The sequence below is a fragment of the Oncorhynchus clarkii genome, chromosome 17 (assembly GCF_045791955.1).
Source record: "Oncorhynchus clarkii lewisi isolate Uvic-CL-2024 chromosome 17, UVic_Ocla_1.0, whole genome shotgun sequence".
Taxonomy (NCBI): domain Eukaryota; kingdom Metazoa; phylum Chordata; class Actinopteri; order Salmoniformes; family Salmonidae; genus Oncorhynchus; species Oncorhynchus clarkii.
The window spans coordinates 11,643,205-11,704,152 of record NC_092163.1 but is presented as its reverse complement, the minus strand read 5'-3'; the positions used below and the strand labels follow the sequence as shown (position 1 = coordinate 11,704,152).

Genomic DNA, 60,948 nt, shown 5'->3' with positions numbered 1-60,948 from the left:
ATGAAACGTGGCTGGGTCTTTCGGCATGACAATGATCCCAAACACACCGCCCGGGTAACGAAAGAGTGGCTTCGTAAGAAGCATTTCAAGGTCCTGGAGTGGCCTAGCCAGTCTCCAAATCTCAACCCCATAGAAAATCTTTGGAGGGAGTTGAAAGTCTGTGTTGCCCAGCAACAGCCCCAAACATCACTGCTCTAGAGGAGATCTGCATGGCGGAATGGGCCAAAATACCAGCAACAGTGTGTGAAAACCTTGTGAAGACTTACAGAAAACGTCATTGCCAACAAAGGGTATATAACAAAGTATTGAGATAAACTTTTGTTATTGACCAAATACTTATTTTCCACCATAATTTGCAAATAAATTCATTAAAAATCCTACAATGTGATTTTCTGGATTTTGTTTTCTCATTTTGTCTGTCATAGTTGAAGTTTACCTATGATGAAAATGACAGGCCTCTCTCATCTTTTTAAGTGGGAGAACTTGCACAATTGGTGGCTGACTAAATACTTTTTTGCCCCACTGCATATCACTTCAGTGTAAATTGCTAAATTATCATTACTTTGCCACTATTGGCCTATTTATTGCCATACCTCCTTACTTCATTTGCACACATTGTATACATATTTTTCTATTGTGTTATTGACTGTACATTTGTTTATCCCATGTGTATCTGTGTGGTTGTTTTTGTCGCACTGCTTTGCTTTATCTTGGCCAGGTCGCAGTTGTTAATGAGAACTTGTTCTCAACTGGCCTAACTGGTTAATTAAATAAAGGCGAAATAAAAAAAATAAGAACAAGTCCATTTTTCTAAACCAAGTATTGTTGGTGAAATCATCTAACTACATAGTATGAGAACTCAGACCTTAAATTAATCCATTTAAGTTCCAATGATGAAGCCGGCAAGGCACTAATGTGTCATATGGAACTCATTCACAAACATTGACACAAATTAGCACATTTGCCTGCTGTAGTCGACTGCCTGTTTGGCCAAAGACTCATGATACGGGATGAAATTGTATATGCATTCTTTGTCAAATCAAATCAAATCAAATCAAATTTTATTTGTCACATACACATGGTTAGCAGATGTTAATGCGAGTGTAGCGAAATGCTTGTGCTTCTAGTTCCGACAATGCAGTAATAACCAACAAGTAATCTAACTAACAATTCCAAAACTACTGTCTTATACACAGTGTAAGGGGATAAATAATATGTACATAAGGATATATGAATGAGGGATGGTACAGAGCAGCATAGGCAAGATACAGTAGATGATATCGAGTACAGTATATACATATGAGATGAGTATGTAAACAAAGTGGCATAGTTAAAGTGGCTAGTGATACATGTATTACATAAGGATGCAGACGATGATATAGAGTACAGTATATACGTATGCATATGAGATGAATAATGTAGGGTAAGTAACATTATATAAGGTAGCGTTGTTTAAAGTGGCTAGTGATATATTTACATCATTTCCTATCAATTCCCATTATTAAAGTGGCTGGAGTGAGTCAGTGTCATTGTCAGTGTGTTGGCAGCAGCCACTCAATGTTAGTGGTGGCTGTTTAACAGTCTGATGGCCTTGAGATAGAAGCTGTTTTTCAGTCTCTCGGTCCCAGCTTTGATGCACCTGTACTGACCTCGCCTTCTGGATGATAGCGGGGTGAACAGGCAGTGGCTCGGGTGGTTGATGTCCTTGATGATCTTTATGGCCTTCCTGTAACATTGGGTGGTGTAGGTGCCCTGGAGGGCAGGTAGTTTGCCCCCGGTGATGCTTTGTGCAGACCTCACTACCCTCTGGAGAGCCTTACGGTTGAGGGCGGAGCAGTTGCCGTACCAGGCGGTGATACAGCCCGACAGGATGCTCTCGATTGTGCATCTGTAGAAGTTTGTGAGTGCTTTTGGTGACAAGCCGAATTTCTTCAGCCTCCTGAGGTTGAAGAGGCGCTGCTGCGCCTTCTTCACGATGCTGTCTGTGTGAGTGGACCAATTCAGTTTGTCTGTGATGTGTATGCCGAGGAACTTAAAACTTGCTACCCTCTCCACTACTGTTCCATCGATGTGGATCGGGGGGTGTTCCCTCTGCTGTTTCCTGAAGTCCACAATCATCTCCTTAGTTTTGTTGACGTTGAGTGTGAGGTTATTTTCCTGACACTTTTTTGTGAGACGCAGAGTAGGTGAACGGTAGGTGAACGGATGATTTCCACATGTCTGGTTCCCACCATGAAGCATGGAGGATGAGGTGTGATGGTGTGGGGGTGCTTTGCTGGTGACGCGGTCTGTGACTTATTTAGAATTCAAGGTACAGTGGCTACCACAACATTCTGTAGCTATACGCCATCCCATCTGGTTTGCGCTTAGTGGGACTATCGCTTGTTTTTCAATAGGACAAATGACCCAACACATCTCCAGGCTGTGTAAGGTCTATTTGGCCAAGAAGGAGAGTGATGGAAGGCTGCATCAGATGACCTGGCCTCCACAATCACCCGACCTCAACCCAATTGAGATGCTTTGGCATGAGTTGGACCATAGAGTGAAGGAAAAGCAGCCAACAAGTGCTCAGCACATGTGGGAACTGGTTCAAGACTGCTGGAAAAGCATTCCAGATGAAGCTGGTTGAGAGAATGCCAAGAGTGTGCAAAGCTGTCATCAAGGCGAAGTGAGGCTACTTTGAAAAAGCTAAAATATACTTTTGCACAACACACTTCTACCGGACGACTGAGGTTGCACCTGCAAAAGCCCCTGGCAGGATCTTAGTTAGCATGAAATGAAGGTGCACTTGATTAAGCTCACCCAGTGCACTGGGTAGATAGAGTTCACTCTTTAAAACCATTGGATTTGTCCATGAATGCGCAAACCCTCCAGTACACCAGCTGAATGAAATCAAGCGCACCTAACCCCAATTGGGAAATTGGACCAATGGAAATTATGTTCAGTGGCTTGCAGATGTACCTAATTAACCAGCCAGATTAGAAGGGGCTAGGATTCCTTTGTAAGACGCAGCAAAAAAGACAATCAGATACAATATCAGGGATCTCCTGGTAAGGCTTCTGGCTACCATTAGTTCTGAATACTGAGGATTTGATGAGAAAAATGGCTGTGAGTTTTGAAATGTCTTTGAGGTAAGTTGTATGGCTCTAGTTTGATTCCCTTGTCTTCCATGTTTTAAAGGTATTTAACTGACTAGGATGTTTTTATTTGTATTTAGAATTTCTTGGATTTGTTGCCTGCTAATTGGAGGGATAACCTGTTATCCTCCACCTAAAGGTGTGTTTTGTTCTGCACATTTAATTCAGTAAAAGTAACACTGTATAAATAGCAGAACTTCAAATGCTGGCATTTTACGATATGTAATTTTATTTTCTTTCGTAGGTAATTATAGATATATTCCCCAAAATCAATTAAAAGGAACTAGCCACAATGCAGGTGAAGCTACCGGCTCCCGTTCCTCGGCAGGTGAAGCTACCGGCTCCCGTGCCTCGGCAAGTGAAGCAGCCACCCATAATGCCTCTGCAAGCGTCACGACTGGCCCAAATACCTTAGGTGGAGCAACCGGATCCCGTGCCTCAGCAGCAGAAGCAGCCACCCACAATGCTTCTGCAAGAGTCACGACTGGCCCAAATACATTAGCTGAAGCAACTGGCCACAATGCTTCATCAAGCGCCACGACTGGCCACAGTGCCTCGGCAGCGGAAGCAACTGTCCACAGTGCCGCGCAAGAGGCCACCCATAACGCCTCTGCAAGCATCACGACTGGCCCAAATACCTTAGGCGGAGCGACCGGATCCCGTGCCTCAGAAGCAGCCACCCACAATGCTTCATCAAGCGCCACGACTGACCCAAATGCCTTAGGTGAAGCAACTGGCCACAATGCTTCATCAAGCGTCACGACTGGCCCAAATGCCTTAGGTGAAGCAACTGGCCACAGTGCCTCGGCAGCGGAAGCAACTGGCCACAGTGCCGTGCAAGCGGCCACCCAAAATACCTCGGCAGGTGTGGCTACTGGCCAAAATACCTTTGAAGCAACTGGCCACAATGCTTCATCAAGCATCACGACTGGCCCAAATACCTTAGGTGGAGCAACCGGATCCCGTGCCTCAGAAGCAGCCACCCACAATGCTTCATCAAGTGCCACGACTGACCCAAATGCCTTAGGTGAAGCAACTGGCCACAATGCTTCATCAAGCGTCACGACTGGCCCAAATACCTTAGGTGGAGCAACCGGATCCCGTGCCTCAGAAGCAGCCACCCACAATGCTTCATCAAGCGCCACGACTGACCCAAATACCTTACGTGAAGAAGCTGGCCACATAGCCTCGGCAGTGGAACCAACTGGCCGCAGTGCCATGCAAGCGGCCACCCACAATGCCTCAGCAAGCGTCACGACTGGCCCAAATACCTTAGCTGAAGCAACCGGCCACGGTACCTCATCAGGTGCGGAATTTGCTCAAATGCCTCGGCAGAAGCGACATGCCTCGGCAGAAGCGACAGGCGCCCTTGCCTCGGCAGAAGCGACAGGCGCCCTTGCCTCGGCAGAAGCGACAGGCGCCCTTGCCTCGGCAGAAGCGACAGGCGCCCTTGCCTCGGCAGAAGCGACAGGCGCCCTTGCCTCGGCAGAAGCGACAGGCGCCCTTGCCTCGGCAGAAGCGACAGGCCTTGAACAGGAGGGCCAACTCCTCAAGCAACATGGATTTTAGCAGCAGTGATGTTTCTTAGGATTTTGGGTCTGATGGTGACAATGAAAGCACTCAATGTGTCAGCTCCAGCAGCGTTCAAGGCAGCATCGTTGAACAGTCAGTTATTATCGCAATATATGTTACAAATCTGTGTATGAGAATGGAACAACTGTCTACTCCCAAACCTGCCACACCACTGGGGAGGTTATACCATTTTGATAGGGGAGATACTCTCAAGGACTGTAGTGACGTTGGCATCTCTGAACCAACCATATCCCCACCTGCTAAAAACTCACAACCTGCTAAAGGAGCCCTGCCACAAGGGAACGTCTACTGGGATGTAATGTATAACTTTTACACTCACCTGCACTTTGCGTTCTGATTTTGAAATCATTTGTACTAATCATCTATCAACAGAATTGCAATGGTAGATTCATCCTTTAGATGCCAATTCCAAGCTGTTGCTGACACTTTAAGCTTCCACTGTATGCTTTTGTGTTGGCCAGGGAGTTGCTGCTGCTCATGCTACCCTGCATTACTTGTAAAACAATAAAATATTGTACCTTTTAAGTGCCTCCTTGTGTTTTGAAATACTGTGTGTTTAATGTCTACCTTTGGCTTGCTGGTTGAGAACAGTGTTGGTTGCCAGTGCAATTTGTAGTAAAAGGGAATGTGGTTCACCGTTCCTATTCTTTTGGATTTGAAATATATAATTTATTTTATCTTTCCTGCTGGTTGACAAATCCCTAGATTGGCTCTACGTTAAAGCCACTGACATCAATATTCCGTTCGGGATACTGAAGTTTACATTTCAACACAAAATAAATACATCAAATCCTGTTTTACAAAACCTGAGAAAGCTTGTAGCCTGGAGATGGGCTACTGTGGCATGTAAACCTCAATTCTGTTTTTGTGGTATGCGCAGGCTCCGTTTCGCATCTCATGGTTGTCTGATTGACTCTGTCAAACTCATTTAAAGTGGGCTACTTGCTCAGTTTGATCCACCATAACTGAGCTTAACGGCTACTTTCACCCCTAATTTAGACAAGTTTCTGCTTACTTAAGGTAGGTCATTTGTGAACTATAGTTTAATACATGCAGCTTCTCTTCTGTCATAACTTGTTGCCACAGACTAAAGTAGTGCTCACAAATGTCTTACGTTGATAGAATGAATGCATTAGTAATCTTAACAGGTAAAATTATTTAAGGACCAGGTAGCATGCTAGAACACAGTGAACATTGGTTCTGTGCCAAATGTAATTTTGACAGATTTTAAGGAAATGGAAAGCTGAGAATGGTAACTTCAGTTAGTCTTGCGTGTGTATTGTATGTGATTGAAATGCTGTCTGCTTGCAAAAGTGTCAAAGATGACACATTACATGTGCATTTTCCCCGCGAGGCTGATAGAAATATTTATCCACTCCTGTTCCCAAGACAATTTAAAGATGCATTTTTATCATTTCACTGCAACTGAAGTTAATATAAACAAAAAAGAAACGTCCTCTCACCGTCAACTGTTTATTTCCAGCAAACTTAACGTGTAAATATTTGTATGAACATAAGAATCTACAACTGAGAAACTGAACAAGTTCCACAGACATGACTAACAGAAATAGAATTGTGTCCCTGAACAAAGGGGGAGTCAAAATCAAAAGTAACAGTATCTGGTGTGGCCACCTGCTGCATTAAATACTGCCGTGCATCTCATGGACTGCACCAGATTTGCCAGTTCTCGCTGTGAGATGATACCCCACTCTTTCACCAAGGCGCCTGCCAGTTCCTGGACATTTCTCGGGGGAATTACCCTAGTCCTCACCCTCCCATCCAACAGGTCCCAGACGTGCTCAATGGGATTGAGATCTGGGCTCTTCGCCTGCCATGACAGAACACTGACATTCCTGTCTTGCAGGAAATCACGCACAGAACGAGCAGTATGACTGGTGGCATTATGCTGGAGGGTCATGTCAGGATGCGCCTGCAGGAAGGTTACCACATAAGGGAGGAGGATGTCTTCCCTGTAACACACAGCGTTGAGATTGCCTGCAGTGACCAGCTCAGTCCGATGATGCTGTGACACACCGCCCCAGACCATGACGGACGCTCCACCTCCAACTCGATCCCCCTCCAGAGTACAGGCCTCGGTGTAACACTCATTCCTTCAACGATAAATGTGAATCCGACCATCACCCACGGTGAGACACAACCGTGACTCGCCAGTGAAGAGCACTTTTTGCCAGTCCTGTCTGGTCCAGCGACCCTGGGATTGTGCCCATAGGCAGCGTTGTTGCCGGTGATGTCTGGTGAGGACCTGCCTTACAACAGGCCTACAAGTCCTCAGTCCAGCCTCTCTCAGCCTATTGCGGACAGTCTGATCACTGATGGAGGGATTGTGCATTCCTGGTGTTTATTTAAAAAAATATATATTTCACCTTTATTTAACCAGGTAAGCTAGTTGAGAACAAGTTCTCATTTACAACTGCGACATGGCCAAGATAAAGCAAAGCAGTGCGACACAAACAACACAGAGTTACACATGGAACAAACAAGCGTACAGTCACTAACACAATAAAAAAGAGTCTATGTACAGTGTGTGCAAATGGCATGGAGAGGTAAGGCAATAAATAGGCCATAGTAGCGAAGTAATTACCGTTCAGAAAATTAACACTGGAGTGATAGATGAGCAGATGATGATGTGAAAGTAGAAATACTGGTGTGCAAAAGAGCAGAAAATAAAATAAAAACAATATGGGGATGCGGTAGGTAGATTGGGTGGGCTATTTACATATGGGCTATGTACACCTGCAGCGATCGGTTAGCTGCTCAGATAGCTGATGTTTAAAGTTAGTGAGGGAAATATAAGTCTCCATCTTCAGTGATTTTTGCAATTCATTCCAGTCATTGGCAGCAGAGAACTGGAAGGAAAGGTGGCCAAATGAGGTGTTGGCTTTGGGGATGATCAGTGAGATATACCTGCTGGAACGTGTGCTACAGGTGGGTGTTGTTATCGTGACCATTGAGCTGAGATAAGGCAGAGCATATACTTCTAGATGGCCTGGAGCTAGAGGGTCTGGCGACGAATGTGTAGTGGGGGCCAGCCGACTGGAGCATACAGGTCGCAGTGGTGGGTGGTATAAGGGGCTTTAGTGACAAAACGGATGGCACAGTGATAGACTGCATCCAGTTTGCTGAGTAGAGTATTGGAAGCTATTTTGTAAATGACATCGCCAAAGTCGAGGATCGGTAGGATAGTCAGTTTTACGAGGGTATGTTTGGCAGCGTGAGTGAAGGAGGCTTTGTTGCGAAATGGGAAGCCGATTCTAGATTTAATGTTGGATTGGAGATCCAAAATTCTGGGAGGAGAGTTCTGGAAGGAGAGTTTACAGCCTAGCCAGACACCTAGGTATTTGTAGTTGTCCACATATTCTAAGTCAGAACCGTCCAGAGTAGTGATGCTAGTCGGGTGGGTGCGGGCAACGATCGGTTGAAAAGCATTAATTTGGTTTTACTAGCATTTTAAGAGCAGTTGGAGTCCACGGAAGGAGTGTTGTATGGCATTGAAGCTCGTTTGGAGGTTAGTTAACACAGTTTCCAAAGAAGGGTGAGATGTATACAGAATGGTGTTGTCTGCGTAGAGGTTAATCAGGGAATCACCCGCAGCAAGAGCGACATCGTTGATATATACAGAGAAAAGAGTCAGCCCGAGAATTGAACCCTGTGGTACCCCCATAGAGACTGCCAGAGGTCCGGACAACAGGCCCTCCGATTTGACACACTGAACTTTGTCTGAGAAGTAGTTGGTGAACCAGGCGAGGCAGTCATTTGAGAAACCAAGGCTGTTGAGTCTGCCGATAAGGATACGGTGATTGACGGTGATTGACAGAGTCGAAAGCCTTGGCCAGGTCGATGAAGACGGCTGCACAGTACTGTCTTTTATCGATGGCGGTAATGATATCGTTTAGTACCTTGAGCGTGGCTGAGGTGCACCTGTGACCAGCTCGGAAACCGGATTGCACAGCGGAGAAGGTAGGGTGGGATTCAAAATGGTCAGTGATCTCTTTATTAACTTGGCTTTCGAAGTCTTTAGAAAGGCAGGGCTGGATGGATATAGATCTATAACAGTTTGGGTCTAGAGTGTCATCCCCTTTGAAGAGCGGGATGACCGCGGCAGCTTTCCAGTCTTTAGGGATCTCGGACGACACGAAAGAGAGGTTGAACAGACTGGTAATAGGGGTTGCAACAAGGGCGGCAGATAATTTTAGAGGGTCCAGATTGTCTAGGCCAGCTGATTTGTACGGGTCCAGGTTTTGCAGCGCTTTCAGAACATCTGCTATCTGGATTTGGGTGAAGGAAAAGCTGGGGAGGCTTGGGCAAGTAGCTGTGGCAAGTAGCTGTGTAACTCTGCAGTTGTTGCCATCCTGTACCTATCCCGCAGGTGTGATCTTCAGATGTGCCGATCCTGTGCAGGTGTTGTTACACGTGGTCTGTCATTGCAAGGACGATCTGCTGTCTGTCCTGTCTCCCTGTAGTGCGGTCTTAGGCGTCTCACAGTAGGGACATGGCAATTTATCACCCTGGCCCCATCTGCAGTCCTCATGCCTCCTTGCAGCATGCCTAAGGCACGTTCACCCAGATGACCAGGGACCCTGGGCATGGTGTTTTTCAGAGTCAGTAGAAAGGCCTCTTTTAGTGTCCTAAGTTTTCATAATTGTGACCTTATTTGCCTATCGTCTGTAAGCTGTTAGTGTATTAACGACCGTTCAACAGGTGCATGTTCATTAATTGTTTATGGTTCTGTCACGACTTCCGCCGAAGTTGGCTCCCCTGCCTGTTCGGGCGGTGCTCGGCGGTCTTTGTCACCGTCCTACTAGCCGCTACCGATCCCTTTTTCGTTTGTCTGTTGGTTTTGTCTTATTAGTTTCAACTGTGTGTATTTTAGTTTAATTAGCTTCCCTATATGTAGTAGTTTGTCCCGCCCTTGTTTTGTGCGGGATTGTTTTTCGTTACTCTGTTGGATGTGGTTTTCAAGTGTGTATTCTCCGGACTGTTTGGGCTGGTCTGTTCTATGCGCCCTGTATGTTGGCGTGACCGTTTTTTGTCCGGAGAATAAATCACGATATACTGAATCCTGCTCTCTGCGCCTGATTCACCGCTCCTAGTATCCCGTGACAGGTTCATTGAACAAGCATGTGTTTAAACCCTTTACAATGAAGATCTGTGAAGTTATTTGGATTTTTACAAATTATCTTTGAAAGACAGGGTCCTGAAAAAGGGACGTTTCTTTTTTTGCTGAGTTTATTACATGTGAGGTTATAGTCCTGCCGTCAGTGTCCAAATTTCAGTTACTATTCCATTTAACCCATACACTTAAATGAGGAATATTCTGTTTATTCATGGATAAAGGGATACTCATGAGCGGGATATTAAAAGTGCATGTAAAGAGCTCATCCCGAGTAAAGACCTTATGTGGGATATGAGCTACAATCCAGACTGCTGTGCTCATGTTAACATGGTCAATGTCCAGTGGGGAAATGTCAGACCTTATTCATACAGTATGTTCATACTTTAGATGTAGTAATATGTAGGCATCAAATTGTATTAGTCAATTGCACCGAATGCAACAGGTCCTTAGAGTGAAAATGCTTACTTACAAGCCCCTAAGAAACAATGCAGTTTAAAAACGAATATTACTAAGAATAAGAAATAAAAGTAACAAGTATTTAAAGAGCAGCAGTAAAATAAAAATAGCGAGACTATATACAGGGGGGTACAGAGCCAATGTGCAGGTGCACCGTTTAGTTGAGGTAATATGTAGGTGGAGTTATTAAAGTGACCATGCATAGATGATAACCACAGAGAGTAGCAGCGGTGTAAAGGGGGGATGCAAATAGTCTGATTAGCCGTTTAACTAGATGCTCAGGAGTCTTATGGCTTGGGGGTAGAAGCTGTTTAGAAGCCTCTTGGACCTAGACTTGGTTCTCCGGTACCGCTTGCCGTGCGGTAGCAGAGAAAACAGTCTATGACTAGGGTGTCTGGAGTCTTTGACAATTTTTAGGGCCTTCCTCTGACACGGCCTAGGACAGAGGTCATGGCATGGCAGGAAGCTTGGCTCCAGTGATGTACTAGGCCGTTCGCGCTACCCTCTGTAGTGCCTTGCGGTCGGAGGCTGAGCAGTTACCATACCGGGCAGAGATGCAACCAGCCAGGATACTCTCGATGGTGCAGCTGTAGAACCTTTAGAGAATATGAAGACCCATGCCAAATCTATTCAGTCTCCTGAGGGGGAATAGGTTTTGTCGTGCCCGCTTCACAACTGTCTTGGTGTGCTTGAACCATGTTGGTGATGTGTTGTTGGTGATGTGGACACCAAGGAACTTGAAGCTCTCAACCTGCTCCACTACAGCCCCGTCGATGAGAATGGGGGAATGCTCGGTCCTCTCTTTCCTGTAGTCCACCATCAACTCCTTTGTCTTGATCACGTTGAGGGGATGGTTGTTGTCCTTGCACCACACGGCCAGGTCTCTGACCTCCTCCCTATAGGCTGTCTCGTTGTTGTCGGTGGTCAGGCCTACCACTGTTGTGTCGTCGACAAACTGAATGATGGTGTTGGAGTCGTGCCTGGCCGTGAGTGAACAGGGAGTACAGGAGGGGACTGAGCACGCACCCCTGAGGGGCCCCTGTGTTGAGGATCAGTGTGGCGGATGTGTTATTTCCTACCCTTACCACCTGGGGGTGGCCCGTCAGGAAGTCCAGGATCCAGTTGCAGAGGGAGGTGTTTAGGCCCAGGGTCCTTAGCTTATTGATGAGCTTTGAGGGCACTATGATGTTGAATGCTGAGCTCTAGTCAAAGAATAGCAAAGAATATTAGTGTAGAGTGCAATAAAATTGCATCATCTGTTGATCTGTTAGTGCGGTATGCAAATTGGAGTGGGTCTAGGGTTTCTGGGATAATGGTGTTGATGTGAGCCTTTCAAAGCACTTCATAGCTACAGACGTTGAGTGCTACGGGTCGGTAGTCATTTAGGCAGGTTACCTTAGTCCCTGTGCTCAAGAACACTATGGTGGTCTGCTTAAAACACGTTGGTATTACAGACTCGGACTGGGAGAGTTTGAAAATGTCAGTGAAGACACTTGCCAGTTGGTCAGCACCTGCTCGCAGTACACGTCCTGGTAATCCGTCAAGCCCTGCGGTCTTGTGAATGTTGACCTCTTTAAAGGTCTTACTCACATTGGCTGCGGAGAGCGTGATCACACAGTCTTCCTGATCAGCTTTTGCTCTCATGCATGTTTCAGTGTTATTTGCCTCGAAGCGAGCATAGAAGTAGTTTAGCTCGTCTGGTAGGCTCGTGTCACTAAACAGCTCTCTTCTGTGCTTCCCTTTGTAGTCTGTAAAGGGTCGCAAGCCCTGCCACATCCAACGAGTGTCAGAGCCGGTGTAGTACGATCAATCTTAGTCCTGTATTGATGCTTTGCATGTTTGATGGTTCGTCAGAGGGCATAGTGGGATTTCTTATAAGCTTCCGGGTTAGCGTCCCGCTCCTTGAAAGCGGCACCTCTAGCCTTTAGCTCAGTGCAAATGTTGTCTGTAATCCATGGCTACTGGTTGGGGTATGTACATACAGTCACTGTGGGGACGACGTCATTGATGCACTTATTGATGAAGCAAATGACTGATGTGGTGTACTCCTCAATGTCATCGGAGGAATCCCGGAATATATTCCAGTCTGTGCTAGCAAAACAGTCCTGTAGCTTAGCAGCTGCTTCATCTGACCACTTTTTTTATTGATCAAGTCACTGGTGTTTCCTGCTTAAATTACTGCTTGTAAGCAGGAATCAGGAGGATAGAATTATGGTCAGATTTGCCAAATGGAGGGTGAGGGAGAGCTTTGTATGCGTCTCTGTGTGTGGAGTAAAGGTGGTCCAGAGTTTTTTTCCCCTCTGGTTGCACATTTAACATGCTGATAAAATTTGGTAAGATGCATTTAAGTTTCCATACATTCAAGTCCCAGGCTACTAGGAGCACCGTCTCCCGGTGAGCGGTTTCCTGTTTGCTTATGGCAGAATACAGTTCATTCAATGCGGTCTTAGTGCCAGCCTCAGTCTGTGGTGGTATGTAGACAGCTACAAAAAATACAGATGAAAACTCTCTAGGTAGATAGTGTGGTTACAGCTTATCATGAGATATTCTACCTTAGGCTGGCAATAGCTCAAGACTTCCTTAGATATCTTGCACCAGCTGTTATTTACAAAAATACATAGTCCACCGCCCCTTGTCTTACCAGATGCCGCTGTTCTATCCTGGAGGATAGCCAGCTGCATGTTGATAATGTCGTCAATCAGCCACGACTCTGTGAATCATAAGATATTACAGTTTTGAATGAATCTTCCTCGTAGGTCATGTATTTTATTTTCCAATGATTTCACGTTTGCTAGCAGAATGGAAGGATGTGGGGATTTATTCGATCGCCTACTAATTCTCAGAAGGCAGTCCAGCCCTTGGCCCCTTTTTCTCCACCTTCTCTTCAAACAAATCACGGGGATCTGGGCCTGTTCCTGGGAAAGCAGTATGTCATTCACGTCGAGCTTGTCGGATTCGTTTAAAAAAAAAAAGGATTCTGCCAGTCCGTGGTGAGTAATTGCAGTTCTGATGCCCAGAAGTTATTTTCGGTCATAAGAGATGGTAGCGACAACATTATGTACAAAATAAGTAAAATAATAAGTTCCAAACAACTCAAACGAACAAAAAACACAATTGTTTGGGAATATGTCAATTAACTCAAATATTCTCTACACACAACAGAATGTCTTTGAACATGTACATTTTTCTAAACCAACTACTGTTGCTGAAATCATTCACTAACTGCATATTATGAGAATTCTGACCTTCAATTGATCTATTCATTGGAGGGACAACCTGTTATCCTACAGCTAAAAGTGTTTGTTATACACAAATTAATTAAGTAAAAAAAAACAGCATTTGAATAGTTCCAATGACTTCAAATTCTGGCATTTTACTATGTTGAACTTTTTGTCTTTGTTTCCAAGGTAAATGATAAATATATTCTCCACACTTCATTAAAAGGAACCTGCTCCTATGTCCCAGCAACAAAAGGAACGGGCTCGCATGCCTTTTCAGCAGAAGCAACTGTCCACAATGCCTCGGCAGAAGCAACCAGCCACAATGCCTCAGCAATTGTGACGACTGGCGCAAATACCTTAGAATGAATCAACCGGCTCTCGTGCCTCTGCATTAGAAGCAACCAGCCACAATGACTCGCCAGATGCAACCGTCCAAAAATTCCATCAGAAATCACCTGCTTGACTCGCATTACAAATACCTGGACAGCAAGATTTAAACCAGCCTGGTTAAAACTACACCTTGGCATCACATCTTTGTATTATTAGCCTGTCATGTTCAGTCATATAACCAGACTATACATACAGACAGTTAATGTACTGGCACATGCCTATTTTGATATCTATTTCCCATACTTCTGTCTTTCTCTGTCGCTAGCTCTCTCTCGTTTTCTCTCCCTCTCTCTCTCACACTCTCATACAGACAGACAGCAGTGGGTCTGTACAAGTCAGAGGTGAAGGGGTGACATCCTGCTCTTCATCAACAGGGAGAGTGGTGACTATGAAGTGCTCAAGGACCGGCTAGGTCAGGAGCTTTGGTCATTGGGTTTACTTGATAGCTACGTACACAAATAGCTAGCTAGAACAAAGTGTTAATAAGATATTCGTTGAAAAGGTGAGATCAGGCAAACAGCTACTGGACCTGAAAAGAGCGACTCACCAAAACCTCTATTATATTGGCTATTTGATTCAGATCTTAAGATAATGTCCCTAATCCACTATTTGGAACAAGTTATTTTGAATCAACTCTTTAATTGCAGCTTGAATTGAATTTGTAAATTGATTCATTGGAGTCAGATGTGTTGCGCTGCTTTGTGATCTGAGAAAACCCTTACCAAATGCGGGAGATAAGGAAATGCCCATCAACAAAATTCATATATGTGTATTGAACTACTTTTGACATTGGTCTCGTCCAAAAAAAACACTGATTTTAGTTTTAGTTTCGGTTGCAGAACGTTTTGCTACGCTGTGCCCTACTGAACATAACTATGATTTATTTGTCTCAGTTCCTGTTTGTGCTGGTGAACAGGCTGAAGTCCAATGAAAAATGTCTGGGCATTTACGACAGCGAGTCAGCCATGAAATGGTTTATGCCCGAGGGAGAGATCTCCACTCACTCATAAGAGGCGATCTCAAGGTCTGAGGTGAAAACAAACCTGAGTTCAAATACTATTGGTTTTCTTTCAAATGCCTTTGAGGGATGTTTGAGCCTGCCCGGAGTGACAGATAAACTCTCAATTAAGAGCAGCTAAAAAAGTATTTGAAAGAAACAAATTCATTTTGAACCCATGTCTATGGAGCAGTATACGTTTAAGTGGCTTTGATAATATATAGAAAGCAGCAGTGAATTATACTGAGTTGCCTCTATATAATCTATCTACATTGCTTCTCAAATACTTTTTTCTTAATTTTAGGAGGTGAAGCAGGCACTAGTACCCGATCCTAAAACTGAGTTGTAAAACAAACAAATAAATGAATGTAAATAATAATTGTCTGTTTTGGAGTCCGTATTGATTTCTGCCTGAATCTGATGTAGGCTATGTGTGTGCTCTGGTGGGCATGGTGTGTCTTTATGTGAGGACTGCCATCTGCGAGTTGACAACAGCTCAGTGGCTACTCACCACTGAGATTTTGGATCTGATGGTTACAATCGCAACTGACTGACCTCAGTAGACTAATAGAGCCTGGACGGTCTAACAGAGAAAAAATAATTGGAATCTGTCTTCAGAAAAAACAACAGTTGAGGATTTCAAATGCAATCGCAAAGAAACAACAAATACAATAGAATGTGTTGCAGTATAATACAATATATATCTGTGTATTTTCATGCAAATGCTACATTTAAGTGCAGACCTGTATTCAAAAACATGTGTATTTCAGTATCTGAGTTATAATATCTGGGTTATAATACAAATTGTACTATTTGACAGTATTTTCAAATACTTATTTAATACATTGGAGCGTAATATAGTGTGCGATTTTGAGTTTTTCAAACACTTTTCAAGTGTATTTCCAAATACATAACATTTAACTACTTATATTTTCAAATCAAAGATCAGAATAGTTACTTTGAATGTATGTGAAATTAATTGAAATATTTTAAATAGTATTTGAACCCGGTCTGATTTAAGTGACATACATTTGCCTTCCAGTTACAGTAGGCCAGCCAACAGCAATGGAAGAGGGGAGTTAGTGCAGATTTCTAGACATTAAGGGCCGTACAATAAAGTACAGAATGATTGGAGCACTCGGGGTGAATATAAAACACCAGAAAAAAGAACAGATTGTCTGCCTGCTGTGCTGAAAGAAACAGGAGAAGAAAAGGAGATTGGCACAGACATTGAATCAAGTATAATTATCAGAGATGGAATGCAAGCGGAAACATCAGTCAGAATAGGGAAAACACTTTGGCAGATTTAAGGGGGCTGGAGATATATTCATAGCTATCTAAACAGTGTCATTCGTGTTTATGTGTTTGTGGATGTGTACTGCAATCAAAGTTGAGACAACATTGGAAAAATAGCTTCCACAAAGGAGGGTAGACGGTCAGAGGATGGGTTGTTGTCTTGTTTTATTTCATCCATATGAGGGAGACATTTTATGGAGATAGTGGGCACCTCAGAGCTGATCACTATTGTCAAGTCGGTGACAATTGTTGGTCACCGCCTTTCAAAGTGTTTTGCGTTCTGGGGATAAAACATTTCCCACGTGAGTCTATATGTCGACTGCATGAACTTTACAAAAATCTGCAGAATTTCCAAGTTTCTGCAATTGCTCTTCACCAACTTCATCCTGCAGCCATCACCTGTCATGTGGGATCTCCATTGTCACCCAATCATTATTGTTTTTGTTTAACCCAAGTGAAAAAGAACATGACTGAAACAGGAACCAATTTGCTGCAGTTAATGTGTAGCCTACAGTGCATAAATGATGTGATTGAGGCTCTCTCTCATTTATTGATTGTATAATGTAACATAAATTATTTCAGTTTGTGAGTGGGTGTTGGAGACATGTTTTTTTGACATTATAAAGGAAACCTTTTATAAACAATGGCAACACTGCCATGGTGATCTGAGCCTTGCTGTTGGAAAACGACCCTACTATCTGAATTTCGGTTGTAGCAGATGCACCTCTCCCGACTTAACTTCTTGACTTTGGTCTACAGTCAGTTGCTTTAGCCTTACCACTCAAACGAGCCCTACTATATGTTTTTCTCTGAAAAATTAAAGCATATGTGTGTGCAGTGTTTGCATAATGTAAGTGTTTAATTGGCGTCTGTCTGAATTCAGAATTTGTCCAAGATGTGGCACTATGTGCAACTGAAACATGTTAACCATCTACTGTTGCTATGCTGAATGAAACACACGGTTTAAAAGAAGGCATGTGTAAAATAATGGTGCCTAACTGCTCATTTAGCCTCTAATCTTCAAATGAACCAAGTGAATTTTGTACAAGCAATAATTTAAACCGATCAATGAAGTGCCAAGACAAAATGTGTTTCCTACTTTAGAGCAGGGGTGTCAAACTCATTCCATGGAGGGCCTAGTGTCTGTAGGTTTTTGTTTAAGACCTAGACAACTACCGTAGGTGAGGGGAGTAATTAGTGGCCTTAATTCAGCAATCAAGTACAAGGAAGGAGCAAAAACCCACAGACACTTGGCCCTCCGTGTAATGAGTTTGAAGCGTGCTTTAGAGTAAGGGCTGTCAAACCTGTCAGGAATTCAATTAGAGAATCAACCACACCTGAGTAAATTTCTGAATTCCAAATCAACCCCTAGCCCCTACACCTACCACTTAGTCACTTATGGGCATTTTAAACGATTAGATAGGTTATAGCAATATGGTAATTGCATCACCTTGCCTTCTGATAAGCTGGATGCAATTGTTGCCATATTGCTTATTCAATCATTTGTGATGCACAGAAGTGTTTAGGCCAGGGTGTAGGATTTAGGGGTCAATTTGGAATTAGGAATCAAATGTAGATCAGGGGCTAACAGCTGTCCTTAATTAGCCAATGACATTAGAAGGGTCTGGGATTTGTTTAAAAGGAGCAACCAAAAAAGCCTGCCAGATACATCATAGGGAATATTATGCTAGGGCTTATACCAGCCATTATTTCTGATTACTGGGGAGCTTTTGAGGCGCAAAATGGCTGTGATGATTGGAATCGCTTTCAGGTAGGTTTTTAAAAGTATTGCTCTAGTTTGTTTCCCTTGTACTTCAGGTGTTACAGGTAGCTTTGTTTATAACAGACTTTCTTTTTTTAAAGAGTTTCTTGGCTTTGTTGCCTGCTAATTGGCGGGATAACCTGTTCTACATCAAGTGAGTTTCTACACATTAATTTCAAGTAACTGTTGTGGTACCAATAACTTCAAAGGCTGCCATTTTACTTTTTTTCTTTATCTAACCTAGGTGATGGGTATCCTGCACCAGGTTCTGATGCAGCATGGCTCTATACAGGCCCACTTAGGTCTAAAGGATATGGTAATTACAACTCTCCAACAGCTCAATTGCAAGCGCAGCTGACCGAAGAGCAACAGAAACATCTGGGAGCCATCCTGCAAAAGCAACTGGCCCCCATGCCCCAGGCACCTCAGAAAATGTTGTATCCAACTCAAATGCCCCAGCAGGAAAAGCAACCGGCCGCCATGACCCAACAGCAGACGATACCGGCCTTTTATCCTAAGCAGCTTCAATCAATGTTGTATCCAGCTCAAATGCCCCAGAAGCAACCAGTCACTGAACTTCAGCTCCAGAAGGAACAGGCCTCCATACCCCAGCTACCTCAGCAAGTGTGGTATCCAGTTCAAATTCCTCAGCAGCAAAAGCAACCAGCTACTGGTCCTCAGCAGCAGACGGAACTGACCGCCATGTCCCAGAAGCAACCGGCTCCAATGCCTATACCGCAAAAACAACCAACAGCTATGCCCCAGAAAGCATGGTATCCAGCTCAAATGCAGCAGAAGCAACCGGCCAACATGCACCAGCAAATGTGGCATCCAGCTCAATTGCCCCAGCAGCGAAAGCAACCGGCTACTGAACCTCAGCAGCAGAAGGAACCGGCCTCCATAACCCAGCAACCTCAGCAAGTGTTGCATCCAGCTCAAATGCTGCTGAAGCAACTGACTGCCATGCCCCAGCAAGTGTGGTATCCAGCTAAGCCCCAAAAGCAACTGGCCGCTGATCCTCAGGAGCAGATTGAACTGACCGCCATGCCCCAGCAACCATGGTATCCAGCTCAAAAGCCCCAGCTGCAGAAGCAACCGGCTACTGAACCTCAGCAGCAGAAGGAACCGGCCTCCATAACCCAGCAACCTCAGCAAGTGTTGCATCCAGCTCAAATGCTGCTGAAGCAACTGACTGCCATGCCCCAGCAAGTGTGGTATCCAGCTAAGCCCCAGAAGCAACTGGCCGCTGAACCTCAGCAGCAAATTCAACTGACCGCCATGCCCCAGCTACCTCAGCAAGTGTGGCATCCAGCTCAAATGCCCCAGAAGCAACAAACCGCTGAACCTCAGTGGCATCCAGCCAAATTTCCCCAGGAGCAACTTGTCCCTATGCGTCACCTGCAGAAGGAACTGACCGCCATTCCACCACTGAGGCAATCCGCTCAAATTCCCCAGCAGCATAAGCAACCGGCTGCCAAGCATCAGCAATTGTGGCAACTGGCCCCCATTTCCCAGCAGCCTCATGACGTGTGGTATCCAGCTAAAATGGTCCAGAAGCAACAAGCAGCTGCAACTCGGCAGCAGAAGCAACTGACCACCATGCCTCGAGAGTGGCATCCAGCTCAATTTCCCCAGCAGCAGAAGCAACCAGCCCTAATGCTTTTACCGCAGAAGGAACTGACCGCCATACACCAGCAACCTCAGCAAGTGTGGTATCCAGCTCAAATGCCCAAGAACCAACCAACCACTGAACCCCAGCAGCAGAAGGAACCGGCCACCATGCCCCAGCAACCATGGTATCCAGCTCAAAAGCCCCAGCTGCAGAAGCAACCGGCCGCTGAACCTCAGCAGCAAATTGAACCGACCGCCATGCCCCAGCTACCTCAGCAAGTGTGGCATCCAGTGCACATTCCCCAGCAGCAACAGGAACTGGCCACCATACCCCAGCAAGTGAGGTATCCAGCTCAAATGCCCCAGAAGCATCTGGCCTTCATGCCTCTAGCACAGAAGCAACCGACCACCATGCCCCAGCAAGAGTGGCATCCAGCTCAAATGCCCCAGCAGCAGAAACAACTGGCCACCATGCTGCAGAAGCAACAGGCCACCATGCCCCCGCAAGTATGGCATCTAGCTCAAATGCCTCAGCGGCAAAAGCAACCAGCTACTGAACCTCAGCAGCAAATTGAACCGACCGCCATGCCCCAGCCACCTCAGCAATTGTGGCATCCAGATCAATTTCTCCAGGAGCAGAAGCAACCAGCCACTATGCATCCATTGACCGCCATTCCACCACAACTGTGGCAATCCGCTCAAATGCCCCAGCAGCATAAGCAACCGGCTGCCGTGCTTCAGCAAGTGTGGCATCGGGCACAGAAGCAACCGGCCCCTATGCCCCAGCAGCCTCACGACGTGTGGTATCCAGCTAAAATGGTCCAGAAGCAACAAGTCGCTGCACTGACCGCCATGCCGCAGACACATCAGCAAGTGTGGCATCCAGCTGAATTTCCCCAGCAGCAGAAGCAACCGGCCTCCACGCCTCTACCGCAGGAGCAACCGACCGCCGTACCCCAGCAAGTGTGCTATCCAGCTCAAATACCGCAGAAGCAACCGGCTGCTGAATCGCAGCAGAACGAACCGGCCACCATACCCCAGCAAGTGAGGTATCCAGCTCAAATGCCCCAGCAGCGGAAGCAACACACTGCCATGCCACAGCACCAACTGACCCCCATGCCTCAGCAATTATGGCATGTAGCTCAAATGCCCCAGAAGCAACTGGCCCCAATGTCTCAGCAGAAGCACTACGAAAGCACTGAAGATGGTGCCTCTAGTAGCACTCAGGCCAGCATCTTTGAACAGTCGGGTGTCATCCCAATCTATTCCTACAGTTCCAAATCGCACTACGAGAACGGCAGAACTGTCTTCTCCCAAACCCGCTACACTCCTAGGGAGGCTATGCCTGTTGACAGTGGAAGTGCGCCCAAGGACAGTTTTGTTGGTACTGGTGCACCAAGCGTATATCCATCACTAGTGAAGGATTCTGCTAGGTAATGGTTCACTTTAACCTGCTCTGATCTTTGCTCTCTGAATTTGAAGTCCTTTGTACTAACCATATCTTTCAACAGGAAAATGTAATGGATTCATCCTCTAGAAGCTAATGTTGAGAAGAATTTTTGACATTGGATACTTAACAATCTGTGTTGCTGACACTGCATTTCTTTCTGCTTTTGTTTCGACCAGGAAGTTGCTGGTGCTCTTGCTACGCTAGCGTGAGGGAGTACATGAACCATTTTACTTTAAAAAATGCCTTGTCTCTTTGAAATAATGGTTCTCGTGTCCATTGCTTTCTAATTGAGAACAGGTGGTGTTCAGTCTGTAGTAAAAATGACTGTTCAGTTAATTCTTTGGTTTTCTAATATTTTACCTTTGCTACTGGTTGTTCAAAATAAAAGCTTGGGACTACATAAGAGCATTTGTCAAGGGGTGAGTTGTCAGACATTCTTCATATGTTCATACTTAGATGTAGGCATGCATTGTATACAATGAGACTGTCTTCAACCTCAGTCTAAGTTGTTGGTCAGTAAGATAACATATAGGGAATTGTTTTTTATGGTCAGACCATAGCTCATATAGCTACTTGAATTGAGTGACCTTTTGGTTTCAAACTTGCATTTGGCCTTATACTATAGCCCATACCACAAATGGCAAAGAGTCAAATCAGTTTAGGAGTGTCTGTTCCATATCTAGCTGATGGCTCAAATGTTATTTTGGATGCTTCAACCCCTGTTGGCACATCTACCGCCATACCTCTGTTTGTATGGGTTACCTGTCTTACAATTGTGGGGTCATAGAGGGAAATGTAACTATGTTCGGGAGTCAATTTCCCATAATGGTCAGTTTGTAGGCCAAACCGTTCTGACGTTATAGATGTTTTTGAGACTGCATTTTTGGGGTGTCTGACCAACACCACTGTAGCTCGGCCCCTGTCCACCGCAGATGCGTAAGGGCGATGGGCGGATGCAGTGGATTGAGACGCAGCCCATTCAAAATGTTCTAGCTTCAACTGGATTTTGATGGGCTTTTTACTTTGACTGCCTCAATACTCTTCACCTGTAGCCCATTCCTCCTAGTCCATTTATTGTACCACAGGCTCCTATGGAATGGATTTGGGTGTATTTGATTTTTACGATGCCTGGAACGGCTTAACCTATCAATTAACAAATATATTCTGTACAGACTGTCTTCAAACATGCACATTTTTCTTAACCAATTATTAATCTAACTGCGTAGTATGAGAATTCAGCCCTTAAATGGATCCATTAAGTTCCAAAGAGGAAGCTGGTAGGCACTAGCATGATAGTTTAGCTAGCATAAGATGTCACCCAGGACTTTGGGACAACTTGACATATTTGCCTGTTGTAGTTGACTGTTTGGCCAGATTCATGAACATGAATGAAATTGTATATGCATTGCATTTTCTACAAGAAGTTACACTTTGCTGTTGGACCATCTCTTGTCTAGCGTACGTCAACAGACAACTTCATTTAATTTGTCACAGTATGGAATTTTTGGACACAATCTCGATGTGTGTGTGCAGCCTTTTTGCACAACACATTTCTACCGGACCACTGAGGTTGCACCTGCAAAAGGCCCTGGCAGGAACTTCATTAGCCTGCATTAAAAGGTGCACTTGATTAAGCTCACCCAGTGCAATGGATAGTTAGATTTCACTCTACAAAACCATTGGATTGGTCCACTATCCTCTAGACCCAAATCGCTACAGACATATCTATCCTACCCTGCCATCTAAGGTCTTCGAAAGCCAAGTCAACAAACAGATTACCGACCATATCGAATCCCACCGTACCTTCTCCGCTATGCAATCTGGTTTCAGAGCTGGTCATGGTGCACCTCAGCCATGTTCACTACTAGCTGTAGTTTGTTTCCTATTCTCTTCCAGGTTTTACAGGCATCTGTGTTAACTGACTAGGATAAAAAAAACATTTAATATTCCTTGGATTTGTTGCCTGTTAATTGGAGGGATAACCTGCTATCCTCCACCTAAATGTGTGTTTGTGCTATACACAGTCATTCAGTTAAAATAACACTTTGTATAGTGCCAATAACTTTAATAAATTATGGCATTTTACTATGCTGAATTCTTGGTTCCTAGGTAATTATCAATCTAAAAAGACACCAGCTCCTATTCTAAAGCAACGAAAGGAACCAACTGAACCCCATGCCTCAGCAATTATGGCATGCAGCTCAAATGCTCCAGAAGCAACTGGCCCCATGTCTCAGCAGAAGCACTAAAGATGGTGGTTATGGTAGCTCTCCGGCCAGCATCGTTGAACAGTCAGTTCTCATCCCAATCCGTTCCAAATCGCACTACAAGAATGGCAAAACTGTCTTCTCCCAAACCCGCTACACTCCTGGGAACATTGTCTGTTAAGAGTGGAAAAGCTCCCAATGACAGTGTTGGCATATTTGAACCAAGCACATACTCACCACTAGTAAAGGATCCTACAAGTTATCGTGCAACTTTAATCTGATCTTCACTTTGCTTTCTGAATTTGAAGTCCTTTTAACTAACCATGTTTCGGCCAACAGAAGAATCTAATGTTGGACTCATCCTTTAGAAGCTGATGGTGAGACTTTTAATGTCAAATTGATGAAATAAGATTTTGTTGCTGACACACTTTAAATTTCTTTCAGGTTTTAGTCATGCTTTTGTTTTGACCAGGAAGTTGCCGGTGCTCTTGCTACTCTTGCATGATTGAATCAATAAAAATGTGTCATTGAAATACTGAGGGTTCTCCTGTGCCCACTGTGCTTGCTGATTTCAAACAGATAATGTGGGTTGTCAGTGCAGTTTGTAGTAAAAGAGAATGTGGCTCAGTTTTCAAATATCTGGGGTTTACATTTGCTACCGGTTATTCAAAGATTGGCTCTACATTAGTGTTGTCAAGTCGCGGAATGTCAGACCTTCCTCATGGTCATATTTTGTGTATATTGACGCCCTTTCAAATGACTGGATTCGGCTATTTTGTCCTCACCTCACAATCGAGCACACAGCCATGCATGCAGCCTTACTGAAGAGCTCAGTGACTTTCAACGTGGCACAGTTATAGGATGACACTTTTCCAAGTCAGTTTGTCAAATGTTACCCCGATCAAATAAGTCCTGTTAATGTGATAGGCCACACAAACTCTCAGAACAATGCTGTACCGCATAATCGTCTGTCCTCGGTTACAACACTTGGTGTAAAGCTCGCTGCCATTGGACTCTATCGCAATGGAAGTGAGTTCTCTGGAGAGACTGATCACTCCATCGGGCAGGACCGAATCTGGGTTTTGCGGATGGCAGGAGAACGCTACCTGCCCGACTGCATAGTGCCAACTAAAGTTTGGAGGAATAATGGTCTCGGGCTGTTTTTGATGGCTTGGGCAAGACCGCTTTGTTCCAGTGAAAGGAAATCTTAACGCTACAGCGTACAGTAACATTCTAGACAATTCTGTGGTTCCAACTGTGGTAACAGTTTGGGGGAAGGCCCTTTGCCGTTTCAGCAGGACAATGCCCCTGTGCACAACGCAAGGTCCATACAGAAACAGTTTGGTGTGGAAGAATTTGCTGGGCCTGCGAAGAGCCTTGACCTCAACCCTATCGAACACCTTTGGGATGAATTGGAACGCCGACTGCGAGCCAGGCCTAATCAATCAACATCAGTTTCTGACCCCATTAATGCTGTTGCGGCTAAATGTTATTTTTTATTTTACCTTTATTTAACTAGGCAAGTCAAGAACAAATTCTTATTTTCAATGACGGCCTAGGAACAGTGGGTTAACTGCCTGTTCAGGGGCAGAACGACAGATTTGTACCTTGTCAGCTCTGGGATTTGAACTTGCAACCTTCCGGTTACTAGTCCAACACTCTAGATGTAGTTATGTAAGCATGCATTGTACACGGTGTTGACAATCCAGACGTATTCTTCAACCTCAGTCTGAGCCTTAGGGAGCTAACATAAGGAATTGTTTTAAACGTTCAACCATGATCAATTAGCTGTATGAATCTTTGGGACACTTTAGATATCAACATTTTATCGCAATGTTTTGATAAAATATAGAATTGTGCCTTTGCTACTATAGCCCACAGAAACACATTGAATAACACCTTTTTTATAAATGGCAAAGTTTTGAAGTCTGTCCAATATCTAGGTGATGGCACATATTTAACCCTTTATGGATGTTGGCACAACTACCTCCATACTTCCATTAGTTTGTATGGGTTACCTTCAGATTAGTATGTGAAACTTGTTGGGGTCGTAGAGCAAAACGGAACCATGTTTGTGAGTCTCCCCTTTCCATAGTGGTCATAATAGTTTGTAGGCCAAACCGTTCAGACGTCACAGACGCTTTCGTGAGAAGATGGATTTCAGTTATGTCACATGGTCTGACAAACTCAGCTGTAGCTCGGCCCCGTATACCAGATGCGGAAGGGCGACATGGGCAGGCGGATAAAGTGGATTAAGATGCAGCCCATGCAAAAACCTGATATTTCTAGCTTAAATGTATAGATTTTTTTGTTGTTTCCTATATTGATTCACATGAGCGTCAATAGATTTTTAACCTATAGCTCATTCTTCCTTCAAGTCCATTTATCAATCCACAGGGTCTTAAAAAGTGGATTCAGTGTACTTGATCTTTACAATGCCTGGAACGGTTTAACCTATTAATAAACAAAGATATTCCCAAACAGACAACAGAACGTCAACAAAGCCTCCTTCACTCATGCTGCCAAACATACCCTCGTAAAACTGACTATCCTACCGATCCTTGACTTCAGTGATGTCATTTACAAAATAGCCTCCAACACACTACTCAGCAAATTGGATGCCGTCAGCAAATTCCATCCGTTTTGTCACCAAAGGCCCATATACTACCAACCACTGCGACATGTATGCTCTCGTTGGCTGGTCCTCGCTACATATTCGTCGCCAAACCCACTGGCTCCAGGTCATCTATAAGTCTTTGCTAGGTATAGTTCCGCCTTATCTCAACTCACTGGTCACCATAGCAACACACACCCCTAGCACGCACTCCAGCAGGTATATTTCATTGATCATCCCCAAAGCCAACACCTCTTTGGCCACCTTTCCTTCCAGTTCTCTGCTGCCAATGACTGGAACGAATTGCAAAAATCACTCAAATTGGAGACTTATCACTAACTTTAAGCGTCGGCTGTCAGAGCAGCCTACCGATCGCTGCAGGTGTACACAGCCCATCTGTAAATAGCCCATCCAACCAACTACCCACCTCATCTCCATATTTCTTTTTGTTTATCTGCTCTTTTGCACACCAGTATTTCAACTTGCACATCCTCATCTGCACATACAGTTGGGCAAAAAAGTATTTAGTCAGCCACCAATTGTGCAAGTTCTCCCACTTAAAAAGATGAGAGAGGCCTGTAGTTTTCATCATAGGTTCACTTCAACTATGACAGACAAAATGAGAAAAAAATCCAGAAAATCACATTGTAGGATTTTTAATGAATTTATTTGCAAATTATGGTGGAAAATAAGTATTTGGTCACCTACAAACTAGCAAGATTTTTGGCTCTCACAGACCTGTAACTTCTTCTTTAAGAGGCTCCTCTGTCCTCCACTCGTTACCTGTATTAATGGCACCTGTTTGAACTTGTTATCAGTATAAAAGACACCTGTCCACAACCTCAAACAGTCACACTCCAAACTCCACTAGGGCCAAGACCAAAGAGCTGTCAAAGGACACCAGAAACAAAATTGTAGACCTGCACCAGGCTGGGAAGACTGAATCTGCAATAGGTAAGCAGCTTGGTTTGAAGAAATCAAATGTGGGAGCCATTATTAGGAAATGGAAGACATACAAGACCACTGATAATCTCCCTCGATCTGGGGCTCCACGCAAGATCTCACCCCGTGGGGTCAAAATGATCACAAGAACGGTGAGCAAAAATCCCAGAACCACACGGGGGGACCTAGTGAATGACCTGCAGAGAGCTGGGACCAAAGTAACAAAGCCTACCATCAGTAACACACTACGCCGCCAGGGACTCAAATCCTGCAGTGCCAGACGTGTCCACCTGTTTAAGCCAGTACATGTCCAGGCCCGTCTGAAGTTTGCTAGAGAGCATTTGGATGATCCAGAATCTCAACCCCATAGAAAATATTTGGAGGGAGTTGAAAGTCTGTGTTGCCCAACAACAGCCCCAAAACATCACTGCTCTAGAGGAGATCTGCATGGAGGAATGGGCCAAAATACCAGCAACAGTGTGTGAAAAACTTGTGAAGACTTACAGAAAACGTTTGACCTCTGTCATTGCCAACAAAGGGTATATAACAAAGTATTGAGATAAACTTTTGTTATTGACCAAATACTTATTTTCCACCATAATTTGCAAATAAATTCATTAAAATCCTACAATGTGATTTTCTGGATTTTGTTTTCTCATTTTGTCTGTCATAGTTGAAGTGTACCTATGATGAATTACAGGCCTCTCTCATATTTTTAAGTGGGAGAACTTGCACAATTTGTGGCTGACTAAATACTTTTTTGCCCCACTGCATATCACTCCAGTGTAAATTGCTAAATTGTCATTACTTTGCCACTATTGGCCTATTTATTGCCGTACCTCCTTACTTCATTTGCACACATTGTATACATATTTTTCTATTGTGTTATTGACTGTACGTTTGTTTATCCCATGTGTATCTGTGTGGTTGTTTTTGTCGCACTGCTTTGCTTTATCTTGGCCAGGTCGCAGTTGTTAATGAGAACTTGTTCTCAACTGGCCTAACTGGTTAATTAAATAAAGGCGAAATAAAAAAAATAAGAACAAGTCCATTTTTCTAAACCAAGTATTGTTGGTGAAATCATCTAACTACATAGTATGAGAACTCAGACCTTAAATGAATCCATTTAAGTTCCAATGATGAAGCCGGCAAGGCACTAGCAGGGAAGCTTAGCTAGCATAATGTGTCATATGGAACTCATTCACAAACATTGACACAAATTAGCACATTTGCCTGCTGTAGTCGGCTGCCTGTTTGGCCAAAGACTCATGATACGGGATGAAATTGTATATGCATTCTTTGTGAGACGCAGAGTAGGTGAACGGATGATTTCCGCATGTCTGGTTCCCACCATGAAGCATGGAGGATGAGGTGTGATGGTGTGGGGGTGCTTTGCTGGTGACGCGGTCTGTGACTTATTTAGAATTCAAGGTACAGTGGCTACCACAACATTCTGTAGCTATACGCCATCCCATCTGGTTTGCGCTTAGTGGGACTATCGCTTGTTTTTCAATAGGACAAATGACCCAACACATCTCCAGGCTGTGTAAGGTCTATTTGGCCAAGAAGGAGAGTGATGGAGGGCTGCATCAGATGACCTGGCCTCCACAATCACCCGACCTCAACCCAATTGAGATGCTTTGGCATGAGTTGGACCATAGAGTGAAGGAAAAGCAGCCAACAAGTGCTCAGCACATGTGGGAACTGGTTCAAGACTTGTTGGAAAAGCATTCCAGATGAAGCTGGTTGAGAGAATGCCAAGAGTGTGCAAAGCTGTCATCAAGGCGAAGTGAGGCTACTTTGAAAAATCTAAAATATACTTTTGCACAACACACTTCTACCGGACGACTGAGGTTGCACCTGCAAAAGCCCCTGGCAGGATCTTAGTTAGCATGAAATGAAGGTGCACTTGATTAAGCACACCCAGTGCACTGGGTAGATAGAGTTCACTCTTTAAAACCATTGGATTTGTCCATGAATGCGCAAACCCTCCAGTACACCAGCTGAATGAAATCAAGCGCACCTAACCCCAATTGGGAAATTGGACCAATGGAAATTATGTTCAGTGGCTTGCAGATGTACCTAATTAACCAGCCAGATTAGAAGGGGCTAGGATTCCTTTGTAAGGCGCAGCAAAAAAGACAATCAGATACAATATCAGGGATCTCCTGGTAAGGCTTCTGGCTACCATTAGTTCTGAATACTGAGGATTTGATGAGAAAAATGGCTGTGAGTTTTGAAATGTCTTTGAGGTAAGTTGTATGGCTCTAGTTTGATTCCCTTGTCTTCCATGTTTTAAAGGTATTTAACTGACTAGGATGTTTTTATTTTTATTTAGAATTTCTTGGATTTGTTGCCTGCTAATTGGAGGGATAACCTGTTATCCTCCACCTAAAGGTGTGTTTTGTTCTGCACATTTAATTCAGTAAAAGTAACACTGTATAAATAGCAGAACTTCAAATGCTGGCATTTTACGATATGTAACTTTCTTTTCTTTCGTAGGTAATTATAGATATATTCCCCAAAATCAATTAAAAGGAACTGGCCACAATGCAGGTGACGCTACCGGCTCCCGTTCCTCGGCAGGTGAAGCTACCGGCTCCCGTGCCTCGGCAGGTGAAGCAGCCACCCATAATGCCTCTGCAAGCGTCACGACTGGCCCAAATACCTTAGGTGGAGCAACCGGATCCCGTGCCTCAGCAGCAGAAGCAGCCACCCACAATGCTTCATCAAGCGCCACGACTGGCCACAGTGCCTCGGCAGCGGAAGCAACTGGCCACAGTGCCGTGCAAGCGGCCACCCAAAATACCTCGGCAGGTGTGGCTACTGGCCAAAATACCTTTGAAGCAACTGGCCACAATGCTTCATCAAGCATCACGACTGGCCCAAATACCTTAGGTGGAGCAACCGGATCCCGTGCCTCAGAAGCAGCCACCCACAATGCTTCATCAAGCGCCACGACTGACCCAAATGCCTTAGGTGAAGCAACTGGCCACAATGCTTCATCAAGCGTCACGACTGGCCCAAATACCTTAGGTGGAGCAACTGGATCCCGTGCCTCAGAAGCAGCCACCCACAATGCTTCATCAATCGCCACGACTGACCCAAATGCCTTAGGTGAAGCAACTGGCCACAATGCTTCATCAAGCGTCACGACTGGCCCAAATACCTTAGGTGAAGCAACTGGCCACAATGTTTCATCAAGTGTCACGACTGGCCCAAATACCTTAGGTGGAGCAACCGGATCCTGTGCCTCAGAAGCAGCCACCCACAATGCTTCATCAAGCGTCACGACTGGCCCAAATGCCTTAGCTGAAGCAACTGGCCACAATGCTTCATCAAGCGCCACGACTAGCCAATATGCCTTACGTGAAGAAGCTGGCCACATAGCCTCGACAGTGGAACCAACTGGCCGCAGTGCCATGCAAGCGGCCACCTACAATGCCTCAGCAAGCGTCACGACTGGCCCAAATACCTTAGCTGAAGCAACCGGCCACGGTACCTCATCAGGTGCGGAATTTGGCTCAAATGCCTCGGCAGAAGCGACAGGCGGCCTTGCCTCGGCAGAAGCGACAGGCGCCCTTGCCTCGGCAGAAGCGACAGGCGCCCTTGCCTCGGCAGAAGCGACAGGCGCCCTTGCCTCGGCAGAAGCGACAGGCGCCCTTGCCTCGGCAGAAGCGACAGGCGCCCTTGCCTCGGCAGAAGCGACAGGCGCCCTTGCCTCGGCAGAAGCGACAGGCGCCCTTGCCTCGGCAGAAGCGACAGGCGCCCTTGCCTCGGCAGAAGCGACAGGCGCCCTTGCCTCGGCAGAAGCGACAGGCGCCCTTGCCTCGGCAGAAGCGACAGGCCTTGAACAGGAGGGCCAACTCCTCAAGCAACATGGATTTTAGCAGCAGTGATGTTTCTTAGGATTTTGGGTCTGATGGTGACAATGAAAGCACTCAATGTGTCAGCTCCAGCAGCGTTCAAGGCAGCATCGTTGAACAGTCAGTTATTATCGCAATATATGTTACAAATCTGTGTATGAGAATGGAACAACTGTCTACTCCCAAACCTGCCACACCACTGGGGAGGTTATACCATTTTGATAGGGGAGATACTCTCAAGGACTGTAGTGACGTTGGCATCTCTGAACCAACCATATCCCCACCTGCTAAAAACTCACAACCTGCTAAAGGAGCCCTGCCACAAGGGAACGTCTACTGGGATGTAATGTATAACTTTTACACTCACCTGCACTTTGCGTTCTGATTTTGAAATCATTTGTACTAATCATCTATCAACAGAATTGCAATGGTAGATTCATCCTTTAGATGCCAATTCCAAGCTGTTGCTGACACTTTAAGCTTCCACTGTATGCTTTTGTGTTGGCCAGGGAGTTGCTGCTGCTCATGCTACCCTGCATTACTTGTAAAAGAATAAAATATTGTACCTTTTAAGTGCCTCCTTGTGTTTTGAAATACTGTGTGTTTAATGTCTACCTTTGGCTTGCTGGTTGAGAACAGTGTTGGTTGCCAGTGCAATTTGTAGTAAAAGGGAATGTGGTTCACCGTTCCTATTCTTTTGGATTTGAAATATATAATTTATTTTATCTTTCCTGCTGGTTGACAAATCCCTAGATTGGCTCTACGTTAAAGCCACTGACATCAATATTCCGTTCGGGATACTGAAGTTTACATTTCAACACAAAATAAATACATCAAATCCTGTTTTACAAAACCTGAGAAAGCTTGTACCCTGGAGATGGGCTACTGTGGCATGTAAACCTCAATTCTGTTTTTGTGGTATGCGCAGGCTCCGTTTCGCATCTCATGGTTGTCTGATTGACTCTGTCAAACTCATTTAAAGTGGGCTACTTGCTCAGTTTGATCCACCATAACTGAGCTTAACGGCTACTTTCACCCCTAATTTAGACAAGTTTCTGCTTACTTAAGGTAGGTCATTTGTGAACTATAGTTTAATACATGCAGCTTCTCTTCTGTCATAACTTGTTGCCACAGACTAAAGTAGTGCTCACAAATGTCTTACGTTGATAGAATGAATGCATTAGTAATCTTAACAGGTAAAATTATTTAAGGACCAGGTAGCATGCTAGAACACAGTGGAAACATTGGTCCTGTGCCAAATGTAATTTTGACAGATTTTAAGGAAATTGTAAGCTGAGAATGGTAACTTCAGTTAGTCTTGCGTGTGTATTGTATGTGATTGAAATGCTGTCTGCTTGCAAAAGTGTCAAAGATGACACATTACATGTGCATTTTCCCCGCGAGGCTGATAGAAATATTTATCCACTCCTGTTCCCAAGACAATTTAAAGATGCATTTTTATCATTTCACTGCAACTGAAGTTAATATAAACAAAAAAGAAACGTCCTCTCACCGTCAACTGTTTATTTCCAGCAAACTTAACGTGTAAATATTTGTATGAACATAAGAATCTACAACTTAGAAACTGAACAAGTTCCACAGACATGACTAACAGAAATAGAATTGTGTCCCTGAACAAAGGGGGAGTCAAAATCAAAAGTAACAGTATCTGGTGTGGCCAACTGCTGCATTAAGTACTGCCGTGCATCTCATGGACTGCACCAGATTTGCCAGTTCTTGCTGTGAGATGTTACCCCACTCTTTCACCAAGGCGCCTGCCAGTTCCTGGACATTTCTCGGGGGAATTACCCTAGTCCTCACCCTCCCATCCAACAGGTCCCAGACGTGCTCAATGGGATTGAGATCTGGGCTCTTCGCCTGCCATGACAGAACACTGACATTCCTGTCTTGCAGGAAATCACGCACAGAACGAGCAGTATGACTGGTGGCATTATGCTGCAGGGTCATGTCAGGATGCGCCTGCAGGAAGGTTACCACATAAGGGAGGAGGATGTCTTCCCTGTAACACACAGCGTTGAGATTGCCTGCAGTGACCAGCTCAGTCCGATGACACACCGCCCCAGACCATGACGGACGCTCCACCTCCAAATCGATCCCCCTCCAGAGTACAGGCCTCGGTGTAACACTCATTCCTTCAACGATAAATGTGAATCCGGCCATCACCCACGGTGAGACACAACCGTGACTCGTCAGTGAAGAGCACTTTTTGCCAGTCCTGTCTGGTCCAGCGACCCTGGGATTGTGCCCATAGGCAGCGTTGTTGCCGGTGATGTCTGGTGAGTCCTCAGTCCAGCCTCTCTCAGCCTATTGCGGACAGTCTGATCACTGATGGAGGGATTGTGCGTTCCTGGTGTTTATTTAAAAAATATATATATTTCACCTTTATTTAACCAGGTAAGCTAGTTGAGAACAAGTTCTCATTTACAACTGCGACCTGGCCAAGATAAAGCAAAGCAGTGCGACACAAACAACACAGAGTTACACATGGAACAAACAAGCGTACAGTCAATAACACAATAAAAAAGAGTCTATGTACAGTGTGTGCAAATGGCATGGAGAGGTAAGGCAATAAATAGGCCATAGTAGCGAAGTAATTACTGTTCAGAAAATTAACACTGGAGTGATAGATGAGCAGATGATGATGTGAAAGTAGAAATACTGGTGTGAAAAAGAGCAGAAAATTTAATAAAAACAACATGGGGATGCGGTAGGTAGATTGGGTGGGCTATTTACATATGGGCTATGTACACCTGCAGCGATCGGTTAGCTGCTCAGATAGCTGATGTTTAAAGTTAGTGAGGGAAATATAAGTCTCCATCTTCAGTGATTTTTGCAATTCATTCCAGTCATTGGCAGCAGAGAACTGGAAGGAAAGGTGGCCAAATGAGGTGTTGGCTTTGGGGATGATCAGTGAGATATACCTGCTGGAACGTGTGCTACAGGTGGGTGTTGTTATCGTGACCATTGAGCTGAGACAAGGCGGAGCATATACTTCTAGATGGCCTGGAGCTAGAGGGTCTGGCGACGAATGTGTAGTGGGGGCCAGCCGACTGGAGCATACAGGTCGCAGTGGTGGGTGGTATAAGGGGCTTTAGTGACAAAACGGATGGCACAGTGATAGACTGCATCCAGTTTGCTGAGTAGAGTATTGGAAGCTATTTTGTAAATGACATCGCCAAAGTCGAGGATCGGTAGGATAGTCAGTTTTACGAGGGTATGTTTGGCAGCGTGAGTGAAGGAGGCTTTGTTGCGAAATGGGAAGCCGATTCTAGATTTAATGTTGGATTGGAGATCCAAAATTCTGGAAGGAGAGTTCTGGAAGGAGAGTTTACAGCCTAGCCAGACACCTAGGTATTTGTAGTTGTCCACATATTCTAAGTCAGAACCGTCCAGAGTAGTGATGCTAGTCGGGTGGGTGCGGGCAACGATCGGTTGAAAAGCATTAATTTGGTTTTACTAGCATTTAAGAGCAGTTGGAGGCCACGGAAGGAGTGTTGTATGGCATTGAAGCTTGTTTGGAGGTTAGTTAACACAGTTTCCAAAGAAGGGTGAGATGTATACAGAATGGTGTTGTCTGCGTAGAGGTTAATCAGGGAATCACCCGCAGCAAGAGCGACATCGTTGATATATACAGAGAAAAGAGTCGGCCCGAGAATTGAACCCTGTGGTACCCCCATAGAGACTGCCAGAGGTCCGGACAACAGGCCCTCCGATTTGACACACTGAACTTTGTCTGAGAAGTAGTTGGTGAACCAGGCGAGGCAGTCATTTGAGAAACCAAGGCTGTTGAGTCTGCCGATAAGGATACGGTGATTGACGGTGATTGACAGAGTCGAAAGCCTTGACCAGGTCGATGAAGACGGCTGCACAGTACTGTCTTTTATCGATGGCGGTAATGATATCGTTTAGTACCTTGAGCGTGGCTGAGGTGCACCTGTGACCAGCTCGGAAACCGGATTGCACAGCGGAGAAGGTAGGGTGGGATTCAAAATGGTCAGTGATCTCTTTATTAACTTGGCTTTCGAAGTCTTTAGAAAGGCAGGGCTGGATGGATATAGATCTATAACAGTTTGGGTCTAGAGTGTCATCCCCTTTGAAGAGCGGGATGACCGCGGCAGCTTTCCAGTCTTTAGGGATCTCGGACGACACGAAAGAGAGGTTGAACAGACTGGTAATAGGGGTTGCAACAAGGGCGGCATATAATTTTAGAGGGTCCAGATTGTCTAGGCCAGCTGATTTGTACGGGTCCAGGTTTTGCAGCGCTTTCAGAACATCTGCTATCTGGATTTGGGTGAAGGAAAAGCTGGGGAGGCTTGGGCAAGTAGCTGTGGCAAGTAGCTGTGTAACTCTGCAGTTGTTGCCATCCTGTACCTATCCCGCAGGTGTGATCTTCAGATGTGCCGATCCTGTGCAGGTGTTGTTACACGTGGTCTGTCACTGCAAGGACGATCAGTTTTCTGTCCTGTCTCCCTGTAGTGCGGTCTTAGGCGTCTCACAGTAGGGACATGGCAATTTATCACCCTGGCCCCATCTGCAGTCCTCATGCCTCCTTGCAGCATGCCTAAGGCACGTTCACCCAGATGACCAGGGACCCTGGGCATGGTGTTTTTCAGAGTCAGTAGAAAGGCCTCTTTTAGTGTCCTAAGTTTTCATAATTGTGACCTTATTTGCCTACCGTCTGTAAGCTGTTAGTGTATTAACGACCGTTCAACAGGTGCATGTTCATTAATTGTTTATGGTTCTGTCACGACTTCCGCCGAAGTTGGCTCCCCTGCCTGTTCGGGCGGTGCTCGGCGGTCGTTGTCACCGTCCTACTAGCCGCTACCGATCCCTTTTTCGTTTGTCTGTTGGTTTTGTCTTATTAGTTTCACCTGTGTGTATTTTAGTTTAATTAGCTTCCCTATATGTAGTAGTTTGTCCCGCCCTTGTTTTGTGCGGGATTGTTTTTCGTTACTCTGTTGGATGTGGTTTTCATGTGTGTATTCTCCGGACTGTTTGGGCTGGTCTGTTCTATGCGCCCTGTATGTTGGCGTGACCGTTTTTTGTCCGGAGAATAAATCACAATATACTGAATCCTGCTCTCTGCGCCTGATTCACCACTCCTAGTATCCCCTGACAGGTTCATTGAACAAGCATGTGTTTAAACCCTTTACAATGAAGATCTGTGAAGTTATTTGGATTTTTACAAATTATCTTTGAAAGACAGGGTCCTGAAAAAGGGACGTTTCTTTTTTTGCTGAGTTTATTACATGTGAGGTTATAGTCCTGCCGTCAGTGTCCATATTTCAGTTACTATTCCATTTAACCCATACACTTAAATGAGGAATATTCTGTTTATTCATGGATAAAGGGATACTCATGAGCGGGATATTAAAAGTGCATGTAAAGAGCTCATCCCGAGTAAAGACCTTATGTGGGATATGAGCTACAATCCAGACTGCTGTGCTCATGTTAACATGGTCAATGTCCAGTGGGGAAATGTCAGACCTTATTCATACAGTATGTTCATACTTTAGATGTAGTAATATGTAGGCATCAAATTGTATTAGTCAATTGCACCGAATGCAACAGGTCCTTACAGTGAAAATGCTTACTAACAAGCCCCTAAGAAACAATGCAGTTTAAAAACAAATATGACTAAGAATAAGAAATAAAAGTAACAAGTATTTAAAGAGCAGCAGTAAAATAAAAATAGCGAGACTATATACAGGGGGGTACAGAGCCAATGTGCAGGTGCACCGTTTAGTTGAAATGCCCCAGAAGCATCTGGCCTCCATGCCTCAATGCTGCAGACGGAACTGGTCCAAATGCCTATACTGCAGAAACAACCAACAGCTATACCCCAGCAAGCATGGTATCCAGCTCAAAATCCCCAGCAGCAGAAACAACTGGCCACCATGCTGCAGAAGCCAACAGCCCCAATGCCTCAACCGCAGAAGCAACAGGCCACCATGCCCCTGCAAGTATGGCATCCAGCTCAAATGCCTCAGCAGCAAAAGCAACCAGCTACTGAACCTAAGCAGCAAATTGAACAGACCGCCATGCCCCAGCCACTTGCTGAATTGTGGCATCCAGATCAATTTCTCCAGAAGCAGAAGCAACCAGTCCCTATGCATCTACCGCAGAATGAACTGACTGCCATACCCCAACAACTGTGGCAAACGGCTCAAATGCCCCAGCAGCATAAGCAACCAGCTGCCATGCTTCAGCAAGTGTGGCATCTGGCACAGAAGCAACCGGTCCCTATGCCCCAGCAGCCTCACAACGTGTGGTATCCAGCTAAAATGGTCCAGAAGCAACAAGTCGCTGCACTGACCGCCATGCCGCAGACGCATCAGCAAGTGTGGCATCCTGCTGAATTTCCCCAGCAGCAGAAGCAACCGGCCTCCACGCCTCTACCGCAGGAGCAACCGACCGCCGTACCCCAGCAAGTGTGGTATCCAGCTCAAATGTCCTAGCAGCAACTGGCCTCCATGCCTCTACCGCAGAAGCAACTGACCGACGTGCCTCAGCAAGAGTGGCAACCAGCTCAAATACCGCAGAAGCAACCGGCTGCTGAACCGCAGCAGAACGAACCGGCCACCATACCCCAGCAAGTGAGGTATCCAGCTCAAATGTCCCAGCAGCGGAAGCAACACACTGCCATGCCACAGCACCAACTGACCCCCATGCCTCAGCAATTATGGCATGTAGCTCAAATGCCCCAGAAGCAACTGGCACCAATGTCTCAGCAGAAGCACTACAAAAGCACTGAAGATGGTGCCTCTAGTAGCACTCAGGCCAGCATCGTTGAACAGTCAGGTGCCATCCCAATCTATTCCTACAGTTCCAAATCGCACTACGAGAATGGCAGAACTGTCTTCTCCCAAACCCGCTACACTCCTAGGGAGGCTATGCCTGTTGACAGTGGAAATGCTCCCAAGGACAGTTATGTTGGTATTGCTGCACCAAGCGTAAATCCATCACTAGTGAAGGATTCTGCAAGGTAATGGTTCACTTTAACCTGCTCTGAACTTTGCTCTCTGTATTTGAAGTCCTTTGTACTAACCATATATCTATCAACAGGAAAATGTAATGGATTCATCCTCTAGAAGCTAATGTTGAGAATTGTTTTGACATTGGTTACTTAACATTCTATGTTGCTGACACTGCATTTCTTTCTGCTTTTGTTTCGACCAGGAAGTTTCTGGTCTACATAAGAGCATTTGTCAAGGGGTGAGTTGTCAGACATTCTTCATATGTTCATACTTTAGATGTAGGCATGCATTGTATACAGTGAGACTGTCTTCTACCTCAGTCTGAGTTGTTGGTGAGTAAGCTAACATATAGGGAATGGTTTTTAGCTGGTCAGACCTTGGCTCATTTAGCTACTAGAATTGAGTGACCTTTTGATTTTAAACTTGAATTTGGCCTTATAGTATAGCCCATACCACAATTGGCAAAGAGTCAAATCAGTTTAGAAGTGTCTGTTCCATATCTAGCTGATGGCTCAAATGTTATTTTGGATGCTTCAACCCCTGTTGGCACATCTACCGCCATACCTCTGTTTGTATGGGTTACCTGTCTTACAATTGTGGGGTCATAGAGGGAAATGTAACTATGTTCGGGAGTCAATTTCCCATAATGGTCAGTTTGTAGGCCAAACCGTTCTGACGTTATAGATGTTTTTGAGACTGCATTTTTGGGGTGTCTGACCAACACCACTGTAGCTCGGCCCCTGTCCACCGCAGATGCGTAAGGGCGATAGGCGGATGCAGTGGATTGAGACGCAGCCCATTCAAAATGTTCTAGCTTCAACTGGATTTTGATGGGCTTTTTACTTTGACTGCCTCAATACTCTTCACCTGTAGCCCATTCCTCCTAGTCCATTTATTGTACCACAGGCTCCTATGGAATGGATTTGGGTGTATTTGATTTTTACGATGCTTGGAACGGCTTAACCTATCAATTAACAAATATATTCTGTACAGACTGTCTTCAAACATGCACATTTTTCTTAACCAATTATTAATCTAACTGCGTAGTATGAGAATTCAGCCCTTAAATGGATCCATTAAGTTCCAAAGAGGAAGCTGGTAGGCACTAGCATGATAGTTTAGCTAGCATAAGATGTCACCCAGGACTTTGGGACAACTTGACATATTTGCCTGTTGTAGTTGACTGTTTGGCCAGATTCATGAACATGAATGAAATTGTATATGCATTGCATTTTCTACAAGAAGTTACACTTTGCTGTTGGACCATCTCTTGTCTAGCGTACGTCAACAGACAACTTCATTTAATTTGTCACAGTATGGAATTTTTGGACACAATCTCGATGTGTGTGTGCAGCCTTTTTGCACAACACATTTCTACCGGACCACTGAGGTTGCACCTGCAAAAGGCCCTGGCAGGAACTTCATTAGCCTGCATTAAAAGGTGCACTTGATTAAGCTCACCCAGTGCAATGAATAGTTAGATTTCACTCTACAAAACCATTGGATTGGTCCACTATCCTCTAGACCCAAATCGCTACAGACATATCTATCCTACCCTGCCATCTAAGGTCTTCGAAAGCCAAGTCAACAAACAGATTACCGACCATATCGAATCCCACCGTACCTTCTCCGCTATGCAATCTGGTTTCAGAGCTGGTCATGGTGCACCTCAGCCATGTTCACTACTAGCTGTAGTTTGTTTCCTATTCTCTTCCAGGTTTTACAGGCATCTGTGTTAACTGACTAGGATAAAAAAACATTTAATATTCCTTGGATTTGTTGCCTGTTAATTGGAGGGATAACCTGCTATCCTCCACCTAAATGTGTGTTTGTGCTATACACAGTCATTCAGTTAAAATAACACTTTGTATAGTGCCAATAACTTTAATAAATTATGGCATTTTACTATGCTGAATTCTTGGTTCCTAGGTAATTATCAATCTAAAAAGACACCAGCTCCTATTCTAAAGCAACGAAAGGAACCAACTGAACCCCATGCCTCAGCAATTATGGCATGCAGCTCAAATGCTCCAGAAGCAACTGGCCCCATGTCTCAGCAGAAGCACTAAAGATGGTGGTTATGGTAGCTCTCCGGCCAGCATCGTTGAACAGTCAGTTCTCATCCCAATCCGTTCCAAATCGCACTACGAGAATGGCAAAACTGTCTTCTCCCAAACCCGCTACACTCCTGGGAACATTGTCTGTTAAGAGTGGAAAAGCTCCCAATGACAGTGTTGGCATATTTGAACCAAGCACATACTCACCACTAGTAAAGGATCCTACAAGTTATCGTGCAACTTTAATCTGATCTTCACTTTGCTTTCTGAATTTGAAGTCCTTTTAACTAACCATGTTTCGGCCAACAGAAGAATCTAATGTTGGACTCATCCTTTAGAAGCTGATGGTGAGACTTTTAATGTCAAATTGATGAAATAAGATTTTGTTGCTGACACTCTTTAAATTTCTTTCAGGTTTTAGTCATGCTTTTGTTTTGACCAGGAAGTTGCCGGTGCTCTTGCTACTCTTGCATGATTGAATCAATAAAAATGTGTCATTGAAATACTGAGGGTTCTCCTGTGCCCACTGTGCTTGCTGATTTCAAACAGATAATGTGGGTTGTCAGTGCAGTTTGTAGTAAAAGAGAATGTGGCTCAGTTTTCAAATATCTGGGGTTTACATTTGCTACCGGTTATTCAAAGATTGGCTCTACATTAGTGTTGTCAAGTCGCGAAATGTCAGACCTTCCTCATGGTCATATTTTGTGTATATTGACGCCCTTTCAAATGACTGGATTCGGCTATTTTGTCCTCACCTCACAATCGAGCACACAGCCATGCATGCAGCCTTACTGAAGAGCTCAGTGACTTTCAACGTGGCACAGTTATAGGATGACACTTTTCCAAGTCAGTTTGTCAAATGTTACCCCGATCAAATAAGTCCTGTTAATGTGATAGGCCACACAAACTCTCAGAACAATGCTGTACCGCATAATCGTCTGTCCTCGGTTACAACACTTGGTGTAAAGCTCGCTGCCATTGGACTCTATCGCAATGGAAGTGAGTTCTCTGGAGAGACTGATCACTCCATCGGGCAGGACCGAATCTGGGTTTTGCGGATGGCAGGAGAACGCTACCTGCCCGACTGCATAGTGCCAACTAAAGTTTGGAGGAATAATGGTCTCGGGCTGTTTTTGATGGCTTGGGCAAGACCGCTTTGTTCCAGTGAAAGGAAATCTTAACGCTACAGCGTACAGTAACATTCTAGACAATTCTGTGGTTCCAACTGTGGTAACAGTTTGGGGGAAGGCCCTTTGCCGTTTCAGCAGGACAATGCCCCTGTGCACAACGCAAGGTCCATACAGAAACAGTTTGGTGTGGAAGAATTTGATGGGCCTGCGAAGAGCCTTGACCTCAACCCTATCGAACACCTTTGGGATGAATTGGAACGCCGACTGCGAGCCAGGCCTAATCAATCAACATCAGTTTCTGACCCCATTAATGCTGTTGCGGCTAAATGTTATTTTTTATTTTACCTTTATTTAACTAGGCAAGTCAAGAACAAATTCTTATTTTCAATGACGGCCTAGGAACAGTGGGTTAACTGCCTGTTCAGGGGCAGAACGACAGATTTGTACCTTGTCAGCTCTGGGATTTGAACTTGCAACCTTCCGGTTACTAGTCCAACACTCTAGATGTAGTTATGTAAGCATGCATTGTACACGGTGTTGACAATCCAGACGTATTCTTCAACCTCAGTCTGAGCCTTAGGGAGTTAACATAAGGAATTGTTTTAAACGTTCAACCATGATCAATTAGCTGTATGAATCTTTGGGACACTTTAGGTATCAACATTTTATCGCAATGTTTTGATAAAATATAGAATTGTGCCTTTGCTACTATAGCCCACAGAAACACATTGAATAACACCTTTTTTATAAATGGCAAAGTTTTGAAGTCTGTCCAATATCTAGGTGATGGCACATATTTAACCCTTTATGGATGTTGGCACAACTACCTCCATACTTCCATTAGTTTGTATGGGTTACCTTCAGATTAGTATGTGAAACTTGTTGGGGTCGTAGAGCAAAACGGAACCATGTTTGTGAGTCTCCCCTTTCCATAGTGGTCATAATAGTTTGTAGGCCAAACCGTTCAGACGCCACAGACGCTTTCGTGAGAAGATGGATTTCAGTTATGTCACATGGTCTGACAAACTCAGCTGTAGCTCGGCCCCGTATACCAGATGCGGAAGGGCGACATGGGCAGGCGGATAAAGTGGATTAAGATGCAGCCCATGCAAAAACCTGATATTTCTAGCTTAAATGTATAGATTTTTTTTGTTGTTTCCTATATTGATTCACATGAGCGTCAATAGATTTTTAACCTATAGCTCATTCTTCCTTCAAGTCCATTTATCGATCCACAGGGTCTTAAAAAGTGGATTCAGTGTACTTGATCTTTACAATGCCTGGAACGGTTTAACCTATTAATAAACAAAGATATTCCCAAACAGACAACAGAACGTCAACAAAGCCTCCTTCACTCATGCTGCCAAACATACCCTCGTAAAACTGACTATCCTACCGATCCTTGACTTCAGTGATGTCATTTACAAAATAGCCTCCAACACACTACTCAGCAAATTGGATGCCGTCAGCAAATTCCATCCGTTTTGTCACCAAAGGCCCATATACTACCAACCACTGCGACATGTATGCTCTCGTTGGCTGGTCCTCGCTACATATTCGTCGCCAAACCCACTGGCTCCAGGTCATCTATAAGTCTTTGCTAGGTATAGTTCCGCCTTATCTCAACTCACTGGTCACCATAGCAACACACACCCCTAGCACGCACTCCAGCAGGTATATTTCATTGATCATCCCCAAAGCCAACACCTCTTTGGCCACCTTTCCTTCCAGTTCTCTGCTGCCAATGACTGGAACGAATTGCAAAAATCACTCAAATTGGAGACTTATGTCTCCCTCACTAACTTTAAGCGTCGGCTGTCAGAGCAGCCTACCGATCGCTGCAGGTGTACACAGCCCATCTGTAAATAGCCCATCCAACCAACTACCCACCTCATCTCCATATTTCTTTTTGTTTATCTGCTCTTTTGCACACCAGTATTTCAACTTGCACATCCTCATCTGCACATACAGTGGAGCAAAAAAGTATTTAGTCAGCCACCAATTGTGCAAGTTCTCCCACTTAAAAAGATGAGAGAGGCCTGTAATTTTCATCATAGGTTCACTTCAACTATGACAGACAAAATGAGAAAAAAAATCCAGAAAATCACATTGTAGGATTTTTAATGAATTTATTTGCAAATTATTGTGGAAAATAAGTATTTGGTCACCTACAAACAAGCAAGATTTTTGGCTCTCACAGACAGTAACTTCTTCTTTAAGAGGCTCCTCTGTCCTCCACTCGTTACCTGTATTAATGGCACCTGTTTGAACTTGTTATCAGTATAAAAGACACCTGTCCACAACCTCAAACAGTCACACTCCAAACTCCACTAGGGCCAAGACCAAAGAGCTGTCAAAGGACACCAGAAACAAAATTGTAGACCTGCACCAGGCTGGGAAGACTGAATCTGCAATAGGTAAGCAGCTTGGTTTGAAGAAATCAAATGTGGGAGCCATTATTAGGAAATGGAAGACATACAAGACCACTGATAATCTCCCTCGATCTGGGGCTCCACGCAAGATCTCACCCCGTGGGGTCAAAATGATCACAAGAACGGTGAGCAAAAATCCCAGAACCACACGGGGGGACCTAGTGAATGACCTGCAGAGAGCTGGGACCAAAGTAACAAAGCCTACCATCAGTAACACACTACGCCGCCAGGGACTCAAATCCTGCAGTGCCAGACGTGTCCACCTGTTTAAGCCAGTACATGTCCAGGCCCGTCTGAAGTTTGCTAGAGAGCATTTGGATGATCCAGAAGAAGATTGGGAGAATGTCATATGGTCAGATGAAACCAAAATATAACTTTTTGGTAAAAACTCAACTCGTCGTGTTTGGAGGACAAAGAATGCTGAGTTGCATCCAAAGAACACCATACCTACTGTGAAGCATGGGGGTGGAAACATCATGCTTTGGGGCAGTTTTTCTGCAAAGGGACCAGGACGACTGATCCGTGTAAAGGAAAGAATGAATGGGGCCATGTATCGTGAGATTTTGAGTGAAAACCTCCTTCCATCAGCAAGGGCATTGAAGATGAAACGTGGCTGGGTCTTTCGGCATGACAATGATCCCAAACACACCGCCCGGGCAACGAAGCAGTGGCTTCGTAAGAAGCATTTCAAGGTCCTGGAGTGGCCTAGCCAGTCTCCAAATCTCAATCCCATAGAAAATCTTTGGAGGGAGTTGAAAGTCTGTGTTGCCCAGCAACAGCCCCAAAACATCACTGCTCTAGAGGAGATCTGCATGGAGGAATGGGCCAAAATACCAGCAACAGTGTGTGAAAAACTTGTGAAGACTTACAGAAAACGTTTCACCTCTGTCATTGCCAACAAAGGGTATATAACAAAGTATTGAGATAAACTTTTGTTATTGACCAAATACTTATTTTCCACCATAATTTGCAAATAAATTCATTAAAATCCTACAATGTGATTTTCTGGATTTTGTTTTCTCATTTTGTCTGTCATAGTTGAAGTGTACCTATGATGAAAATTACAGGCCTCTCTCATCTTTTTAAGTGGGAGAACTTGCACAATTGGTGGCTGACTAAATACTTTTTTGCCCCACTGCATATCACTCCAGTGTAAATTGCTAAATTGTCATTACTTTGCCACTATTTGCCTATTTATTGCCGTACCTCCTTACTTCATTTGCACACATTGTATACATATTTTTCTATTGTGTTATTGACTGTACGTTTGTTTATCCCATGTGTATCTGTGTGGTTGTTTTTGTCGCACTGCTTTGCTTTATCTTGGCCAGGTCGCAGTTGTTAATGAGAACTTGTTCTCAACTGGCCTAACTGGTTAATTAAATAAAGGCGAAATAAAAAAAATAAGAACAAGTCAATTTTTCTAAACCAAGTATTGTTGGTGAAATCATCTAACTACATAGTATGAGAACTCAGACCTTAAATAAATCCATTTAAGTTCCAATAAAGAAGCCGGCAAGGCACTAGCAGGGAAGCTTAGCTAGCATAATGTGTCATATGGAACTCATTCACAAACATTGACACAAATTAGCACATTTGCCTGCTGTAGTCGGCTGCCTGTTTGGCCAAAGACTCATGATACGGGATGAAATTGTATATGCATTCTTTGTGAGACGCAGAGTAGGTGAACGGATGATTTCCGCATGTCTGGTTCCCACCATGAAGCATGGAGGATGAGGTGTGATGGTGTGGGGGTGCTTTGCTGGTGACGCGGTCTGTGACTTATTTAGAATTCAAGGTACAGTGGCTACCACAACATTCTGTAGCTATACGCCATCCCATCTGGTTTGCGCTTAGTGGGACTATCGCTTGTTTTTCAATAGGACAAATGACCCAACACATCTCCAGGCTGTGTAAGGTCTATTTGGCCAAGAAGGAGAGTGATGGAGGGCTGCATCAGATGACCTGGCCTCCACAATCACCCGACCTCAACCCAATTGAGATGCTTTGGCATGAGTTGGACCATAGAGTGAAGGAAAAGTAGCCAACAAGTGCTCAGCACATGTGGGAACTGGTTCAAGACTTGTTGGAAAAGCATTCCAGATGAAGCTGGTTGAGAGAATGCCAAGAGTGTGCAAAGCTGTCATCAAGGCGAAGTGAGGCTACTTTGAAAAATCTAAAATATACTTTTGCACAACACACTTCTACCGGACGACTGAGGTTGCACCTGCAAAAGCCCCTGGCAGGATCTTAGTTAGCATGAAATGAAGGTGCACTTGATTAAGCACACCCAGTGCACTGGGTAGATAGAGTTCACTCTTTAAAACCATTGGATTTGTCCATGAATGCGCAAACCCTCCAGTACACCAGCTGAATGAAATCAAGAGCACCTAACCCCAATTGGGAAATTGGACCAATGGAAATTATGTTCAGTGGCTTGCAGATGTACCTAATTAACCAGCCAGATTAGAAGGGGCTAGGATTCCTTTGTAAGGCGCAGCAAAAAAGACAATCAGATACAATATCAGGGATCTCCCGGTAAGGCTTCTGGCTACCATTAGTTCTGAATACTGAGGATTTGATGAGACAAATGGCTGTGAGTTTTGAAATGTCTTTGAGGTAAGTTGTATGGCTCTAGTTTGATTCCCTTGTCTTCCATGTTTTAAAGGTATTTAACTGACTAGGATGTTTTTATTTTTATTTAGAATTTCTTGGATTTGTTGCCTGCTAATTGGAGGGATAACCTGTTATCCTCCACCTAAAGGTGTGTTTTGTTCTGCACATTTAATTCAGTAAAAGTAACACTGTATAAATAGCAGAACTTCAAATGCTGGCATTTTACGATATGTAACTTTCTTTTCTTTCGTAGGTAATTATAGATATATTCCCCAAAATCAATTAAAAGGAATTGGCCACAATGCAGGTGAAGCTACCGGCTCCCGTTCCTCGGCAGGTGAAGCTACCGGCTCCCGTGCCTCGGCAGGTGAAGCAGCCACCCATAATGCCTCTGCAAGCGTCACGACTGGCCCAAATACCTTAGGTGGAGCAACCGGATCCCGTGCCTCAGCAGCAGAAGCAGCCACCCACAATGCTTCATCAAGCGCCACGACTGGCCACAGTGCCTCGGCAGCGGAAGCAACTGGCCACAGTGCCGTGCAAGCGGCCACCCAAAATACCTCGGCAGGTGTGGCTACTGGCCAAAATACCTTTGAAGCAACTGGCCACAATGCTTCATCAAGCATCACGACTGGCCCAAATACCTTAGGTGGAGCAACCGGATCCCGTGCCTCAGCAGCAGAAGCAGCCACCCTCAATGCTTCATCAAGCGCCACGACTGGCCACAGTGCCTCGGCAGCGGAAGAAACTGTCCACAGTGCCGCGCAAGCGGCCACCCATAACGCCTCTGCAAGCATCACGACTGGCCCAAAAACCTTAGGTGGAGCAACCGGATCCCGTGCCTCAGAAGCAGCCACCCACAATGCCTCTGCAAACATCACGACTGGCCCAAATACCTTAGGTGAAGCAGCTGGCCACAGTGCCTCGGCAGCGGAAGCAACTGGCCACAGTGCCGTGCAAGCGGCCACCCAAAATACCTCGGCAGGTGTGGCTACTGGCCAAAATACCTTTGAAGCAACTGGCCACAATGCTTCATCAAGCATCACGACTGGCCCAAATACCTTAGGTGGAGCAACCGGATCCCGTGCCTCAGAAGCAGCCACCCACAATGCTTCATCAAGCGCCACGACTGACCCAAATGCCTTAGCTGAAGCAACTGGCCACAATGCTTCATCAAGCGTCACGACTGGCCCAAATACCTTAGGTGAAGCAACTGGCCACAATGTTTCATCAAGTGTCACGACTGGCCCAAATACCTTAGGTGGAGCAACCGGATCCTGTGCCTCAGAAGCAGCCACCCACAATGCTTCATCAAGCGTCACGACTGGCCCAAATGCCTTAGCTGAAGCAACTGGCCACAATGCTTCATCAAGCGCCACGACTAGCCCAAATGCCTTACGTGAAGAAGCTGGCCACATAGCCTCGACAGTGGAACCAACTGGCCGCAGTGCCATGCAAGCGGCCACCCACAATGCCTCAGCAAGCGTCACGACTGGCCCAAATACCTTAGCTGAAGCAACCGGCCACGGTACCTCATCAGGTGCGGAATTTGGCTCAAATGCCTCGGCAGAAGCGACAGGCGCCCTTGCCTCGGCAGAAGCGACAGGCGCCCTTGCCTCGGCAGAAGCGACAGGCGCCCTTGCCTCGGCAGAAGCGACAGGCGCCCTTGCCTCGGCAGAAGCGACAGGCGCCCTTGCCTCGGCAGAAGCGACAGGCGCCCTTGCCTCGGCAGAAGCGACAGGCGCCCTTGCCTCGGCAGAAGCGACAGGCGCCCTTGCCTCGGCAGAAGCGACAGGCGCCCTTGCCTCGGCAGAAGCGACAGGCGCCCTTGCCTCGGCAGAAGAAGGCGCCCTTGCCTCGGCAGAAGCGACAGGCGCCCTTGCCTCGGCAGAAGCGACAGGCCTTGAACAGGAGGGCCAACTCCTCAAGCAACATGGATTTTAGCAGCAGTGATGTTTCTTAGGATTTTGGGTCTGATGGTGACAATGAAAGCACTCAATGTGTCAGCTCCAGCAGCGTTCAAGGCAGCATCGTTGAACAGTCAGTTATTATCGCAATATATGTTACAAATCTGTGTATGAGAATGGAACAACTGTCTACTCCCAAACCTGCCACACCACTGGGGAGGTTATACCATTTTGATAGGGGAGATACTCTCAAGGACTGTAGTGACGTTGGCATCTCTGAACCAACCATATCCCCACCTGCTAAAAACTCACAACCTGCTAAAGGAGCCCTGCCACAAGGGAACGTCTACTGGGATGTAATGTATAACTTTTACACTCACCTGCACTTTGCGTTCTGATTTTGAAATCATTTGTACTAATCATCTATCAACAGAATTGCAATGGTAGATTCATCCTTTAGATGCCAATTCCAAGCTGTTGCTGACACTTTAAGCTTCCACTGTATGCTTTTGTGTTGGCCAGGGAGTTGCTGCTGCTCATGCTACCCTGCATTACTTGTAAAACAATAAAATATTGTACCTTTTAAGTGCCTCCTTGTGTTTTGAAATACTGTGTGTTTAATGTCTACCTTTGGCTTGCTGGTTGAGAACAGTGTTGGTTGCCAGTGCAATTTGTAGTAAAAGGGAATGTGGTTCACCGTTCCTATTCTTTTGGATTTGAAATATATAATTTATTTTATCTTTCCTGCTGGTTGACAAATCCCTAGATTGGCTCTACGTTAAAGCCACTGACATCAATATTCCGTTCGGGATACTGAAGTTTACATTTCAACACAAAATAAATACATCAAATCCTGTTTTACAAAACCTGAGAAAGCTTGTACCCTGGAGATGGGCTACTGTGGCATGTAAACCTCAATTCTGTTTTTGTGGTATGCGCAGGCTCCGTTTCGCATCTCATGGTTGTCTGATTGACTCTGTCAAACTCATTTAAAGTGGGCTACTTGCTCAGTTTGATCCACCATAACTGAGCTTAACGGCTACTTTCACCCCTAATTTAGACAAGTTTCTGCTTACTTAAGGTAGGTCATTTGTGAACTATAGTTTAATACATGCAGCTTCTCTTCTGTCATAACTTGTTGCCACAGACTAAAGTAGTGCTCACAAATGTCTTACGTTGATAGAATGAATGCATTAGTAATCTTAACAGGTAAAATTATTTAAGGACCAGGTAGCATGCTAGAACACAGTGGAAACATTGGTCCTGTGCCAAATGTAATTTTGACAGATTTTAAGGAAATTGTAAGCTGAGAATGGTAACTTCAGTTAGTCTTGCGTGTGTATTGTATGTGATTGAAATGCTGTCTGCTTGCAAAAGTGTCAAAGATGACACATTACATGTGCATTTTCCCCGCGAGGCTGATAGAAATATTTATCCACTCCTGTTCCCAAGACAATTTAAAGATGCATTTTTATCATTTCACTGCAACTGAAGTTAATATAAACAAAAAAGAAACGTCCTCTCACCGTCAACTGTTTATTTCCAGCAAACTTAACGTGTAAATATTTGTATGAACATAAGAATCTACAACTGAGAAACTGAACAAGTTCCACAGACATGACTAACAGAAATAGAATTGTGTCCCTGAACAAAGGGGGAGTCAAAATCAAAAGTAACAGTATCTGGTGTGGCCAACTGCTGCATTAAGTACTGCCGTGCATCTCATGGACTGCACCAGATTTGCCAGTTCTTGCTGTGAGATGTTACCCCACTCTTTCACCAAGGCGCCTGCCAGTTCCTGGACATTTCTCGGGGGAATTACCCTAGTCCTCACCCTCCCATCCAACAGGTCCCAGACGTGCTCAATGGGATTGAGATCTGGGCTCTTCGCCTGCCATGACAGAACACTGACATTCCTGTCTTGCAGGAAATCACGCACAGAACGAGCAGTATGACTGGTGGCATTATGCTGCAGGGTCATGTCAGGATGCGCCTGCAGGAAGGTTACCACATAAGGGAGGAGGATGTCTTCCCTGTAACACACAGCGTTGAGATTGCCTGCAGTGACCAGCTCAGTCCGATGATACACCGCCCCAGACCATGACGGACGCTCCACCTCCAAATCGATCCCCCTCCAGAGTACAGGCCTCGGTGTAACACTCATTCCTTCAACGATAAATGTGAATCCGACCATCACCCACGGTGAGACACAACCGTGACTCGCCAGTGAAGAGCACTTTTTGCCAGTCCTGTCTGGTCCAGCGACCCTGGGATTGTGCCCATAGGCAGCGTTGTTGCCGGTGATGTCTGGTGAGGACCTGCCTTACAACAGGCCTACAAGTCCTCAGTCCAGCCTCTCTCAGCCTATTGCGGACAGTCTGATCACTGATGGAGGGATTGTGCGTTCCTGGTGTTTATTTAAAAAAATATATATTTCACCTTTATTTAACCAGGTAAGCTAGTTGAGAACAAGTTCTCATTTACAACTGCGACATGGCCAAGATAAAGCAAAGCAGTGCGACACAAACAACACAGAGTTACACATGGAACAAACAAGCGTACAGTCACTAACACAATAAAAAAGAGTCTATGTACAGTGTGTGCAAATGGCATGGAGAGGTAAGGCAATAAATAGGCCATAGTAGCGAAGTAATTACCGTTCAGAAAATTAACACTGGAGTGATAGATGAGCAGATGATGATGTGAAAGTAGAAATACTGGTGTGCAAAAGAGCAGAAAATAAAATAAAAACAATATGGGGATGCGGTAGGTAGATTGGGTGGGCTATTTACATATGGGCTATGTACACCTGCAGCGATCGGTTACCTGCTCAGATAGCTGATGTTTAAAGTTAGTGAGGGAAATATAAGTCTCCATCTTCAGTGATTTTTGCAATTCATTCCAGTCATTGGCAGCAGAGAACTGGAAGGAAAGGTGGCCAAATGAGGTGTTGGCTTTGGGGATGATCAGTGAGATATACCTGCTGGAACGTGTGCTACAGGTGGGTGTTGTTATCGTGACCATTGAGCTGAGATAAGGCAGAGCATATACTTCTAGATGGCCTGGAGCTAGAGGGTCTGGCGACGAATGTGTAGTGGGGGCCAGCCGACTGGAGCATACAGGTCGCAGTGGTGGGTGGTATAAGGGGCTTTAGTGACAAAACGGATGGCACAGTGATAGACTGCATCCAGTTTGCTGAGTAGAGTATTGGAAGCTATTTTGTAAATGACATCGCCAAAGTCGAGGATCGGTAGAATAGTCAGTTTTACGAGGGTATGTTTGGCAGCGTGAGTGAAGGAGGCTTTGTTGCGAAATGGGAAGCCGATTCTAGATTTAATGTTGGATTGGAGATCCAAAATTCTGGAAGGAGAGTTCTGGAAGGAGAGTTTACAGCCTAGCCAGACACCTAGGTATTTGTAGTTGTCCACATATTCTAAGTCAGAACCGTCCAGAGTAGTGATGCTAGTCGGGTGGGTGCGGGCAACGATCGGTTGAAAAGCATTAATTTGGTTTTACTAGCATTTAAGAGCAGTTGGAGGCCACGGAAGGAGTGTTGTATGGCATTGAAGCTTGTTTGGAGGTTAGTTAACACAGTTTCCAAAGAAGGGTGAGATGTATACAGAATGGTGTTGTCTGCGTAGAGGTTAATCAGGGAATCACCCGCAGCAAGAGCGACATCGTTGATATATACAGAGAAAAGAGTCGGCCCGAGATTTGAACCCTGTGGTACCCCCATAGAGACTGCCAGAGGTCCGGACAACAGGCCCTCCGATTTGACACACTGAACTTTGTCTGAGAAGTAGTTGGTGAACCAGGCGAGGCAGTCATTTGAGAAACCAAGGCTGTTGAGTCTGCCGATAAGGATACGGTGATTGACGGTGATTGACAGAGTCGAAAGCCTTGGCCAGGTCGATGAAGACGGCTGCACAGTACTGTCTTTTATCGATGGCGGTAATGATATCGTTTAGTACCTTGAGCGTGGCTGAGGTGCACCTGTGACCAGCTCGGAAACCGGATTGCACAGCGGAGAAGGTAGGGTGGGATTCAAAATGGTCAGTGATCTCTTTATTAACTTGGCTTTCGAAGTCTTTAGAAAGGCAGGGCTGGATGGATATAGATCTATAACAGTTTGGGTCTAGAGTGTCATCCCCTTTGAAGAGCGGGATGACCGCGGCAGCTTTCCAGTCTTTAGGGATCCCAAACAACTCAAACGAACAAAAAACACAATTGTTTGGGAATATGTCAATTAACTCAAATATTCTCTACACACAACAGAATGTCTTTGAACATGTACATTTTTCTAAACCAACTACTGTTGCTGAAATCATTCACTAACTGCATATTATGAGAATTCTGACCTTCAATTGATCTATTCATTGGAGGGACAACCTGTTATCCTACAGCTAAAAGTGTTTGTTATACACAAATTAATTAAGTAAAAAAAAACAGCATTTGAATAGTTCCAATGACTTCAAATTCTGGCATTTTACTATGTTGAACTTTTTGTCTTTGTTTCCAAGGTAAATGATAAATATATTCTCCACACTTCATTAAAAGGAACCTGCTCCTATGTCCCAGCAACAAAAGGAACGGGCTCGCATGCCTTTTCAGCAGAAGCAACTGTCCACAATGCCTCGGCAGAAGCAACCAGCCACAATGCCTCAGCAATTGTGACGACTGGCGCAAATACCTTAGAATGAATCAACCGGCTCTCGTGCCTCTGCATTAGAAGCAAACAGCCACAATGACTCGCCAGATGCAACCGTCCAAAAATTCCATCAGAAATCACCTGCTTGACTCGCATTACAAATACCTGGACAGCAAGATTTAAACCAGCCTGGTTAAAACTACACCTTGGCATCACATCTTTGTATTATTAGCCTGTCATGTTCAGTCATATAACCAGACTATACCTACAGACAGTTAATGTACTGGCACATGCCTATTTTGATATCTATTTCCCATACTTCTGTCTTTCTCTGTCGCTAGCTCTCTCTCGTTTTCTCTCCCTCTCTCTCTCACACTCTCATACAGACAGACAGCAGTGGGTCTGTACAAGTCAGAGGTGAAGGGGTGACATCCTGCTCTTCATCAACAGGGAGAGTGGTGACTATGAAGTGCTCAAGGACCGGCTAGGTCAGGAGCTTTGGTCATTGGGTTTACTTGATAGCTACGTACACAAATAGCTAGCTAGAACAAAGTGTTAATAAGATATTCGTTGAAAAGGTGAGATCAGGCAAACAGCTACTGGACCTGAAAAGAGCGACTCACCAAAACCTCTATTATATTGGCTATTTGATTCAGATCTTAAGATAATGTCCCTAATCCACTATTTGGAACAAGTTATTTTGAATCAACTCTTTAATTGCAGCTTGAATTGAATTTGTAAATTGATTCATTGGAGTCAGATGTGTTGCGCTGCTTTGTGATCTGAGAAAACCCTTACCAAATGCGGGAGATAAGGAAATGCCCATCAACAAAATTCATATATGTGTATTGAACTACTTTTGACATTGGTCTCGTCCAAAAAAAACACTGATTTTAGTTTTAGTTTCGGTTGCAGAACGTTTTGCTACGCTGTGCCCTACTGAACATAACTATGATTTATTTGTCTCAGTTCCTGTTTGTGCTGGTGAACAGGCTGAAGTCCAATGAAAAATGTCTGGGCATTTACGACAGCGAGTCAGCCATGAAATGGTTTATGCCCGAGGGAGAGATCTCCACTCACTCATAAGAGGCGATCTCAAGGTCTGAGGTGAAAACAAACCTGAGTTCAAATACTATTGGTTTTCTTTCAAATGCCTTTGAGGGATGTTTGAGCCTGCCCGGAGTGACAGATAAACTCTCAATTAAGAGCAGCTAAAAAAGTATTTGAAAGAAACAAATTCATTTTGAACCCATGTCTATGGAGCAGTATACGTTTAAGTGGCTTTGATAATATATAGAAAGCAGCAGTGAATTATACTGAGTTGCCTCTATATAATCTATCTACATTGCTTCTCAAATACTTTTTTCTTAATTTTAGGAGGTGAAGCAGGCACTAGTACCCGATCCTAAAACTGAGTTGTAAAACAAACAAATAAATGAATGTAAATAATAATTGTCTGTTTTGGAGTCCGTATTGATTTCTGCCTGAATCTGATGTAGGCTATGTGTGTGCTCTGGTGGGCATGGTGTGTCTTTATGTGAGGACTGCCATCTGCTAGTTGACAACAGCTCAGTGGCTACTCACCACTGAGATTTTGGATCTGATGGTTACAATCGCAAGTGACTGACCTCAGTAGACTAATAGAGCCTGGAGGGTCTAACAGAGAAAAAATAATTGGAATCTGTCTTCAGAAAAAATAACAGTTGAGGATTTCAAATGCAATCGCAAAGAAACAACAAATACAATAGAATGTGTTGCAGTATAATACAATATATATCTGTGTATTTTCATGCAAATGCTACATTTAAGTGCAGACCTGTATTCAAAAACATGTGTATTTCAGTATCTGAGTTATAATATCTGGGTTATAATACAAATTGTACTATTTGACAGTATTTTCAAATACTTATTTAATACAATGGAGCGTAAAATAGTATGCGATTTTGAGTTTTTCAAACACTTTTCAAGTGTATTTCCAAATACATAACATTTAACTACTTATATTTTCAAATCAAAGATCAGAATACTTACTTTGAATGTATGTGAAATTATTTGAAATATTTTAAATAGTATTTGAACCCGGTCTGATTTAAGTGACATACATTTGCCTTCCAGTTACAGTAGGCCAGCCTACAGCAGTGGAAGAGGGGAGTTTACTAGACATTAAGGGTCGTACAATAAAGTACAGAATGATTGGAGCACTCGGGGTGAATATAAAACACCAGAAAAAAGAACAGATTGTCTGCCTGCTGTGCTGAAAGAAACAGGAGAAGAAAAGGAGATTGGAATTTTCAAGGCACAGACATTAAATCAAGTATAATTATCAGAGATGGAATGCAAGCGGAAACATCAGTCGGAATAGGGAAAACACTTTGGCAGATTTAAGGGGGCTGGAGATATATGCATAGCTATCTAAACAGTGTCATTCGTGTTTATGTGTTTGTGGATGTGTACTGCAATCAAAGTTGAGACAACATTGGAAAAATAGCTTCCACAAAGGAGGGTAGACGGTCAGAGGATGGGTTGTTGTCTTGTTTTATTTCATCCATATGAGGGAGACATTTTATGGAGATAGTGGGCACCTTCGAGCTGATCACTATTGTCAAGTCGGTGACAATTGTTGGTCACCGCCTTTCAAAGTGTTTTGCGTTCTGGGGATAAAACATTTACCACGTGAGTCTATATGTCGACTGCATGAACTTTACAAAAATCTGCAGAATTTCCAAGTTTCTGCAATTGCTCTTCACCAACTTCATCCTGCAGCCATCACCTGTCATGTGGGATCTCCATTGTCACCCAATCATTATTGTTTTTGTTTAACCCAAGTGAAAAAGAACATGACTGAAACAGGAACCAATTTGCTGCAGTTAATGTGTAGCCTACAGTGCATAAATGATGTGATTGAGGCTCTCTCTCATTTATTGATTGTATAATGTAACATAAATTATTTCAGTTTGTGAGTGGGTGTTGGAGACATGTTTTTTTGACATTATAAAGGAAACCTTTTATAAACAATGGCAACACTGCCATGGTGATCTGAGCCTTGCTGTTGGAAAACGACTTTACTATCCGAATTTCGGTTGTAGCAGATGCACCTCTCCCAACTTAACTTCTTGACTTTGGTCTACAGTCAGTTGCTTTAGCCTTACCACTCAAACGAGCCCTACTATATGTTTGCCTCTGAAAAATTAAAGCATATGTGTGTGCAGTGTTTGCATAATGTAAGTGTTTAATTGGCGTCTGTCTGAATTCAGAATTTGTCCAAGATGTGGCACTATGTGCAACTGAAACATGTTAACCATCTACTGTTGCTATGCTGAATGAAACACACGGTTTAAAAGAAGGCATGTGTAAAATAATGGTGCCTAACTGCTCATTTAGCCTCTAATCTTCAAATGAACCAAGTGAATTTTGTACAAGCAATAATTTAAACCGATCAATGAAGTGCCAAGACAAAATGTGTTTCCTACTTTAGAGCAGGGGTGTCAAACTCATTCCATGGAGGGCCTAGTGTCTGTAGGTTTTTGTTTAAGACCTAGACAACTACCGTAGGTGAGGGGAGTAATTAGTGGCCTTAATTCAGCAATCAAGTACAAGGAAGGAGCAAAAACCCACAGACACTTGGCCCTCCGTGTAATGAGTTTGAAGCGTGCTTTAGAGTAAGGGCTGTCAAACCTGTCAGGAATTCAATTAGAGAATCAACCACACCTGAGTAAATTTCTGAATTCCAAATCAACCCCTAGCCCCTACACCTACCACTTAGTCACTTATGGGCATTTTAAACGATTAGATAGGTTATAGCAATATGGTAATTGCATCACCTTGCCTTCTGATAAGCTGGATGCAATTGTTGCCATATTGCTTATTCAATCATTTGTGATGCACAGAAGTGTTTAGGCCAGGGTGTAGGATTTAGGGGTCAATTTGGAATTAGGAATCAAATGTAGATCAGGGGCTAACAGCTGTCCTTAATTAGCCAATGACATTAGAAGGGTCTGGGATTTGTTTAAAAGGAGCAACCAAAAAAGCCTGCCAGATACATCATAGGGAATATTATGCTAGGGCTTATACCAGCCATTATTTCTGATTACTGGGGAGCTTTTGAGGCGCAAAATGGCCGTGATGATTGGAATCGCTTTCAGGTAGGTTTTTAAAAGTATTGCTTTTGTTTGTTTCCCTTGTACTTCAGGTGTTACAGGTAGCTTTGTTTATAACAGACTTTCTTTTTTTTAAAGAGTTTCTTGGCTTTGTTGCCTGCTAATTGGCGGGATAACCTGTTCTACATCAAGTGAGTTTCTACACATTAATTTCAAGTAACTGTTGTGGTACCAATAACTTCAAAGGCTGCCATTTTACTTTTTTTCTTTATCTAACCTAGGTGATGGGTATCCTGCACCAGGTTCTGATGCAGCATGGCTCTATACAGGCCCACTTAGGTCTAAAGGATATGGTAATTACAACTCTCCAACAGCTCAATTGCAAGCGCAGCTGACCGAAGAGCAACAGAAACATCTGGGAGCCATCCTGCAAAAGAAACTGGCCCCCATGCCCCAGGCACCTCAGAAAATGTTGTATCCAACTCAAATGCCCCAGCAGGAAAAGCAACCGGCCGCCATGACCCAACAGCAGACGATACCGGCCTTTTATCCTAAGCAGCTTCAATCAATGTTGTATCCAGCTCAAATGCCCCAGAAGCAACCAGTCACTGAACTTCAGCTCCAGAAGGAACAGGCCTCCATACCCCAGCTACCTCAGCAAGTGTGGTATCCAGTTCAAATTCCTCAGCAGCAAAAGCAACCAGCTACTGGTCCTCAGCAGCAGACGGAACTGACCGCCATGTCCCAGAAGCAACCGGCTCCAATGCCTATACCGCAGAAACAACCAACAGCTATGCCCCAGAAAGCATGGTATCCAGCTCAAATGCAGCAGAAGCAACCGGCCAACATGCACCAGCAAATGTGGCATCCAGCTCAATTGCCCCAGCAGCGAAAGCAACCGGCTACTGAACCTCAGCAGCAGAAGGAACCGGCCTCCATAACCCAGCAACCTCAGCAAGTGTTGCATCCAGCTCAAATGCTGCTGAAGCAACTGACTGCCATGCCCCAGCAAGTGTGGTATCCAGCTAAGCCCCAGAAGCAACTGGCCGCTGATCCTCAGGAGCAGATTGAACTGACCGCCATGCCCCAGCAACCATGGTATCCAGCTCAAAAGCCCCAGCTGCAGAAGCAACCGGCTACTGAACCTCAGCAGCAGAAGGAACCGGCCTCCATAACCCAGCAACCTCAGCAAGTGTTGCATCCAGCTCAAATGCTGCTGAATCAACTGACTGCCATGCCCCAGCAAGTGTGGTATCCAGCTAAGCCCCAGAAGCAACTGGCCGCTGAACCTCAGCAGCAAATTCAACTGACCGCCATGCCCCAGCTACCTCAGCAAGTGTGGCATCCAGCTCAAATGCCCCAGAAGCAACAAACCGCTGAACCTCAGTGGCATCCAGCCAAATTTCCCCAGGAGCAACTTGTCCCTATGCGTCACCTGCAGAAGGAACTGACCGCCATTCCACCACTGAGGCAATCCGCTCAAATTCCCCAGCAGCATAAGCAACCGGCTGCCAAGCATCAGCAATTGTGGCAACTGGCCCCCATTTCCCAGCAGCCTCATGACGTGTGGTATCCAGCTAAAATGGTCCAGAAGCAACAAGCAGCTGCAACTCGGCAGCAGAAGCAACTGACCACCATGCCTCGAGAGTGGCATCCAGCTCAATTTCCCCAGCAGCAGAAGCAACCAGCCCTAATGCTTTTACCGCAGAAGGAACTGACCGCCATACACCAGCAACCTCAGCAAGTGTGTTATCCAGCTCAAATGCCCAAGAACCAACCAACCACTGAACCCCAGCAGCAGAAGCAACCGGCTGCTGAACCTCAGCAGCAGAAGGAACCGGCCACCATGCCCCAGCAACCATGGTATCCAGCTCAAAAGCCCCAGCTGCAGAAGCAACCGGCCGCTGAACCTCAGCAGCAAATTGAACCGACCGCCATGCCCCAGCTACCTCAGCAAGTGTGGCATCCAGTGCACATTCCCCAGCAGCAACAGGAACTGGCCACCATACCCCAGCAAGTGAGGTATCCAGCTCAAATGCCCCAGAAGCATCTGGCCTTCATGCCTCTAGCACAGAAGCAACCGACCACCATGCCCCAGCAAGAGTGGCATCCAGCTCAAATGCCCCAGCAGCAGAAACAACTGGCCACAATGCTGCAGAAGCAACCAGCCCCAATGCCTCAACCGCAGAAGCAACAGGCCACCATGCCCCCGCAAGTATGGCATCTAGCTCAAATGCCTCAGCGGCAAAAGCAACCAGCTACTGAACCTCAGCAGCAAATTGAACCGACCGCCATGCCCCAGCCACCTCAGCAATTGTGGCATCCAGATCAATTTCTCCAGGAGCAGAAGCAACCAGCCACTATGCATCCATTGACCGCCATTCCACCACAACTGTGGCAATCCGCTCCAATGTCCCAGCAGCATAAGCAACCGGCTGCCGTGCTTCAGCAAGTGTGGCATCGGGCACAGAAGCAACCGGCCCCTATGCCCCAGCAGCCTCACGACGTGTGGTATCCAGCTAAAATGGTCCAGAAGCAACAAGTCGCTGCACTGACCGCCATGCCGCAGACACATCAGCAAGTGTGGCATCCAGCTGAATTTCCCCAGCAGCAGAAGCAACCGGCCTCCACGCCTCTACCGCAGGAGCAACCGACCGCCGTACCCCAGCAAGTGTGCTATCCAGCTCAAATACCGCAGAAGCAACCGGCTGCTGAATCGCAGCAGAACGAACCGGCCACCATACCCCAGCAAGTGAGGTATCCAGCTCAAATGCCCCAGCAGCGGAAGCAACACACTGCCATGCCACAGCACCAACTGACCCCCATGCCTCAGCAATTATGGCATGTAGCTCAAATGCCCCAGAAGCAACTGGCCCCAATGTCTCAGCAGAAGCACTACGAAAGCACTGAAGATGGTGCCTCTAGTAGCACTCAGGCCAGCATCTTTGAGCAGTCAGGTGTCATCCCAATCTATTCCTACAGTTCCAAATCGCACTACGAGAACGGCAGAACTGTCTTCTCCCAAACCCGCTACACTCCTAGGGAGGCTATGCCTGTTGACAGTGGAAGTGCGCCCAAGGACAGTTTTGTTGGTACTGGTGCACCAAGCGTATATCCATCACTAGTGAAGGATTCTGCAAGGTAATGGTTCACTTTAACCTGCTCTGATCTTTGCTCTCTGAATTTGAAGTCCTTTGTACTAACCATATCTTTCAACAGGAAAATGTAATGGATTCATCCTCTAGAAGCTAATGGTGAGAAGATTTTTTGACATTGGATACTTAACAATCTGTGTTGCTGACACTACATTTCTTTCTGCTTTTGTTTCGACCAGGAAGTTGCTGGTGCTCTTGCTACGCTAGCGTGAGGGAGTACATGAACCATTTTACTTTAAAAAATGCCTTGTCTCTTTGAAATAATGGTTCTCGTGTCCATTGCTTTCTAATTGAGAACAGGTGGTGTTCAGTCTGTAGTAAAAATGACTGTTCAGTTAATTCTTTGGTTTTCTAATATTTTACCTTTGCTACTGGTTGTTCAAAATAAAAGCTTGGGACTACATAAGAGCATTTGTCAAGGGGTGAGTTGTCAGACATTCTTCATATGTTCATACTTAGATGTAGGCATGCATTGTATACAATGAGACTGTCTTCAACCTCAGTCTAAGTTGTTGGTCAGTAAGATAACATATAGGGAATTGTTTTTTATGGTCAGACCATAGCTCATATAGCTACTTGAATTGAGTGACCTTTTGGTTTCAAACTTGCATTTGGCCTTATACTATAGCCCATACCACAAATGGCAAAGAGTCAAATCAGTTTAGGAGTGTCTGTTCCATATCTAGCTGATGGCTCAAATGTTATTTTGGATGCTTCAACCCCTGTTGGCACATCTACCGCCATACCTCTGTTTGTATGGGTTACCTGTCTTACAATTGTGGGGTCATAGAGGGAAATGTAACTATGTTCGGGAGTCAATTTCCCATAATGGTCAGTTTGTAGGCCAAACCGTTCTGACGTTATAGATGTTTTTGAGACTGCATTTTTGGGGTGTCTGACCAACACCACTGTAGCTCGGCCCCTGTCCACCGCAGATGCGTAAGGGCGATAGGCGGATGCAGTGGATTGAGACGCAGCCCATTCAAAATGTTCTAGCTTCAACTGGATTTTGATGGGCTTTTTACTTTGACTGCCTCAATACTCTTCACCTGTAGCCCATTCCTCCTAGTCCATTTATTGTACCACAGGCTCCTATGGAATGGATTTGGGTGTATTTGATTTTTACGATGCCTGGAACGGCTTAACCTATCAATTAACAAATATATTCTGTACAGACTGTCTTCAAACATGCACATTTTTCTTAACCAATTATTAATCTAACTGCGTAGTAT

The 60,948-nt window shown here is 44.9% G+C and overlaps 4 protein-coding genes and 1 long non-coding RNA gene across 5 annotated transcripts; all 5 read left to right on the top strand.

The window, feature by feature from the left end:
* Window positions 1-17,935: 17,935 nt before the first annotated feature.
* On the top strand, window positions 17,936-18,657 carry LOC139369576 (uncharacterized). The gene is made up of 3 exons (XR_011627048.1): window positions 17,936-17,995; window positions 18,088-18,140; window positions 18,231-18,657. It is a non-coding gene; the product is annotated as an uncharacterized lncRNA (long non-coding RNA).
* A 31-nt stretch (window positions 18,658-18,688) lies between these two features.
* LOC139370650 (uncharacterized) lies at window positions 18,689-21,034 on the top strand. Its single transcript, XM_071110250.1, has 3 exons — window positions 18,689-19,580; window positions 19,761-20,431; window positions 20,783-21,034. The coding sequence occupies exons 1-3, from the start codon at window positions 18,689-18,691 to the stop codon at window positions 21,032-21,034; spliced, it is 1,815 nt and encodes a 604-aa protein (XP_070966351.1).
* Window positions 21,035-36,480: 15,446 nt separating this feature from the next.
* LOC139370649 (transcription factor SPT20 homolog) lies at window positions 36,481-37,686 on the top strand. The gene is made up of 2 exons (XM_071110249.1): window positions 36,481-36,999; window positions 37,435-37,686. The coding sequence occupies exons 1-2, from the start codon at window positions 36,481-36,483 to the stop codon at window positions 37,684-37,686; spliced, it is 771 nt and encodes a 256-aa protein (XP_070966350.1).
* Window positions 37,687-40,406: 2,720 nt separating this feature from the next.
* On the top strand, window positions 40,407-47,255 carry LOC139370645 (sericin-2-like). The gene is made up of 3 exons (XM_071110243.1): window positions 40,407-40,425; window positions 46,247-46,890; window positions 47,145-47,255. The coding sequence occupies exons 1-3, from the start codon at window positions 40,407-40,409 to the stop codon at window positions 47,253-47,255; spliced, it is 774 nt and encodes a 257-aa protein (XP_070966344.1).
* Window positions 47,256-56,557: 9,302 nt separating this feature from the next.
* LOC139369575 (involucrin-like) lies at window positions 56,558-59,706 on the top strand. Its single transcript, XM_071108824.1, has 5 exons — window positions 56,558-56,606; window positions 56,700-56,752; window positions 56,843-57,318; window positions 57,418-59,103; window positions 59,455-59,706. The coding sequence occupies exons 1-5, from the start codon at window positions 56,578-56,580 to the stop codon at window positions 59,704-59,706; spliced, it is 2,496 nt and encodes an 831-aa protein (XP_070964925.1). The 5' UTR covers window positions 56,558-56,577.
* Window positions 59,707-60,948: the final 1,242 nt, after the last annotated feature.

Excerpts from the sequence above, each read along its gene's own strand:
- LOC139370649 (XM_071110249.1), top strand. The coding sequence starts at position 36,481 with ATGCTGCAGACGGAACTGGTCCAAATGCCTATACTGCAGAAACAACCA. Across the intron at positions 37,000-37,434 it reads AAATGGTCCAGAAGCAACAA|CACTACAAAAGCACTGAAGA; the intron begins GTCGCTGCACTG and ends TCTCAGCAGAAG.
- LOC139369575 (XM_071108824.1), top strand. The coding sequence starts at position 56,578 with ATGGCCGTGATGATTGGAATCGCTTTCAG. Across the intron at positions 56,607-56,699 it reads ATGATTGGAATCGCTTTCAG|AGTTTCTTGGCTTTGTTGCC; the intron begins GTAGGTTTTTAA and ends TTTTTTTTAAAG. Across the intron at positions 59,104-59,454 it reads AAATGGTCCAGAAGCAACAA|CACTACGAAAGCACTGAAGA; the intron begins GTCGCTGCACTG and ends TCTCAGCAGAAG.
- LOC139370645 (XM_071110243.1), top strand. Across the intron at positions 46,891-47,144 it reads CGGCCACCCAAAATACCTCG|TGTCACGACTGGCCCAAATA; the intron begins GCAGGTGTGGCT and ends TGTTTCATCAAG.
- LOC139370650 (XM_071110250.1), top strand. The coding sequence starts at position 18,689 with ATGTCCCAGAAGCAACCGGCTCCAATGCCTATACCGCAAAAACAACCA. Across the intron at positions 19,581-19,760 it reads TCGGCAGCAGAAGCAACTGA|CCACCATGCCCCAGCAACCA; the intron begins CCACCATGCCTC and ends AGAAGGAACCGG. Across the intron at positions 20,432-20,782 it reads AAATGGTCCAGAAGCAACAA|CACTACGAAAGCACTGAAGA; the intron begins GTCGCTGCACTG and ends TCTCAGCAGAAG.